Genomic DNA, 60,948 nt, shown 5'->3' on the forward strand with positions numbered 1-60,948 from the left:
TGAAAAGAGGGTTACATTTCTCTTTGTTATATACTAGCGTTAGTGTTCAAGGATAATATAGTCAAAAATAAATTGTTGCTTTCTAGATGAAATAAATTAAAGTGAATCAGCCATAAATGTAACTTTTTATTAATATTTTAAGTTTATGTCTGGCCATAATATGACCATTTAGCAATACTATTTTTTATTAGTTCCCATTTGCACTAAACAAATGAGTATACGATTACAATTTGAAAACAAAATATTACTATAGATTTATTCATAAAATTTATGTAAAAAGTTTGATATAATTAGATTATCCAGTGATATTATAGCTAACCGTACAGATTTATTATATAGATTGTATGTTAATAATTTTCATCACTGTCAGAATACTCTATTATTTATTTTAATAATCTATCAATTATTTTAAATTTAAAATTTATTTGCAAAACTAAAATCCAAAATGAATAATCGTGTCTGAATAATCATAACGTGATTATTTAACATTATTACATTAATCATACAAATTATATTAATTTGAAATTTGTTTTATTGATTGAATTTCATGAACATTGTATCTCTCTTTAGATTCTCCATTAAAATCTTCAAAATTATTTCCTATGTCATTTAAAAATAGGCTATAATTGCCATTTTAGAATGTCTTTAAAAAATAGATCAATTCTATTTAAAGAAATTCTTTTGTCACTAATAGAAATGTGGTCTATATTTTAAGAATCAAGCAATAGATGTAGAAAGAATTACAGTTATGCAAATATTGTAAAAAAAAATTAAAAAATTACAGTGCTGCAATTATTAAAAAAAATTAAAAAATTACAGTGCTGCAATTAATTTGAGTTTTAGTACTCTCTGTCCCATTAGAAATGAAACGTTTTCCTTTTTGGTCTGTCCCATTAAAAATAAAACGTTTCTAAAAATGGAAATAATACTCTCTCTACTTTTTCTTCTCTCTTACTTTACTCTCTCTTCATTAATTCACAAAATAACACTACATAAAATCTCGTGTCGAAAAGCAAATGTTGCATATTTAATGAGACGGAGAGAGTATTTAAAAATGACACAAAATCTGGCATGAGGTGGAGAAGTGGGTCCGACCTGTTTCCTTTTTCTGGTGCACTGCTGGCCAATTTTGTCTCCGCTCCACCCTGCAAGGCTCGGACGGAATGTCCCCTTCACCCACAACACTTACGTCACGTCGGTCCCACCTACGTCTTGCTCTCGACTTGCCCTGTATAAATAGTGATAGCCCCCATCTCACAATCTCACTACCTCTCTATCATAATCCTCTCTCTACAAACTTGATAGCAGCATATAATGCCAACTGACTCAAACGCCAAGGCTCTTCAGTTTATTGAAGACATGACGCGAAATGTAGACGGCGTACAGGAACACGTACTCGCCCAAATTCTCTCCCAAAATTCGGAAACTGAATATCTCAAGGGTTTCCATCTCGCCGGCGCCACCGATAGGGAGACCTTCAAATCCAAAATCCCGATGGTTACCTACGAAGATATCCAGCCGTTGATTCAGAGAATCGCTAATGGAGACCGCTCTCCGATTTTATCAGCTCGTCCCATCTCGGAATTCCTTACCAGGTCTAACATGCCTTTGCAATATTCTCAACATTAAATCATTTTCATTTGAGGCAAATGAATCATATTTATTTTGTTTGCAACAGTTGCATTCTCAACATTAAATCATTTTTATTTGAGTTACTCCTGTGGAAATGAATCATTTTTATTTTGTTTGCAACAGTTCTGGAACTTCAGCTGGTGAAAGAAAGCTGATGCCAACTATCAGTGAAGAATGGGATCGCCGGCGGATTCTATACAGTCTTCTGATGCCTGTTATGGACCAGTAAGCCTTTTTTATAATAAAAAAAAAATTGTCTCTCATATTTATTGGTTTGCAGAAAATGATTTGTATGGTTTGGTGATGGATTGGAGCAGATACGTGAAAGGGCTGGACAAAGGCAAAGGGCTCTACTTCTACTTCATAAAATCCGAGACAAAGACACCAAGCGGGCTACTAGCCCGACCCGTACTCACAAGCTATTACAAAAGCGACATCTTCAAGAACCGACCCTACGACCCTTTTACCGTCTACACCAGCCCTAATGAAGCCATCCTCTGCGAGGATTCCTCCCAAAGCATGTATGCCCAAATGCTCTGCGGCCTCTACGAACGCCAAACAGTCTTCCGGGTCGGGGCCGTCTTCGCCTCCGGCCTCACTCGCTCCATCCGCTTCCTCCAGCTCAACTGGAAGCAACTGGCCCACGACATCCGAACCGGCTCTCTCAACCCTAAATTCACCGACAGCTCCCTCCGTGACTGCATGGCCAGTATCTTGCGCCCCGACCCGGAACTCGCCGATTTCATCACACGTGAGTGTGAAAAAGACAGCTGGGAGGGAATTATCAAAAGGATTTGGCCCAACACGAAATACCTCGATGTGATCGTCACCGGAGCGATGGCCCAGTACATCCCCACGCTGGATTATTACAGCGGCGGATTGCCCAAGGCATGCACAATGTACGCCTCGTCCGAGTGCTACTTCGGCCTTAATCTGAAGCCCATGTGCGATCCATCGGAGGTCTCCTACACCATCATGCCAAACATGGCCTATTTCGAGTTTTTGTCCCACACCAACTCAGACGGCAGCAAGGGCGAGGGCGAGCTAGTGGATCTGGCCGATGTTGAGGTTGGGAAGGAATACGAGCTGTTGGTGACGACCTACGCGGGGCTGTGCCGGTACAGGGTGGGCGACATCCTCCGTGTGACGGGTTTTTACAACTCGGCGCCGCAGTTCCGGTTCGTGCGGAGGAAGAACGTGCTGCTGAGCATCGAGTCCGACAAGACCGACGAGTCGGAGCTTCAGGCGGCGGTGGAGAAGGCCTCCAAGCTTCTGAGCACGAGAGTGGTGGAATACACGAGCTACGCGGAGACGAAGAAGGTGCCAGGGCACTACGTTATATACTGGGAGCTGATGGGAGAGTCATTGCCGGGGGAAGGGGTGATGGAGCGGTGCTGCCTGGCGATGGAGGAGGAGTTCAACTCGGTGTACAGGCAGGGGCGGGCGGCGGATGGGTCGATTGGGCCGTTGGAGATTCGGTTGGTGAGGAGTGGCACATTTGAGGAGTTGATGGACTATGCTTTATCCAAGGGGGCTTCCATTAATCAGTATAAAGTGCCAAGATGCGTTACCTCTGCGCCCATCGTTGAGCTTCTTGACTCGAGGGTTGTTTCCACCCATTTCAGCCCTGCGCCGCCGTGCTGGAGCCCCGAGAGCCGTTTCTGATGAATTGTTCCAAATGATTGAGAATAAGAGCCAGGAGCTCCATTTATTTCATGTGTGCTGTTTCAGTTTTAAGCCTTTGTGTTTGTTTACTTGTACTTGAACATTGTTTAATCCTTTTATGCTCATCTAGATTCTAGAACACAGCCGCGATCACCAATTAGCAGATTAAAAGAAAGACCAGATCCAGATATATATTCGGTGATATAATTAGTTAGGAAATTGATTTCTAAGAGTATCTTCAATCATTTACACTAAACTCAAACTCATTTTTGTGTAAATGTCATATCAAATATGATTTTACTCCAACCATTTATATTAACGGTCGCATCCTAACGTCTCTCTCAAATTGAGCTCTCTATACCTCCATCTCAACCGGCAGCCACCGTTTACTGTCCATTGCAGTGTTCTACTGTTCCATTGTATAGCATCACAGCTTTGGAAACCCATTGAGCGACCCCATGGTGGTGGAGATAACTGGACAAAGAAGAAGATGGCAGCTGAACCCTAATTTCTTTTTATTTATTTTTATTTCTAGTCTAAATTCCTAACATGACCATATGTTTAGGACAAAAATGGACTTTAGTCTTTAATTGATTAGTATTCTAATTAGGTAAAAAATTAATTAATTAGGGTGACCGTTAGTTTTGTGACAGTGCCGTCTAAAAAGGACCATTTTCGGATCGTTTTCGCTTGTTCGGGATTCAAAATAAAAAAAGTTGATGTTTTGGACTGAATTCATAAAATGATCTTATGTTTAGAAAAAAAAACTTTAGCCTTATAACTTATATGCTATAAGAATGATATGATCCACTTTAACTTGTAACGTAACCAAAAGTTAAAACATAAAAATAGATTGGAATTTACATGACAAATGATCAGGTAAAACGAAGGAAAGAAAATAAGAACAAATACTATTCTCCAAGCAGGCAGATCCCAACCCACTAAATTCAGAGAGTTAGTATTGAAAATTTATAATCGGATAAAAGTACAATCCGATTAATCCAGAAGCCAAGTATGGGCTGACATGGAACCTAATGTATTGGACTTGGGTGCAACTTTTGTCTATTAATCTGTCTTGTTTGACACTTAATTCGACAATTCATTAATAATTATTGTAATAAAATAGCTATACAAAAAAATTAGTCTTCCATTTTATATTCAATATACATATATGCTACAGCATCCGCAACGCAAGATATGTGACCCGTCCCGGTGGGATGAGATGGTGGAGGGACACGTTGCAAGCATCCCCTCTCAGCGGGCATCATGCAAAGGAGGGAGGGCCAGTGGGCAATCTTGCCACGTGCTTCCACGTGGCCGATGGTGGTTGGTCCGTGAAGCCCGCTCGCACCCCCTGCGCGTGGGCTTCGTTTTATATATTGTAACAATTCATTTTTTTTAAAACAATAAATTCTAAATTCAAAACCTAATTCCATATTTTATAAATTCAATTTTAATTGTCTTTTCATTTTATTATATTCTTTTTTCCTTTTTTGGGGTTTTTTTAACAACATATTTATATTTTTGTTATCAGTTGGATTCAATTTTAATAATTTTTATACTTGTGATTTACCGTGAATTTAATTGAATATTAATTAAAATTTTTAATTATAAATTAATTTGTAAATACTTTACTTTTAATGAATCTCGTATTCAATTTAAATTAAAAAATAATTTAATTGAAAATCATAGTAAATTAATTAAAATAGAAAATAATTTATAAATAAAGTCGTAAGACTCATACCATAAGTAGTTAATGGAGAGCATGATGGATTGTGGATGTTATTCTTGAATAAGAGATCACATAAAAAGTGGTGCGGGTCCATAAATTGTGTAGGGACACGATGGATTTTGGGGATGAATTGGGATGATTTTAGACTTTTATTAATATAATACAAATATTTAAATGCAGAAAAAATTGAATTCATATAAGAAGTGAGTATATGTTAAAAATTACCCAAGTTTGCAATTCATAAATTCCGATGAAACCAAGTTTGTAAAAATAAAAATACAAAAGAAGAATTATGAAAGAAAAAAATTTAGTTTGTGTATGTAATATTGGGATAATATAAATAGTCTGTATAAAAAATTAATAAAGAAAATGGGGAAAAAAGAAAATAAAGTAGAATTTGTTTTGTTTTTGTGAAAATATAAAGTAGAATACAACGCCGCAAGACATGTGACTAGGGGTGTGCATTCGGGTTTCGGTTCGGTTTTTTGCCAAAAAACCGAAAACCGAACTTAATGTAATAGCCGAGACCTAGATTTCCGAGAACTCTTGTGAAATAAATACCAGCTTTTATTTATTAATGTGAATGAAAGAGTATTTGTTTATTCCTTGAGTAAAAGAAATGCAGTTACATAGAATTTCAAGGCTATTGTCTTAGCTTACAAGAATGATAATAAGTAAACAAAGAAAACTAGTCTTTTACATGGCAGAGAAAGGAAATTTCAAAGAGATCTATGCCTTTACAAACAAGAAATGGTAGAAGACTTCATTGGTCTCTTCCGCAAGCGGTCTCGGCCAGAAATGTAGGAAGCCCGAGAGGGCGAGATCACGAGGAAGACAGCCCCGGTAGCTGGTTAAGACACCGCCAACGCCGAGCAAATTGGTCGAGACCGAACCAGGATGAGGGGTTGTGCCTCCATCACTCCTCAAGCTGATTAAAGGCTGCAGTAAAGCAGCTGCACAGCTCCTCCAAACGGCCACAACAGAGTATTCAGGGGAAGTTTGCTGCCATTCCTTGTGCACCTGCCACAAAGCAACAGAAGCAATAAATAAACCTAGTACTACTTCTCATATAGAGACAAATACAGTTAAGAAGTACAGCAAGGAAATGCAAGGATTTAAGCACATATCCAGCTGTGAAATCAGAGCACGACCAGGAGCCATAAGCTCATCAATTTCACGAGTACACAGCCTGCAAGCTGCAGGGATGGCAGCCAACATAGGGCAGCCTTAAGGCTCCTTCTCTCCAGTCAAGCAACAAACTCTTGCAGCTTTCAGTTACACCCCACCTATAAATGTAAATAGCCCTCAACCTCTTTCTCCCTTTCCCATCTCCACAAATCAATTGTAATACAGTGAGGCTTAGAGTGGGAGGGACCGAAGTAGCAAGAGGGAGTAGAGGGGATCAAAGCCGGGAGAAAGGGACAACAAGATACGCAACAGCGAAGGTAAAACCTCCTTCGAACTCTTCTTAAACCCATGTCATCATGTAAGCATGTGCAGCATATTAGACCAAGAACATGCCTCAAATCAGAACCCTAGTGCAACTAGATCCACTGCAAACCCCAATAGAACGAAATGGATAATAAAAAGTAGAAGACTTAGCTTCGGCTAGAAGGAAGCGGTAGACGGAGTCCGTAGGCTGCCGTAAGGCAAGCTGAGCGTACGACGGCTCGGCTGAGGGAGTCATGCGGCGAAGCCGTGCCTTTCGAACCAGCAGCAACTCAGCGACGTCGGCGGAAGCCTCGCGAGGCGACGGCGAACACCGCTGACTCCGGCAGCGGCTGTGCTAGCGCCGGAGAACGACGAGGCTGCCTCGCGGAGGGGGGCAGCGACGAGAGGAGCCGTGCAACGAGATCACCAGGACAGCAGCGACGGCCGCGGTGCCGTGCTGACTCCACCAGGCCATCGACGGCGCCTGCTAGGCTGTTTCGACCTACTGGAGTCGTCGGTGGTGGCGGTGGCTCGCTGCTTGCCGGGATTTGACCAGGAAGGCGGTGGTGATGGACTGTGATGTCGACGAAGAACGAGGAAGGGGTGGAGGCTAGGGTTTCCCGTCGAAACTCCTTCAATTTTGGGGGAAAAGTTTCGAAAATGAAAGAGAGAGATGGAGGGGGGGTCGACAGCTTTGGGGTATGGAGTTGGGCCTCCCCAATATTTTTAAAACACTTGGGCCTGGAATTAATTAAGTTGGGCCAGATTCAACAGAAATTAAAATGGGCCACTGCCCCTCTTTAATTAGTTTGGACCACAAAGCTTAATTTTGGTTGGAACCATTATCTTAGATTAATTCCAAGAGTTAATGGAATTAATTCCTTAAGCCACGGAAGAAAAGAACTTATAAGCCGTGAGTGAAATAAAAGCCAATAAATAATTAAGCGGACTTTAATAGTCACAAAAAGTATTTTAAAATACTTAAGAATAATCCGGGAACATATATTATACCCAAACAGATCAGTCGGTTTCGGAACAAATTAAATCGCCGATTTAATTAAAGATTTTAGATCTCTAATATTTAGAAAGAAAGAGATAAAATAAAAGAGCACGCTTAGGCATGCATTCATGCAAGATGAATAGTTACTTAAAGCCTAATTTAAGTACATTATTTTTGAAAAGGGACGTCGTCGCTCGACGAGTAAATCTCAAGTCAGACAGTACCCGTTTGAAAGAGTTAAGCAAACGAGGTGGGCTTTTCTATCCTACATTATGTGTGGGTTTTCTTTCCTTTCAGAATTTTATGTGAAAAAGCATGAATATTTTCAGTGAGTTGTCATGCCATGTTTGTTTTGTGATTGCCTATCTGTTAAATCGAATTCGGGTCCCAGTAGGTCAGTAAATCCTACTCGGACTAGTGTACACGTACGGACCGTGAGCTAGCGCCAGGTTGGCCGGTCTAGGGGTCGTGAGCTAGCGCCAGGTTGGCCGGCCCAGTGGTCGTGGAATGTGGCCACATTCCCGATTCACACAGCTGATATGGCATATCATCAGAAGTTTAAAAGACTGCAGTCTATTTTCAGAAAGAAATAACAGATTTTAGTGACCGGGATAGATTTTCAGTAAAACCCCGCGTTCACTCAGCTTGGCTGACAATTAAAAGAAAACAGTTTTCGGCATAAGCCACTGAGTATATCAAGTACTCAGCCCTGCATATTGTTTTCCTTAATGTGCAGGTTGATCGATCGAGGCAGAGGAGGTGTTGGGATAGAAGGCTAAATAAGTAGAAGGATAGCTGGTGTAGTATGTCTTCATACATATTATACCTGTCTTGGAACTCTTCCGATGCGCAGACTTAGACTTGTTTTAGTAAAGACAAATGTCCCAGAATTCACTCTGATTCAGTATTTTGTTATCTTTATAACATTCAGACAATGTTTTCTTAAATTAAGTAACTTTTATGATGAGTTAAGACAGTTCAGTATGTTTAGTCGCGAAATAGCTACACTTTCTTTGACTAGGGAGATGTGGTCGTGACAGAGTGGTATCAGAGCACTTTTCTTTCGCTCTGACCCAAGAACCTTCCTTCTAAGCCTCAGTCCAGAACAGTAGCACTAGGCTAGGAAGTGAACAGAATGATCAGTACAAGATCCCAACACCTCAGCTCGACACGATCAACTGCACCAGAAACAGGGGTCGACGCCCGCTCGTCCAGAAAAGAGAATTTTAAAGAAAGAAAATATTTTTCCATTTTGAGAAGGAAAATGAAATTTTCTAAGTTTTCAGAAAAAGAAAAAAAAAAAATTTCATAGCCCTAAATGGGAACGAAAATGTTTATTTGAAAAGTTTGCAAGACGCAACGTGCTAGCTGATACTTTGCATGAGATATGCTTAATGTATCTGTGATTTATGTTTAAAGAGCTTGACATGAATGTATAGATGTCATGGGGACTATGTATGTGAACCTAGAGTGCTTTAGAAAAGTACCTTAGGTGAGACATGCAGAATCAAGTACTAGCAGAACGAGAATTTGTTACCGCCTTCCAGGGCGACGAGACCAACTAAAACCCATCAGTTTGGGCAAGCTTCAAATTCCAAGGAATTATGAGAAAGAAAAGACGAGCCAAAAAGTACTATTGTACTACTTATAGACAACAATTAAAGGAAGTCCATTCTTTTAAGCACACAGATAGTATACATATATATATGTATACTAGACGATGAACCAAGAAGTTCCCAATGTCTTTACAAAGACCAAGTTTTAACGAAAATAGTTTACTTTCAAGCCTGTTCGGGAGATACATCCCTACACGGAAAGAGATCGTACCCGCGATCTAGTAAAGTGATCTAATGTGGCGTAACAAGCCCAAGTGGCTACGTGATCCAGAAGCGATACTTATAGCGTGCTACGAAGCACGATGGAGAATGTAATGTTTTACCAGAATCAGCGTTCTAAGTTATCGAGAACGATATGAAAGTATGACCTCCAGCTGCGGTTATCAGTTTAACAGCACGAGGAACCCCATCTTGGAATGTATGGTTTCCCAGAACGCGTTTATCATGGGCGAGCTCCACAAGAAAAACAAGGGAGTGTCACATAACTAGAACCGATGATTATAATCAATAGTACTTACTTGGATTCCCAATGAAATCCCTTCTAAGAGTCCTTCCAAGGACGATACCCTCGTCTATTCAGACTCTAGTTTTGACTCGCAAGTACCACGTCAGTGTTCCTTTTTCTGTGCGAGGTTTGACTCATTTCCAGCTTATGGACTGCAGTCCTTTTGACTCATCGTACATAAAGAGTAAAGTTTTGACTGTTTAAGCTCCAGTCGTAAACCCTAAATTCTACAGTTGTTCATATCTATGATCTTCGGAATGAGCGTATTCCTCAGACATTCTTTGAACCTCCGGGACAACGATGTCCTGTCGGCTATTAAGACCTTTGATTGACTCACGTTCTGCAAGTAGTACGCCACTTTCATTCTCTTCAGGAAAGCGGTGACTCAGTTTCAGTTCCCAAATTTGGGATACTCTTATGTTCCAAGCATCGTTATTTGTTGTTGCCTCCTTTGAGCCACAATATTGGAGATTTATATCTCGATTTCTTGGACCTATGCAATGAAATTTCATTCTTACGATGCTTACGTTGTGATCCCCAGAGTGATCAAGACAGTTAAACATTTTCCTCAGGGAATTTCATGTAGTGCTGGAACTTTTTACCTCCCTATTTTGAAATCCTACAAAGGTGAAATTTTTCGACCTCGAATCCAGTACATGTATTATTCCTAGTCTCGGAATTTTTCTGCAGCTCGAAGTTAAGGCAAGCATATTGCACCTTTCCCTAACGAGCTTGCCCTAGCTGATTTTTCTGAATAGTTCCTTTCAGTGCGTTGCCTTAATAAACCTATGAAATCATTGATGTGATTTTGTTATTCCATATCAAGATGCCTTTGAAACATGATCAATGTTCCTTCATTGCAATCGCCTACGTTTATAAATTTTCGTGGTTGATCGTCTTAGGCGATGACATGTTTGAACCACTGTCCCTGATGCTCAGATCCTTTCAGTTTAATTGGACAACTGTATTGTCCTATTTTGCAGCTTACTATGGGAATTTACAGTTAATTCATTTCCATCCAGTTTTCATGACCTATCTCATGATTATTTCTAGCTCCCACCAGGGGTGAGCCTCAGCTTCTATGAGTTTACCTGGAAACCAGTTGAGCTACGTAGTTCTTTGAATGAACTCAGTACTTACCTTCAAGGTCGATTATCGACGAAAATTCATATAAGTTGAACAAGAGATGTTATTCTTGTCCAGTTGGGTATTCAGGAGCCCCTTCAAATTTTCAGTCATACTCTCTTGTGTGAATAATAATCCAAGTTAAGACTATTAGATTAATCATTGAGTTATTGATACGAGGCTAGCAGAAAAAGGCATGGTCTCAGTTTCTTTCAGATACGCATAATAAATACGTCCCCATGGAGACACGTGCAGGAAATGATGCACCAACCAGAAGCGTCGCATAACCGACAGCAAAGCGTTAAATACTTCGAATCTACGTACCGCTTGTGACCAGCAGGTGGGAGATCGAATATTTTGTTGTATAGAGAAGCAACTAGCCTTGAGTAGAGAAATATCAAGGAATATTTGTGGATTAAATGATGTCCGAAGACGTAAAAGACCTATATGGTAGTTTGAACGATCAAAATGCTTACTCCGAGTAAGATAAGTAAGCCACAAGAACAAAGACTCAATCATGGGCATGTAATGAAAGCCATGGAGAAAGTACGAGTGTATTCGTAGTTTATGTTTGACGGAACAAATCCCATTAGCAAAAGGGATTCGTCTAAGAGGTGGCCAGGAAAAAGGCTAAAGCTGGAGAGACATTCGGGAAGAGGAACGCGTGATAGCACCGCTACCCTCACCGTCCCTACTATGAAGGGAGAAATTGAATTTTTCCTTTTAAAAGAAGTTATCGCAAGAGAACAGGATTTAGAGCCCTATAATATAGAGCAAGGGCAAACGTTGGCAATAAAATGCGACGAATTATTCTACGATATGCCACGTCTCAATTAAGCAGCTCAGAAAGGAGCTGTCGATAGAGTTTTGTGTTAATCTGGACACGAGATCTAGATCACTTTGGAAAGTCATGCTAGATTATTTCACCATGAATCGCTCAGTCGAACCAAAAGGGGCATGGAGACAGTAGCGTTGGGAGAAAGAAGCCAACGCCTCCACATGCACTAAACCAATATTCAAGGATTGACGCGAGTAGAACAAGTCTGTACTAAATCATGACGAAAGAGTCGCAGTAAGCACAAAAGCACCTTGAAAGCGGTAAAAGTAGACTACCTCAACTGAGCGAGAGGTTACGAGATCATTATGGCAGCTCAATGACTACCTTTACGATCGATGCAAGCGTTAGAGAACTCAATACCTGGCGATGAAATCTAAGATTAGAAATAGCTTCATCACCCAGACGAAATGAATTACTAAAGGAATGACTTGAATCAGTCATATTATCTCAGTCACCATATAGAATGGCGCTCAAGAAATAAGAAGAACTTAAGATCCAGTTACAAGAATAAGTAGACCTGGGTTTCATCAGACCCAGTGTATCGTTTTTGGGCGCATCAGTACTCTTCATGAAGAAGAAGGATGGGACTTTGCGAATGTGTATCGACTATCGAGAGCTAAATAAGTTAACCCTCAAGAACAAGTACCTCTACCGAGAATCAACGACCTCTTCGACCAGCTGCGAGGAGCCAGCGTATTCTCGAAGATGGGCTTGAGATCGGGTTATCACTAGCTGGGAGTTCGACAAGACGGTATACCTAAGACTGCACTTCGAACCAGATATGACCATTACGAGTTTACTGTAATGCCTTTTTGGGCTTACAAACGCCCCAGCCGTGTTCATGAACCTAATGAACCGCGTGTTCCGCCCATATTTGGACAAGGTCGTCCTAGCTTTTAAAGACGACGTGCTCATGTACTCAAAGAACGAGAAGAAACACGAGGAGCGCTTGAGAACTACGTTAGAGACGTTAAGAGCCGAGAAGTTCTATGCTAAGTTTAGCAAGTGTGAGTTCTGGCTTAACAAAGTGAACTTTCTTGGACACTTAGTGACAGCAGAAGGGATCCGAGTAGACCCTGCTAAAGTTAAAGCCGTGCAACGTTGGCAGTCACCAGCGACGCCTAATGAAATTCGGAGTTTCCTAGGATTGGCATGATGCTACCGAAGGTTCATTGAGGGGTTTTCTAAAATAGCGAGGCCGATGACTCAACAGCTCAAGAAAGGAGTTAAAGTCAATTGGACCCCAGAATGTGAAGCAAGCTTCCAGTTGCTAAAGGAAAAGTTGACCACAGCGCCAGTTCTAGCTGTGCCAGAAGCGGGAGTCAACTATGTGGTGTATACAGATGCATCGAAGGTCGGACTCGGGTGCGTGCTGATGCAGAAGGGCAAAGTGATTGCGTACGTGTCACGCCAGTTAAGGCCGCACAGGTTGAACTACCCGACGCATGACCTAGAATTAGCAGCAGTGGTGCACGCTTTGAATATCTGGAGACATCATCTCTATGGAGTTCGATGTGAGATCTTCACAGATCATAAGAGTCTCAAATACTTCTTCGAGCAGAAGGACCTGAATATGAGACAGCGCAGATGGCTGGAACTAGTCAAAGACTACGACTGTGGTATAAATTACCACCCGGGCAAAGTCAATGTGGTAGCAGATGCCTTGAGCAGAAAGACTGCGCCTCAAGTGGCTACTTTCCTCACACAAGAGGAAGAGCTTATCCGGGAATTCGCCAAGATGCGACTGGAGATAGTGAGAGCCCCGGAGACAGTGGACAGCAGAATATCCACCTTGGTCTTAGAACCAGATTTAAGAGCTAGAATCATTGACGCCCAGAGATACGATGAAGCCCTAGAAAAGGTTCGTCTCAGAGTGAGGACCGGAAATGGGGATTGTTACCGCGAAGAGGCGGATAATGCTCCCACTTTCAAAGGGAGACTATGCGTACCCAATGAGGAGGCACTTAGGAACGAGATCATGAGTGAAGCTCATGAGACACCCTACACTGCCCATCCTGGGAGTACAAAGATGTATCAAGACTTGAAGAAGCAATTTTGGTGGGATGGCATGAAAAGAAGCATAGCATCGTTTGTAGAAAGATGCCTGGCTTGCCAGCAAGTGAAGGCGTTACATCAACGACCCTATGGAAAGTTACAGCCTCTCGAGATTCCAGAATGGAAATTGGAGCATATAGCAATGGATTTTGTGACAGGATTGCCAAAATCACAACGAGGAAACACAGCCATCTGGGTGATTATAGATCGCCTCACCAAAAGTGCTCACTTCATACCAATTCGTATCACGTACGGATCAGACAAGTTGGCACAGATTTATGTGCAAGAGATTGTGCGCCTGCATGGTGTACCAGTAACGATCACCTCAGATCGAGATTCAAAATTTACTTCTAGATTTTGGATAAGCCTACAGCGAGAGTTAGGCACTCAGCTGAAATTCAGCACAGCCTTCCATCCACAGACGGACGGACAGTCCGAAAGGACGATTCAAACATTAGAAGATATGTTAAGAGCCGTAGTGCTCGACCGTGGAGTAAGCTGGGAGCCAGTACTTCCACTTATAGAGTTCGCCTACAACAACAGTTACCAGGCAACTATTGATATGGCCCCATACGAGGCACTCTATGGGAAAAAGTGTAGATCACCACTTTACTGGGATGAAGTTGGTGAGAGAAGGATTCTCGGACCAGACTCGGTAGAGGAAATGATAGAAATTGTCCGACAAATCCGAGGGAGAATCAAAGAAGCTCAAGATAGACAGAAATCATATGCAGATGCTCGTAGAACGGATTTACAGTTCAAAGCAGGGGACAAGGTCTTTCTGAAAGTATCCCCATCAAAAGGGATAACCAGGTTCGGCGTCAAGGGCAAGCTGAAACCGCGTTTTATCGGACCTTATGAGATCCTAGAAACAGTCGGCCCTGTGGCGTACAGATTAGCGCTCCCGCCAAGCTTCGGGAATGTTCACAGTGTGTTTCATGTATCACAGTTGAGAAAGTACGTGTTTGATCCCAAACACATAGTGCACCAAGAAGAAATGGTGTTAGAACCAGATATGAGCTATGAAGAAAAGCCAGAAGCAATTCTGGACAGAAAAGTTAAAGAGTTGAGAAATAAAAATATTGTAACAATGAAAGTCCTATGGCAGCATCACGGCCGCGAGGAGGCGACGTGGGAGCTCGAGGACCAGATGAAAGAGAAGTATCCCCAGCTTTTTACCTAACCGAGACAAAATTTCGGGACGAAATTTTTGTTAAGGGGGGTAGAATGTAATAGCCGAGACCTAGATTTCCGAGAACTCTTGTGAAATAAATACCAGCTTTTATTTATTAATGTGAATGAAAGAGTATTTGTTTATTCCTTGAGTAAAAGAAATGCAGTTACATAGAATTTCAAGGCTATTGTCTTAGCTTACAAGAATGATAATAAGTAAACAAAGAAAACTAGTCTTTTACATGGCAGAGAAAGGAAATTTCAAAGAGATCTATGCCTTTACAAACAAGAAATGGTAGAAGACTTCATTGGTCTCTTCCGCAAGCGGTCTCGGCCAGAAATGTAGGAAGCCCGAGAGGGCGAGATCACGAGGAAGACAGCCCCGGTAGCTGGTTCAGACACCGCCAACGCCGAGCAAATTGGTCGAGACCGAACCAGGATGAGGGGTTGTGCCTCCATCACTCCTCAAGCTGATTAAAGGCTGCAGTAAAGCAGCTGCACAGCTCCTCCAAACGGCCACAACAGAGTATTCAGGGGAAGTTTGCTGCCATTCCTTGTGCACCTGCCACAAAGCAACAGAAGCAATAAATAAACCTAGTACTACTTCTCATATGGAGACAAATACAGTTAAGAAGTACAGCAAGGAAATGCAAGGATTTAAGCACATATCCAGCTGTGAAATCAGAGCACGACCAGGAGCCATAAGCTCATCAATTTCACGAGTACACAGCCTGCAAGCTGCAGGGATGGCAGCCAACATAGGGCAGCCTTAAGGCTCCTTCTCTCCAGTCAAGCAACAAACTCTTGCAGTTTTCAGTTACACCCCACCTATAAATGTAAATAGCCCTCAACCTCTTTCTCCCTTTCCCATCTCCACAAATCAATTGTAATACAGTGAGGCTTAGAGTGGGAGGGACCGAAGTAGCAAGAGGGAGTAGAGGGGATCAAAGCCGGGAGAAAGGGACAACAAGATACGCAACAGCGAAGGTAAAACCTCCTTCGAACTCTTCTTAAACCCATGTCATCATGTAAGCATGTGCAGCATATTAGACCAAGAACATGCCTCAAATCAGAACCCTAGTGCAACTAGATCCACTGCAAACCCCAATAGAACGAAATGGATAATAAAAAGTAGAAGACTTAGCTTCGGCTAGAAGGAAGCGGTAGACGGAGTCCGTAGGCTGCCGTAAGGCAAGCTGAGCGTGCGACGGCTCGGCTGAGGGAGTCATGCGGTGAAGCCGTGCCTTTCGAACCAGCAGCGACTCAGCGACGTCGGCGGAAGCCTCGCGAGGCGACGGCGAACACCGCTGACTCCGGCAGCGGCTGTGCTAGCGCCGGAGAACGACGAGGCTGCCTCGCGGAGGGGGGCAGCGACGAGAGGAGCCGTGCGACGAGATCACCAGGACAGCAGCGACGGTCGCGGTGCCGTGCTGACTCCACCAGGCCATCGACGGCGCCTGCTAGGCTGTTTCGACCTACTGGAGTCGTCGGTGGTGGCGGTGGCTCGCTGCTTGCCGGGATTTGACCAGGAAGGCGGTGGTGATGGACTGTGATGTCGACGAAGAACGAGGAAGGGGTGGAGGCTAGGGTTTCCCGTCGAAACTCCTTCAATTTTGGGGGAAAAGTTTCGAAAATGAAAGAGAGAGATGGAGGGGGGGTCGACAGCTTTGGGGTATGGAGTTGGGCCTCCCCAATATTTTTAAAACACTTGGGCCTGGAATTAATTAAGTTGGGCCAGATTCAACAGAAATTAAAATGGGCCACTGCCCCTCTTTAATTAGTTTGGACCACAAAGCTTAATTTTGGTTGGAACCATTATCTTAGATTAATTCCAAGAGTTAATGGAATTAATTCCTTAAGCCACGGAAGAAAAGAACTTATAAGCCGTGAGTGAAATAAAAGCCAATAAATAATTAAGCGGACTTTAATAGTCACAAAAAGTATTTTAAAATACTTAAGAATAATCCGGGAACATATATTATACCCAAACAGATCAGTCGGTTTCGGAACAAATTAAATCGCCGATTTAATTAAAGATTTTAGATCTCTAATATTTAGAAAGAAAGAGATAAAATAAAAGAGCACGCTTAGGCATGCATTCATGCAAGATGAATAGTTACTTAAAGCCTAATTTAAGTACATTATTTTTGAAAAGGGACGTCGTCGCTCGACGAGTAAATCTCAAGTCAGACAGTACCCGTTTGAAAGAGTTAAGCAAACGAGGTGGGCTTTTCTATCCTACATTATGTGTGGGTTTTCTTTCCTTTCAGAATTTTATGTGAAAAAGCATGAATATTTTCAGTGAGTTGTCATGCCATGTTTGTTTTGTGATTGCCTATCTGTTAAATCGAATTCGGGTCCTAGTAGGTCAGTAAATCCTACTCGGACTAGTGTACACGTACGGACCGTGAGCTAGCGCCAGGTTGGCCGGTCTAGGGGTCGTGAGCTAGCGCCAGGTTGGCCGGCCCAGTGGTCGTGGAATGTGGCCACATTCCCGATTCACACAGCTGATATGGCATATCATCAGAAGTTTAAAAGACTGCAGTCTATTTTCAGAAAGAAATAACAGGTTTTAGTGACCGGGATAGATTTTCAGTAAAACCCCGCGTTCACTCAGCTTGGCTGACAATTAAAAGAAAACAGTTTTCGGCATAAGCCACTGAGTATATCAAGTACTCAGCCCTGCATATTGTTTTCCTTAATGTGCAGGTTGATCGATCGAGGCAGAGGAGGTGTTGGGATAGAAGGCTAAATAAATAGAAGGATAGCTGGTGTAGTATGTCTTCATACATATTATACCTGTCTTGGAACTCTTCCGATGCGCAGACTTAGACTTGTTTTAGTAAAGACAAATGTCCCAGAATTCACTCTGATTCAGTATTTTGTTATCTTTATAACATTCAGACAATGTTTTCTTAAATTAAGTAACTTTTATGATGAGTTAAGACAGTTCAGTATGTTTAGTCGCGAAATAGCTACACTTTCTTTGACTAGGGAGATGTGGTCGTGACACTTAAAAAACGAAAAACCCGAACAAAACCGAAAAACCCAAAAAAAAAACTGAAAAACCTGAAAAAAATAAATATAATATAAATATATATTTATATATGTGTATTTTATTTTATTTTATATATACTAATAAAATATTTATATACAATATAAAATTAATAATACATATAATATATATTATATAGTAGAATATATTAAAAGAATATATACATTATATATAATATAATATATTAAATTAATAGAATATATGTATAATTCAATTTTTCGGTTTTTCGGTTTTTTCTTCGCCCGAACCGAACCGAAAAACCGAATTTTTTTTATTTTTAAAACCGAACCGAACCGAAAAACCGAAAAAACCGAACCGAACTTCAAAATTTCGGTTTAGTTCGGTTCGGATATTCGGTTTCCGGTTTTTTTGCTCACCCCTACATGTGACGAAACTAGAAAACGAAAACAAATTGATAAAAATGGAAATATGCTAACTAATAAAGTAGAATCAAAACCAAGGAAAAAGATAGTAGTAGAAAAATGCGATTCTAGCTTCACTTCTTAGATCTTAAGGCCACCCGCAACGCGTCTAGCGGGTGGCTCGTATCTCGTTTCGCCGAGACGAGACGGCGGTCCCACCGAGACACCTAGCGGGCTGTCTCGCCACGCGCTTGCGCGACGTGGCGCGCTCCGGCGCCATGCGTGACGCCCAATCGCCGGCCCGCGAGTGGGCTTCGTCACACTGACGCAATACATCATTTTTTTTAAAATTCGAATTTAATTATATATATATATATGTATGTGTGTGTACATATATATATATATATATATATATATATATATAAAATCGAAAACGGAAATATTACCGTTTTTCGACCGTTTTCCTTTATTTTTTTTATTCTTTTACTCTATAAATACTCTTATTTCATCCTCATTTCACACACAAATACACATCAAATTCTCCAAATAATCTCCATTTCCTATCCAATTTTCATCTAACCTCTCATCATAAAATGTCCGGCGACGGAAACTTTGGCGGTGGCGGCTCCGGCGGGTTTGACATCAACGCGTTTGGCGACTGGGGGAGCATGTACAACGTGTTGGGTGGTTCCGGTTCCGGTTCGTCTACGCCGGGCACCCAGGGCTCGTCGACGCCTGGGGTGTACCAACCACCCCATTTTGATGTGGATGCATACGCTCGTCCCTTCGCCCCGAAGTATTCGTAGGGATTATCCCAAATTCGGGAGGATTATCCAGATGAACCCCATCCGGAAGGAGGACGAGGCAGTGGAAGCTCCATGGCATTCGACGCCGTGGAGGAAGAGGCGGAGGCGGCCGATGAGGATGAGGATGTAGGTCGGCATCCGTACAGCCGCAAGGACACGATGGTGGTGTACAACACCTGGATCAACGTCTCGTACGATCCCATCGTCAGGAATCAACAATCCGGAAGTGCTTCTGGGAAAAGGTCACCGAGGCCTACAATGATATCAAGCCAAGAAGGTCCCGCCGCCGCACATTGAAGAAGCTCCGCGCTCACTTTGACCGAGTCGACATGGAGGTCAAAAAATTCTGTGGCATCTACAAGAACGAAGCGGCTCATTACCAAAGCGGAGCCATGGGAGCCGACATTTTGAGATCGGCTTTGCGAGTCTACTTCGACAACACCGGCAAAGAATTCAGACATGTCGATGTCTGGGAGGCCGTCAAAGATGAGGAGGCCGGCGGTGTGCGGTCCAGCTCGGGCTCGACCTCGAAGAGCATGAAGCACACGGTGGGTGGCCAATACTCGTCTAGTGGGGGCGGTTCGGGTAGCGCCGCACAAGAGGCTGCCTCGTATGAGGTTGAGGGCACGGCAGACGATGTTGGGGGGTCATCCCGTGTGCGCCATCGGCTGCAAGGGACCAAGCCGGCGAAGGCGGCTAGAGGGAGGAAGGGCCGAGGCGAATCAAGTCAGGTGGGCTCGGGCTCGAACACCCTATTGTCCATGTACTTGACCGCCACGATGACGGACACTTCTCGCATGACGCTTCCACAATACCAAGCCCATCTTGCCGGAATTGAGTATATGGCAAGGCAAATTGGTATTCCGCCTCTAGGCAGCTTTAGTGCACCGCCACTGCCTTCGGGAGATGATTCGCACCAGTCACCACCACGTCTCTCTGCTCTCTCAAGAATTGTGAGCAACTATGGAGACACCGAAGAAGTGACTGAAAATGCCGACGAGGTGCAGCAAACTACATTAGCAGATATCCTATCCCAAAATGGAGACACCGAATATCTCAAACGTTTTAATTTCTGAGGCATTCAAAACCAACATTCCGGTGGTAACCTGCGAAGATATCCAGCCTTTCATCCGTCGACAGCCGATGGAGATCGCTCCCCAATCAACCTATCACTGATTTCATCATCAGGCAATTTTGCTTTAATTTTCCCCTATATAAATAAATTAATTTCTTCTCATATTTTTATTTTGCTTCAACAGTAGCGGAACTTCAGGTGCTGAATGAAAACTCATTCTAGTCAATAAACAAGAACAGGATAACCGAGTGTTGCAAGCCTCTCCTTCTCATGCTATACTCAAACAGTAATTCATCACACAAACATATATACTACTCCGTACTACTTAGTAATTATAGAATATTGATTAATTGTGTTTTTCTTATAACGGACAGGCATGTGAAGGACCTGGACGAAGGCAAATCCCTCCGTTTCATGTTCATAAAGCCCGACAGCAGAACGCAGGGCGGCCTAGTGGCCCGCTCCGCAATCACCAGGTATTTCAAAAACGATGTAAAAAATCGGCCTGATGCAATGACAACAACAAGCATGTACGAAGCCGTCTACTGCGAGGATATATTCCAGAGTATGTACACTCAGATGCTCTGCGGGCTTTATGACCGGGAACAGGTTCTCCGGGTGGGGGCCCTCTTCGCATTAGGCTTACTACGGGCCATCAGGTTTCTCCAGCTCAACTGGCAACAACTCACCCATGATATCGCTCGACCCGAGAGTGGACGATCAAGGGATCTGCGGATGCATGGCCTAGGTGCTACGACCCGAGCCAGAGCTGGCCGACTTGCTGGTGCGGGAATGCGACAAGGATTTGGCCCAACACCAAATTTGTTGACACCGTAGCTACTGGTTCCATGTCACAATACATCCCAGCCGTTGATTACTACAGCGGCGGATTGCCGGTCACCTGTACTTTGCACGCCTCCTCGGTGTCAAACATACCAAAATTGAAGGACACAATTAGAGGAGAAAGATATGTAATTGATATAGAATTAATGTGTATTACATTGTCCTAGAATAGGTTGATCTCTTACCTAAAATACATTGTAATTCACTCCTACATAAGGAGGTAGAACCGAGACATACAGACATCAAAAAAGAAATACAATTCTTATCTCCCAAAAGCTTCTGATATGCATCGCCTTTTCAAGTCTCTCGATTACCATCATTAAGATGGTATCAGAGCAGGTTCGGGTCAGAACAGATTCATCACCGTCCCGGGCATACCTTTCCCGACCTTTCCTAGAACCCCTGCAAAACCCACCAAGATGTCAGAATTTGACACAATCAAAGCCGAACCCACAGAAAACTTCCAACTATCCAATGTGAAATCAATCACAAAGCTTACTGCACAATTTGCAAAATTTGTGACTTCAATTACAGAGCTTACTGCACAATTTGCTGAATTTGTAAAATGGCAAAACAGCCAACAATCAAAGCCATCAAACCAACACCAACCAAGACAAATCTCCCCTAAACCAGAGTTGTTTGGGGAAGTTCACCTACAATCCAGGATAAATGGAGACAATTGCTCCTTCTGGGCAAATCGGATGGAGCACGCTATCGGAGAAGAGGGCCAAAACGGCGGAGGCGGGAGAGCCGCAGCGGCCGCCGCACATGACCACGCCACCAACACCGATCCTCTAGCGGGCAGCAGCAGTGGCGGCGACATCCCCGATAGCGGCGAAGAAGGGTTACCCGGTGAAGCTAGGGTTCCAGCGGCCGCCGCGCATGACCACGCCACCAACACCGATCCTCCGGCAGGCGGCAGCAGTGGCGGCGGCGAAGGGGGTGAAGCTAGGGTTCCCACAGCAGAATTACGGGAGGCGGCCAGAGTACCAAATCGCAAGCATACATATGCCCAACTCTTCAAAATTCCAAAACTACCTCCCACAAATCCTAAATGCAATAACCGACCCCAGCCAAAAAAAGCCATTCAGAATATACCCCAAAAATCCCAAATACTCCAAATTAACCCCCGCCCAGGAGTTATCTATCCAATTACACCCCAAAATTCCTGAAAATCCCAAAGCCATCCCCTGAATTCATGAAAATCCCAGTTTCACCCCCACCGAAAGAAAAACGCAAAAAACACCCCCCAAACTTCCGAAAAAATCCAAACTGACACCCCACTTGCAAAAACTTTGCAAATTGCACCCTCCCCTCAATGTTTTTTCGGGCCAACCATATCCTGCCTGAACTCCTTTGATGCCTTAGCCTGTTCCTCTACATCTGTTTCGGGCCCAAAAGACCCTCAATGGATTTTTTACTGTGGGGCAACAGCCACGATATCCTTTGAAGCCTCAGATTTTGTTTCCATAGCCAAATAAAAAAAATACTATGTCCAAACTGCCAGTGGGGACCTAGCACAAGTTATGGGGGCATGCACAATCAATATCTCGCCGACTCTATGCCTCTCGAATTGTCTTTTTGTTCCGTATTTATCACATAAACTGTTATCAATAAGTCACGTGACAAGAGAACTGAATTGCAAATTACTGATGCAACCTCGCTTCTGCATGTTACAGGATATCAAGACGGGGACGATAGTTGGGCGTGGCACGGAGCGAGACGGACTGTACTATGTGGACGAGATAGCCCAACAGAGTACTGCAATGATGCTGACTCCCGGACCGACAGACAGACAGGCTTGGCTTTGGCATCGTCGGTTAGGGCACCCATCTTTGGGGTACTTTCGTCTTCTTTTTCCTAAATTAGCTAGATCCTTGAACTCCTTTCATTGTGATACTTGTGTGTTGGCTAAGAATCACAGACATTCCTTCAAATTGACAACACTAGAGTAAAATCCCAGTTTGCTTTAGTACATTCGGATGTTTGGGGTCCCGCTCCTATCCCGGGGGACAAGGTTTTCGTTATTTTGTGCTTTTTATTGATGACTACTCCTGCATGACTTGGATCTATTTCTTGAAAAATAAACATGACGTGTTTGATAGGTTCGTAGATTTCTATAATCTTATTCAAACTCAGTTTCAACACACCATCCAGATCCTTAGATCAGACAATGGGGGGGGGGGGGAATTTGTCAACAATAAAATGCAAGAGTTTTTTAGGAATAAGGGATTAGTCCATCAAACCTCGTGTGCGTACAATCCGGAACAAAACGGGGTAGCCGAAAGGAAAAACAGGTACATACACGAAATTACCCGAGCTCTCTTAATTGAATCTGAAGTACCGAAGTCTTTTTGGCCAGAAGCTGTAGCAACCGCTGTGTACCTCCTAAATCGTCTACCTACTGGCATTCTCAACTTCAAAACTCCCTTAGATATTTTTTCCCAACACTTCGACATCCCATCATCCCTATCCCTAGAACCTAAAGTGTTCGGATGCTCGGTCTTTGTCCACATTCCTAAACACAAGCGGTCCAAATTTGATCCCTGCGCTCTCAAATGTGTTTTCCTAGGCTATGGAAAAAATCAAAAAGGTTACAGATGCTATGACCCTAAGACTGGTAGGATACACACCACAATGAATTGTGATTTTGTGGAAGGGGAATACTTCTATGCCCAATCTAGTAGTCAGGGGGAGACACAAACTTCAGCCAATAGCCCGAATAATAACCTCCTAGATTGGCTACTAGATACTCTAAACAACCAATTAGGGGGAGTGCCACCAGGGGAATTACAAACAGGGGGAGAGCCACCAGAGGAACTACAAACATGGGAAGAGTCACAGCCAAGTCCTGTCACAGACATTGGTCCACCTGAGGAAGTTAGCAACACCGCCGGGCCGTCACCTCAGGTAATACAGAATGTCGAACAAAGTGACATTGACCAGCCGTCAACCCCGCCTTCGATTCCTAAGGTAACCAGTTCAGATTTTGATAATATACCTCCGGACAGCACTAACATTCATAGGGGCAATGGAGATGAGTGTGGAACAAGTGGACAAAATGTCGATTCAACAGACCCATACGAGTTACCTCCAAGAAGAACAAGAGGAGTGCCTCCTTGAAGGTACTCACCAGACTGGAAAGGGAGAAAGGCCAAATACACAGTCTCCAACATTGCGCAAAGTCACCTATCAGAAATGGCCCGAGCCTGCGAAACTGCTCTATATGAAGAAGAAGACATTCCGCAAACATTTGAGGAGGCAAGTAAACATAAGCACTGGAGGGAAGCCATGAAGAAGGAGATAGACGCCTTAGTAAAAAATGGTACATGGGAGAAATGTACATTGCCAACATGAAAGAAGCCAGTTGGATGTCGGTGGATATTCACCATAAAAAGAAGGGCAGATGGTTCAATCGAGAGATACAAGGCGAGACTGGTGGCTAAAGGATACACCCAAGTATATGGAGTGGATTATGAAGAGACATTCTCCCTAGTGGCAAAGATGGAGACTGTGCGGACACTATTATCTGTAGCAGCTTGCAAAGACTGGAATCTACACCAGTTCGATGTGACTAACGCATTCCTCCATGGAGAACTGGAAGAGAACAATGAAGTATACATGGAAGTCCCACAAGGTTTTTCCGGGGAATTCGGAGAAGGAGAAGTTTGCCGGTTACGAAAAACCTTGTACGGTTTGAAACAGTCTCCACGGGTCTGGTTTGGCAGGTTTTGCCAAGCTATGTTCAAGCACGGATTTCAACAAAGCCAGTCCGATCACACACTCTTCACAAAAAGAAGAGACAACAAGGTAACTTGTCTTCTTATCTACGTTGATGATATGATTATCACGCGAGATGACGTAGAGGAGATCCAGAGGTTGAAGGAGAATCTGTTCAAAGAATTCGCGATGAAAGATCTAGGAGCACTAAAATACTTCTTGGGGATAGAAGTGTTGCGATCCAAACACGGAATATTCCTAAGGTAGAAAAAGTATGTTCTAGATCTATTGGCTGAAACAGGTCTCCTTGAAGATAGAGGATGGAGCAGAGCTCGCAGACAGAGAAAGGTACCAACGGCTTGTCGGAAAACTCATCTATCTCTCACACACCAGACCCGACATTACATACGCCGTGGGTATTGTAAGTCAGTTCATGCACCTACCTCAAGCTAATCACATGGAAGTTGCATTGAGGATCGTGCGTTATTTAAAATGAACTATAGGATATGGGGTTTTCCTAGCAAAGAGAGAAGACTTGGAGATTGATGGATACACCGATGCCGACTGGGCAAGCAACCCGGTGGATAGAAAATCTACGGGAGGCTACTTTACTTTCATAGGGGGAAACTTGGTGACATGGAGAAGTAAGAAACAAAAGGTTGTAGCACTGTCTAGTGTTGAAGCTGAGTTCCGTGGAATGAAGAGTGGACTCATGGAAATCCTCTGGCTAAGGAGGTTGCTCACAGAAATTGGGTTCCCACCTACTCGAAAGAGTCAGTTGTTTTGTGACAACAAGGCCGCCATAAGCATCTCAGAAAACCCAGTGCAACACGATAGAACAAAGCACGTTGAAGTGGATCGGCACTTCATCAAAGAAAAACTAGATGGCGGTGTTATCGAGTTTCCGTTTGTCCGTTCTGAAGAACAACTCGAGGACATACTCACCAAAGCAGTTCTTCCAAAAGTCTTCAAGGAAACGTTGGCCAAGTTAAGCATTGGAGATACCATTGCTCAACTTGAGGGGGAGTGTCAAACATACCAAAATTGAAGGACACAATTAGAGGAGAAAGATATGTAATTGATATAGAATTAATGTGTATTACATTGTCCTAGAATAGGTTGATCTCTTACCTAAAATACATTGTAATTCACTCCTACATAAGGAGGTAGAACCGAGACATACAGACATCAAAAAAGAAATACAATTCATATCTCCCAAAAGCTTCTGATATGCATCGCCTTTTCAAGTCTCTCGATTACCATCGTTAAGACTCGGAGTGCTCCAGCGGACTTAATCTCGATCCCTTCTGCAAGCCTTCCCAAGTATCCTATACACTCATGCCACACACGGCCTATCTCGAGTTCTTGCCTCTCGACCCGGACTGCTCCGGTTCCGAACTGGTGGACTTGGTGAACGTCGAGATAGGCAAGGAATATGAGCTCGTTGTCACCAACTACAACGGTCTATACCGGTACAGAGTTGGCGACAAGTTCTGTGTCACCGGGTTCCACAACTCCACACAGCAGTTCCGATTCCTCGCGCGACGAAATGTACTATTGAGTATCGACATGCATAAGACCGATGAGACTACGCTTTAGGGGGCGGTGGAGAGCGCATACAAAGTGCTCAACGAATCCAAAACGGTTGTGGCTGACTACACGAGCTACGTGGATACCACAACGATCCCGGGTCACTACGCGATATTCTGGGAGCTACTCTTGAAGGATTCGGATGGTTGGCCTATCGGGGAGTTGGTCGAGCAGTGCTGCCTTGCCATGGAGGAGGCGATGGATGGAGAGTACCGGCGGTGTGGACAAATCTATTGGGGCGTTGGAGATTCGGATTGTGAAAAGGGGGAGCTTTGAAGAGTTAATGAACTATGCTCTGGAGAAGAGCAGTGCTGCTTTTAGTCAGTATAAAACGCCCAATTGTGTGAAGTTGAAGCCAATGGTAGACCTTCTCAACTCCATGGTTGTGGCTGCGCATTTTAGCTCATCTGGACCACATTGGGCATTGGAGGAGCGTCTCTGAATAAATTATTATGACTTCGGATTTAGATTCGAGTTGTAATGGGAATGCATCGAGTTTGTACCTCAATCTGATTGACTTAGCTGCGCTGCTCAGATTTAAATAAAGTAAAATAAAAGACGAATAACAATGGTTCTATAACCAAAGAGTAAGAATTAGTGTGTGTTTGTGAGTCAGAGTATATTTTTCACCAACATGTTACCTCATTGCATAATAATACTATCATTCAATGATAAGTAATTTCAAAAATTCATAGATGGAAACAAAAAAGAGCGACAAAGAAAGGAGAAATCTAGGAGTAGCAAAATTACACGCTCTTCCTTCTGATTTTTCCCTTACCATGAAACTTCTTCTTGGCAATCTTAATCTTCTTCTTGAGCTTTTTCCCGATAGGCTTGAGAAATTTTGATCAGCAGTCTCCACTTCCATGGTATCGTCGGCAGAGCGAGTAGGTTTAACAGGAAGCTTGGTAGCAGCGAGGGCGGCCTCCTGGATGGCAAACTTGGTGGCGTCCTTGTTGTCGTAAATCGGCTCAACCATCTCTCTCCTTGTCGACCTCAACCTCTTCGATCTGATCGATTTTCCCAGCGCTAACTCAGCAATTCTTCCTCACCTCGTCGTCGGTGTTTATGGCTTTATTCGTATATGTCATTCATATCATCTTTTTTAGACCGACTTGGACATATACAGTTACCATAAAAGCTACCTTTTTTAGAGCATCCACAATGGTGCTCGTCCCGGCGGACGTCCGGCCGGCGTGCCGGAGTTCCAGGCGGGACGTCCGCCATTGCGCAGCGGTGATGCGGATACGGACGTCCGCTGCGGACACCGGAGTTCCGCGGCGTTCCGGGACGTCCGTCGCCACGTCCTTGCGGACGTCCGTCATTGTGTTGATCCCACAGACGTCCGCGCGGACGTCCTGATTATTTTATATTATTATGGGAAGTCCGTCGGGATGTTCTTGGGGATATCCGTCACTGTGCAGTGAGATGTTCTTATGACGTGACAGTGCAGAGGGAAGTCCTTATGACGTGACAGGAGGTGTTTTTGGGATGTCCGCCGGACATCTGCCAAATCTCTATATTGTAATGTAGTAATAGATGAATATTTACAGAAAGTATAATTCAATTTACATGTACAAAAATAACGTTTATTTAATTAGAAAAAAGAAAACAAATTATGTGTAAATTTCTAAAGAGTAAATTACAAAAGAGTTTTCCAACCGGTTTGAATTTGAGCATTTTACCTAATAAAGAAAATATCACCGTTAAAGTGTTAATCTCTAGACAAAGACTTAATTACTAAGATAGTTTGACACTGCTTTCAGATTTTTTCCCATTATTTTTATGTTTATGCTTAATTTTTGTGTTTTTGGAAGATAACTTTCAAACAAATTTATCTAAGGATGACATTCGATCAACTTGGTACTATTATCGCATCTTCAGGAGCAATTAATATCTAAATGTCTTTTTATAAGATGATTATTTTGTCTATTCAGATAGTTAAGTGAAAACCATATCCAAATACTTAGATTGCAGATATATAATTAACTGTAAAAGTGAAGATGAGAGATGTAGACATTTTTATATCCACAACAAATGAGAGAAACAAAATCAATACAGCTTTTAACATTTCCAATTTGGAAAAAACAAGGTGAAGATATGATACAATAATTTATGACTTCTCTTAAATAAACTAAGTCAACAAAATATCACCATTTAAGAACTAACAAAAACAATTATGATAAAGACTATTATCACATGTGTTAAATCGCCTGTATACACATTCTCCTCTTCCTACAACTAAAGTTGCCAACACCCAGCAACTTCAATCACAGATCCACAACTTGATTCCTCTTCGAGTAGTCGTCAAAATTGTGTCAAGTTGCTCCCAAATCGCCAGCTTGTTTTCCACTTCGAGTTATTGTCAAATTTGTGTCAAGTTGCTCCCAAATCGCGGAGCTTATTGTAAAGCATAGTTGCATATCTTCTCAAGCTGCGTGGGCCAATCTTCACCGAGTATGGGTGGATTTGACTCCATGGCTACCCGAAAATCTATAATTCTTGCATTACTCGGCTGCATTTTCCTTACACCATTGGACTGTCGTGATCTTGCAACACCTATACATTGTGTAATCATGTTCTTCAGATACACATCTAGACCATTATTCAACAGGTTGGCACCGTCTAGTGTAATACCAACTCCCTCCAATGCCAACTTCTTTTGCAAACGACGCCCTAGGGATCTTGTATCAGGCAATTCACCACTGATTTGACAAGATGGGTCAGAATGAGACGCTTTGTGTGCACCACCCAAGTTGACAGAAACACCAAACGGAGCAGTGATAGAACTCCATCTGTGAGAAACGGGGATCACAGCACACTGTTCAACCTCTTCCCCATCTTCAACTGATGCAGCACCTGTTGGAGGCCTGCCAGAGATAGTCTGCAACTCCGCTGCACCTTGCTGCTCTTGTATCCTTGAAACTGTTTCTTCGCATGTGAGACTAGGACTCTTGCCCAATGGGCCAAGAGGGCTAGGGCGATCACGAAACTTGCGATCCCTACTGAGCGGGGACCTACATTTGCGAGGAGAGTAAGGAAATGCATCTCCATAAACAGAATGAAGATGATTCCTCGAGTGACCATTGGAAACTTTAACACCAAGTGCCTCAACTTTTTGAGGTGGGGTTTTAGCCTGAGAAACATTCTGGATGATGGATCGAATGAGGCGATTATGAATAGGGAGATTCTCTCTCCCAATTGTCTCTATGCAGCTCATATCAAACTCAGCCTTGCTCAGATTTGAACTCAGAAATCTCTTCAGCTGATCGAAGTAGGTCTCACCTCTTTGTTGGCCGATCTTTTCATAAATAAGCTCTTTCAGCTCTAGTGTGTTGATTCGAGTAAAATGATGGCTTGCCACCATTTTCATTCAGCTCTGTCTGAATCTGCTCAATATAAAAGATCCCACTATAATAAGATGTAAAACACTACATATCAATGCTCAGAATCTAAATACTGAAAAGGCGCACACAAATTGAAGTTCAGTTAAGCAAGAGTTTTTCCAATTTGAAAACTACCCCACCTCACCCCCAAATAAAAGATTCAATTTTTATTGCTACCATCAAATTGCATTCAACTTTCATAATCAAACGATTAACTCAGCAGACAGAAGATTATCAACTTCAGAGAATTTGATGACAAAATAAGGGGAAACAAGAAATCGGGAAACATCATAAATTGCATAATTAGATCAAACCCAATTGACATAAGTGCGAAAAAACAATACCCAGAAATCAAATGCGTTAATCAAGGCTACCGATACCCAATTTACGAGCAATTTCGATCAAAATCACAGACCCCACTTCGCGATTCTACGACGACAAAAAATTGTAGATACTGAAAATCAAATTCGAGTGGAAATAGAAGTATAAAGCGAGAATTGACCTGGTTTCGGAGAGTAGGAGTCGACGACTACGAACAGCCTTTTTTTTTTCCTTTTCCTTTCTTTTTTTGCTTTTGTTTTTGTTTTTGTTTTTGTTTATGTTTAGACGGGTAATGAATATATTCTTATTTTTTGTTTTTGTTTTTGTTTTTGTTTTTGTTTTTGTTTAGACGGGTAATGAATATATTCTTATTGATTGAATACCAATGTACAGAGTTCATTCTCTTATAGGCTACATAAGGATGCATAAAAGGTAAACCTAAATTTACATTAATTGTGTTCTATCTTAGGTAAATATTCTCTATATCAATTCCAATATCAATTCCTTGTAATGCTCCTGATTTCTTTCCTACACTCCCCCTCAAGTTGAGTGACGGGGTTTCCGATACTCAACTTGCCCAATACTTCTCGGAATGACTTCGAGTTCACAGCCTTCGTCAGAATGTCAGCCAACTGATCCTCAGATTTGACATACGGCATCTCCACCGCTTCAATGTTCTCCTTGATGAAATGTCTATCCACCTCCACATGCTTGGTTCGATCATGTTGAACTGGATTTTCTTATATACTGATTGTCGCCTTGTTATCACAAAACAACCTACATGGTTGTACAGGTCGTAGGTCCAGCTCTGTCATGAGCTTTCTTAGCCATAGTATCTCCGTTAATCCACTCTTGATTCCACGGAATTCGGCCTCTGCACTGGATAGTGCTACCACTTTTTGCTTCTTACTCCTCCATGTCACAAGGTTTCCTCCCACGAAGGTGAAATAGCCAGCAATCGATTTTCTGTCATTTGGGTTGCCAGCCCAATCAACATCAGTGAAACCATGAACCTCCATATGACCGTGTTTCTCAAACATAAGTCCGTGTTCAACTGTTCCCTTCAAGTATCAAACTATCCGCACTACTGCCTCCCAATGCTCTTCTTGGGGTGTATGCATGAATTGGCTTACTACTCCCACTGCATAGGCTATGTCCGGCCTTGTGTGGGACAGGTAGATCAGTTTTCCGACTAACCTCTGGTACCTCCCCCTGTCTGTCAGTCTTGCACATTCCTTCAACTGTAGCCCATGGTTTTGAACTATGGGGGTATCTGCTGGCTTACAGTCTATCATCCCAACCTCTGCCAATAGGTCCAATATATACTTCTTTTGATTGATGAAGATTCCCCTTTTTGACCGTAGCACCTCTATTCCCAGAAAGTACTTAAGCAATCCCAAATCCTCATCTCAAATTCTCTGAACAGGTTCTTTCTTAACTCGCTAATCTCCTCCTCATCATCTCCTGTAATAATCATGTCGTCTACGTATATAATCAGACACGTGATTTTACCTTCTTTCTTCTTGAGGAACAGAGTATGGTCTGAATTGCTCTGCTTGTACCCATATTTCTTCATCACTTCAGTGAACCTCCCGAACCAGGCTCTAGGTGACTGTTTTAGGCCGTAAAGTGTCTTCTTCAATTTGCAGACTTCACCATTCTGGAACTCTTGAGTAAACCCGGGAGGGGGTTCCATAAACACAGGTTTTGGTAATTCTCCGTGGAGGAAGGCATTAGTCACATCGAACTGATGAAGTGGCCAATCCTTGTTTGCGGCGATTGAAAACAACACTCTTACAGTGTTAATCTTGGCTACAGGAGAGAATGTTTCAGCATAATCGATGCCATACGTCTGAGTGTATCCCTTTGCTACGAGTCGAGCTTTATACCTGTCTACTGTTCCGTCCGGCCTTCTCTTGATTGTGAATACCCATCGGCATCCGACAGTTCTCGCACCTTCAGGTAGCTTGCCTTTCACCCACGTGTTATTCTTCATTAGAGCCTTCATTTCAGTGAGCATTGCCTCCTTCCAGTGCTTGTGTTTCATTGCTTCTTCGGCTGTTTGTGGAATTTCTTCTTCTTCATATAATGCAGCCGTAAATGCTCTTGCCATTTTTGATAGATTTCCTTGCACGAAGTTGGCAACCCCATATCTGCTTTTCTTTCCTATCTTCTCGGGGGAATATCTTTTTGGCGGTATCCCTCTCGTACTCCGTTGTGGGAGAATATACCTTCCAGTGTCTCCATCAATGCCATTTTCCTCTTCTTGAGGTTCTCTTTCAACTTGGTCAGTGGAAATAGAAGATTGTTCTGAGTTGGGATTTACCTCGGATATCGTCGGAGGAGGAGCTTGGGTTGGTGGTTGAGATGACTCTTGTGGTGAGACCTGCTCGGCGGTAGTGACGACTGGTTCTGTTAGATCCTTAATCGAAGAGCTTGACAATGGCACAACCCAACTTAGATAGTCACTAGTACTACCTGGATTATTCTCCCCCTGGCTACTAAGGTGGGTGTGGTAAAAGAATTCGGTTTCCAAAAAATTGCAGTTCATAGTAGTGATGATCTTTTTGGTTTGGGGATCAAAACATCGGTAGCCCTTTTGGTTCAACCCATATCCTACGAAGACACACTTGGTTGCACACGGGGAAAGTTTGGTTCTTTCATGTTTCGGGATATGAACATAGACGGTACAACCGAAAACTTTAGGGGATAGGTTCAGGTAATTGGGAATTTTGGCAACTTTGGACAAGGTATCAAGAGGGGTTTTCATTCGAAGGATTTTTGTGGGGAGTCGGTTCATGAGGTAGACGGAAGTGGCAACTGCTTCGGGCCAAAAAGATTTCGGGACTTTGGATTCAATCATTAGGGCTCGGGTCATTTCTAAGATCGTTCTATTTTTCCTCTCAGGTACTCCATTTTGTTCGGGTGTATAGGGACAAGTGGTCTGGTGGATGATGCCTTTTTTCTGTGCAAAATTGGGTCATGTCATGATTCACAAATTCCCTCCCGTTGTCAGATCGAAGGGTTTTAATAGTAGTGTGGAATTGTGTTTGGATAAGTTTGAAAAATGATGTGAATCTGTTAAAAACTTTCGATTTGTGTTTCAAAAAATAAACCCAAGTCATCCTAGTGCAATCGTCAACAAATATCACAAAGTATTTAAAACCGTTCTCACCCATAATCGGAGCAGGACCCCACACGTCAGAATGTACTAAGGAAAACATGGAATTCATTCTAGTATTCGTAGGTTTAAATGACTGTCTGTGGCTCTTGGCCAAAACACAAGTTGCACAAGAAAAATCAGTAGGAATAGAAAGGTTCGGAAAAAGAAGTTTAAAATAACCCGAGGAAGGGTGTCCTAGTCGTCGGTGCCAAAGCCAAGTTTCTTGTTTCGTGGATCCGTGAGCCAGCATTGCGCTACCATGTTGAGCTATCTCGTCCACGTAGTAGAGTCCTTGCTTCTCAGTGCCACGCCCAAGAATCCTCCTCGTCTGAATATCCTGCAAGATACAAAAATCAGGATGCATTAGGAGCGTGCAGTTCAATTCCTTCGTGACATGACTAATAGACATTAGCCGTTGAGACAAAGTAGGCACATATAGACAGTTCTTGAGGCGAAGTGTGGGAGATATCTCAATAGTTCCAGATCCAACAACTGTAATTAGTTCCCCATTGGCAGTTCGGATATACGATTTATCAACATCACAGCTTAAATCAACAAAATCATTTTTTTCCGAAGTCATAGTGTCAGTTGCCCCACAGTCAAAAATCCACCCTCGAGTATGTATATCAGTGATTCTATCAACATGTAATGCAGGGGAAATATTTTCTAGTGCAGAGAATGGGTGTTTAGACACATAATCACATAAAGTTGGGGCTGATATGCAATTTCTATGACTATAGGGTTTCAAATGGGATTTTGGTTTGAGGCTGGGGTCTGTATCGAATTTAAAAGGGTCAGGGGGTTCCTCTACAAAAATTCGGGGTACATTCTGTAATATTCGAAAGTTATGTGGGAGAGGGTCTAATTTGCCAAGAAAGTTAGGGTTTGGCATATAGCCAAACCCGTTAACTCCTTCTGCGCCGCCATCCCTTCCGTCTGACCCTCCCGTCGCCGCTGTTCGTCCGGCGAAATAGCCTGCCCCCTGTACGTTGCCGCCACCGGGTTGGCCGTCTGAGTTCACTGTCGGCCCCTGTCCTCCATTAATTCTGGTACCGACTTGCTTCGGTACTCCATCGTCACCCCCACGGCCAATTTAGCCTGGGATTTAGATGCTCTCGCCTTCTGCCTCTCTTCCCACCATTCCGGGTACCCCAATCTCTTGAAGCATGTCCCATATGTGTGCTTTTGTCGGCCACAGTGTGAACACTATAGTTTTGACGTGTCTTGGCGGTTCCCCAGCCGGCTGGTAGCTGCGGGTCGCGGTGGCGCGCGCTGGTTCTGGGCCGAGAACCCGCTCCCAATTCCCCCAGATGATGAGTCTCCGGCGTAATTGCCGACGGTTTCGGTTGGGGAAGACGACGCCGGTGGCATGATATTCCGTCGAGCCGCCTCCGTCTTCACCCATCCGTAAGCTGCCTCGACTGATGGGTAGGGGTCCTCTTTGAGGATTTCTCGCTTGATGGAATCATACTCCCGATTCAGCCCGGTCAGAAACTTGAACAATCGTTTCTCATCTGAATGTGTTCGGTACTGATTTACGCCCTTATCGCAGCACGTGATGGGTTGTTTCTGGCAACGATCGATACTGATCCATAGGCCGTTGATTCTTCGGTAATACGTCTCCAAGTTCAGTTCTCCTTGTCTGATTGTGATTGCTTTCTCTTCCAGGTCGTATATGAGATACTTGTCCGCCTTGTTTTCAAATGTCGTGGCTAGGCTGTCCCACAAAGCCTTCGTCGTTTGATGATGAGCGAAGTCGGCGATGATTTCATTCTCAATGTTATCAACGATCCATGAAAACACCACTAGATCGTCTTCTTCCCAATCGTCATAACCCTTGCTTCCGGGTTCGGGGGGATCTTTTCTGATATGCGAATAGGCCCCTCGGCCTCCGATCTTGACTTTCATAAGCCTCGACCATAACGGGTAGTTCTTTCCATTGAGCTTGAACGCCACGGTGACATTCTTGCTGTGTTTCAGTTTTCCCGATTGCTCTTAATCGGGTTTGACATCCTCTGTGTCTGACATGGTTTCGATTTGCAGGTTGGATATCTCTGGTTTGGTTTAGGCTGAAAAAGGCCGAGATTGGTTTGATCTGGGTCGATAGGTCGGGATTGGTATATTAGGCTGTGATGAAAAAATTTCTGAGCCAACGGGCAATTCGAGCCGCCTCCCGCTCTGATGCCATGTTTAGACGGGTAATGAATATATTCTTATTGATTGAATAACAATGTACATAGTTCATCCTCTTATAGGCTATATAAGGATGCATAAAAGGTAAACCTAAATTTACATTAATTGTGTTCTATCTTATGTAAATATTCTCTATATCAATTCCAATATCAATTCCTTGTAATGCTCCTGATTTCTTTCCTACAATTTTTGTTTTTATTTACGTATTGGAAGGGGGCAGGGCAGGGGTTTATAACTGTATCTTTCCCCAAATGTTGTTTGTGTGATAAGTCCGAAATTAAAAAAATCACATACAAATATCAAATACTCTCAAAATAGAGCCCATATTCATGGAAATTATCAAAATAAAGCCCATATTCTTGGATATTTCTCACGTGTTGAGTTTTGTCAACGTAGTGACGTACTTTAGTTTCATGTCTGTGCGGGTGCGGCACTTACATTCTCATGGAGGCAAGTTTTTGACTGCATAATTTAAAAGGAGTAGTATTAGTAAGTAATATAAGTTGAGGGCGTAATTATTTGGGTTTTGAGGTTAGATCTCAATTGAGTTGATTTTTTTTTCTTCTAATCACAAAACTTCGAACTATATTGAATACGAAGAGGAATCAAGTTGTGGATCTGTGATTGAAGTTGTTGGGTGTTGGCAACTTTAGTTGTAGGAAGAGGAGAATGTGTATACAGGCGATTTAACACATGTGATAATAGTCTTTATCATAATTGTTTTTGTTAGTTCTTAAATGGTGATATTTTGTTGACTTAGTTTATTTAAGAGAAGTCATAAATTATTGTACCATATCTTCAACCTTGTTTTTTCCAAATTGGAAATGTTAAAAGCTGTATTGATTTTGTTTATCTCATTTGTTGTGGATATAAAAATGTCTACATCTCTCTTTTCCAGGTTTTTATATTTCCGTTGTCTTAAATATTCAAGATGTGAGATAAAGGATGCTATAGTAAATAGTGCCTAGTGGTGTAAGAAGAGGAAAGAACAATGCACTAACATGTTTATTTGAAATAAATTTATTGTTTGTTCCATAAATAAAGCTTGTTGCAACTTGCAAAGCATCATGTTAATTGTTAACTAATTGTAATGAATAAAAAAATATACCTAAAAAGATTAGGATCCCGATCATTATAGTCTTAAACAGTTAGACGGATAGATACGAGTCAATAAATAGATAATACTCCTTTCCTCTCAAGTTAATTAAGTTGTATTTCTTTTTAGTTTATCTCAAATTAGTTGAGTCATTTTCCTTTTTAATAAAAAACATTATCCTCTTTTATACTCTCTTCTCTCTTCATCTCTCATACTTTATTATCTCTCTTACTTGCTTTCTCCATTTTAACCTTTACCACATTAATCTATTAAATCTTGTGCTAAAAAAAGTCTCAATTAACTTGGGAGGAAAGGGTACACAATTTTCAATCCCAATAACATACGAATCCAAATCCCATCTAAACTTAACTTTTTGACTCGTTGACTAAATAGTAGTAGTACTAAACTACTTGCTGAATGTATATGATATTCATTGAAGTAGAAGATGACAATAACAAGTCCCTTATTCAAGTCCTACTAATATAAGAGCATCCACAATAAGGATAAACTAGCGATAGTCTAGTCAAAACTCCTCCCGCCATATTATCACGTCATTCCAACAACAAGTCTATTTGAATGGATGGAGATAGGCGACTCTAGTGTGGATGGAAGCAGGTGCCATTCTTTAATTTGACACAAATTTAAACTTCTAACAATTTGATTCACTTCTTACACCTTTGCCCCTCCAAAATCTACTGTGCTGCCCCTACGGGCTAACAACAATTTGATTCCCATGCATACACATTGTAGTACCAACCAATCTACACATAACCGATTCAAATTACAAAAACAAAAAGATGGAGTATTGCATATTTCATGATATTCCTTCTGTCTCAATAGAATATAATTTATTACTGTACTTTTAAGGTTTGGAGTACTAGTTTGTAATATAAAAGACAGAAATTTACTGTAAGTAGATAATTAAAAACACAAGAGAGAAGGCAAAACAAGTGGATTATAATCATATAATGATGCAACTAATGAGTTATATTGAAATGCTTGTTATGCATTGAATTTTTATTTTTAATAGTGATCTACACGAAGTTAAGTTATTTATAGGGAACTTTTCTCACATGTAATTTTCTATATATAATGGACAGTTTTAGAATTACATAAAATACTACTCAGTACAATATTCTTTGTTTCATTAAAATTGATATAGGCACATAGATTAAGAAATAAATATTTAGTGAATTAAGTGAAACGAGAATAAAGTAAGAGAAATACTAAAATTATTAAGTGAAGAAAGACTAAAATAGAAGAAAATAAAAATAATTAAAGAGATATTAAGAATATAGAGTAAGAGAGGTTAAATGCGAGTTTTTCCCAAAAAAAATGGCCCAACCATATAGTAGAACGATTAAAAAAGAATATGAATCAACTTAGAGTAAGAATAATTGAAAATAGGTTGAAATTATGGTATATATAATAGTATACTAAAGGCCTTGTTTGGGTTAGTCGTGGATTTTTTATCAAGAAGCTCAGCCCTAGCCCGTATCGTTTTTCTGTTATATAAATCAGACAAATCAACTTGACATGTTTACTTTTAGTTAGGTAAGACCCATACAAGATTTCGAGTATAGAAGTTGCAAAGATATGTTACAGTTGATGGAATTCATGTTGGAATCGTGACCGATCAAAGAAATGTTACAGCCTAGGCTGAGGTCGAGGCTGCGCGTCGTGTGTCGCGTGCCCCACGCCCAACCTAATCTTTTAGATTACCTCACAGTCCAAGTCAGTGAGCCATGTCTCCAACGTGGCGCGACGAAGCAAACGTGGTTGACACGTAACAATGTCCACGTCGTGATTGAACACAGACGCGAGGTGTGTCCAAAAACATCTAGCCTAGGACCGGCCTCCAACTTCCGTAACGGCTTATAACCCCGGTAGTTATAGTCCATCCATCATGACAGACTTAAATTATGTGTTGACCAGTAGCCTCAGACGACACCTATAAATATGGTAGTCATTCCATGCATTCTACACATAAAAAAATGCAAAGCATTCTGCACCATAATCTCTCCCTCTACATAGTCTTCTATCGAGGCTTTGTCCTGGCCTTTCATCCAGTTCACCAATCCAGGCGCTTTCACCACTTCATCAACCACCCCTTAAGATTTTTCGAACCCCTTTGGGCTCATTGATGGATCCACCTCGAGTGGATCGGTTAGTTCCACTTTTACTAATTCTGTGAAATCATTGATTAGATCGAGTGTTGGGGCCTTCGGGGTCAACACGAATGTGGAGGGCTCTATAGTCTACATGAATGTGGGACCTACCGTGGTCACACAAATGCTGGCTCCTATGGGGTCAATGGAATCGACTCCTATTATGGAGTGAGTTCCGATTTGTATTGTCAAAAGTACTCCTCCGTTCCTGACTAAGTTGGGGGCAAAATCTTTGGGCATGGAAATTAAGATATTGTATTGAATTTATTAAATGAAAATAAAATAGAATAAGAGAGGAAAAAAGTAGTAAAGATAAGAGAGTAAAATAGGTGATGAAATAAAGTGAAAAATAATTAAATATTTTGTGTTTTGTAAGAAAAAGAAAGAACTCAACTTTGTTAGGATATCCCAAAAAAGATAATACGATTCGAACTTAGTTGGATGGTGGAAAAAGTATAAATCAGATATTTATAAGCGTTTCTACCTGTTGGTTGTTCCAAAATGATTACACGCCATCAACATATTATAATTTCCAAGTCGGTACTTCATGTTGATTTACAGTCATGTTGAATTCAGAAGGCACCACCAACAGTAGCTTATGCGTGTTAATTTTCCGATACTCCGCCTCCGCTATTAATCTTTTGTCAAATATAAACAGGAAGGACTTGCCTCCGGAATTCCTCATAGCCTCTCTTCTTTTTCCCAGATCCTTACAAAAACTGCCAAGTAAGCTATCTTTTTACTGAGTAACTTTGTTGAGACAATCAACAGTTTCCTGGCCTTCCTCACTTTTCACCTGAGCATTTTGTAAAATGAAAGTCCACACATTGTCACAGAATCAGTAGGTATGAAGATGTCCCTGTAGCAACAGTCATAGAGAAATATAAAACAGCTGTATTATGAACCCCTACACATAGTGTACACTGAACAAGAATGATAACAACTACTGATGCAAGATTCTAGTCCAGCAGAGAAGAGACACCCAAAAATGAGAACAACTGAAAGATTGTTCCAAAGTACTTATAAACAAAGTCAACGAGCCCCACGTAATTCCTATATACAAATCGGCACAGAGAAAATAAAGCAGGCACTCCCTGAGAGGTACATGATATAATTCTAAGAGCCCAAGCAAACACTAGTAGCCCAAAGAGACTCCATACAAATTTCACAGAGATAAAAGAGGACAGGGCCAAATCCTATATCCAATGGCAAACCACTGACAGGAAAATTATTTCTCTGGTAGGAAAATTTCAGAAATGCTCCAATTAATTCTCCGGTGGGCAAATTTCACAGATATTATTGGATTACATATCCCTGAGAGTGTTGGCAAATCTACCATGTTATTATAATGAATTGCATTCAGATTAATGCTGATAAATTCTTGTAATCTGTAGACTGGTGCTTACATACATGCAAACCACTGATAACAATTTTACCAAATATCTTGACAATGTACATATTCTTTGAATTAATTTATTGTAAACCATCAGTTTCTGTCGAAGTAAGAGCACAGTCAACATGACATTTCGTCAAACTAAGTAAGACCAAATAAATAATGATCACCTAGAACAAAATAATAACCACAATACTAATAATAGTAATGGCACTAATACTATGGGCAGAGAAGCAGTGAACTGTTTTATGCTTCAACCAACAGATTCACTTTTAGCAGAACCCAGAAAATATATTGAAAGCATAGAGTGACAGAAACTGAAAGTGTCAGCTTCCACTATTAGTGAATTTCACTCAGACAGTCATTTGCAACGAACATGGAGAAACTACTGCACATAAAAAAATCTAGTAACCTTAATGGAAACCTTGTTCTTCACCTCAGTCTCTAGAGCTTCAGTCATTCACTGCAACCGAATGAGCAACATTAGATATAATTCCAGTGCAGAGCTGGCATGCAAATAACATAGCAAACTAGAGCTAGCACTATCAACTTGCAATCCCCATCACTGATTCACTATGCAGAGTTATCCAAGTATTAACTCCATCAAGATATCAGATTCTGAATTCGTTCCTGACTTTAGGTAATCTCCACACAGATATAAATTTTACCAACTGGCAGTTGATTTTTTTTGCAACTTAAAAACATTGATGAAAAATGTTATACTAACATGTTATTAAATGAAAGTCTTTACTTGTCTCACCACACTGAATTACATGGTAAAAGTTAAACAGATAAAAGTGAAAAAATGAAAATATAGATCTTTGGAGGTGAAAAACATGTAGTATGAATGCTCACTTCAAAATCAGTCTTCCGAATTCCTCAATATTAACTGATTCAAAAAAGAATCACACCTCTTATCAGACAATTGAATTAACAACCAAGAATATGAGCCCAAATCAGTTTAGAACAGTCCATCCGTATAATAAATAATCATATTGACGAAGAAACAGATAACCTTGTCAAATTGAATTAAAACTTGAATGGCGAGTTCGGGGCTCAGAACTCCGGTAGAAACCATCTGATCCAAAGTTTCCGTCAAACACATTCCGATCGTTGATCTCCGATATAGCTCGAAGGTCGCCATTATTCTCCAACAATAGTACTACTACACCTACACTAACAGATTCATAGTGGAAAAAGAATAATCACAATCAAAATACAGTCCTCGTCATTCAATCAAATCGAAAAGTGAGAAAAACAAATAAAACATAACAAAGAAGGAAATAAATTCACCGTGTTTCAGACTGATTGATTGATCGTTGGCCTTTTATACCCTAGATTTTAGGGAAAATCGGGTTTCTAGGGCACTTTGCCTTTAAAATAACGTAAATGTACTCATTTTGTTATCTCTTCCATATATGGGGAAAACGCCAATGAAGTTGGCGTGCTTTTAAGTAAAAACGCCACCCATATTGGCGTGTCTATACGTAAAGACGCCAATATATTTCTGTCGTATTTTGGGCGTATTCTTTCCAATTACAATTACGTTGAAACACGCCAACTTGGTTGGCGTGTATTACTAGAAAATGCCTTTGGAATTAGCGTGTTTAAGGAAATACGCCAACATAAGTAGCGTGTTTTGAAGTAAAAACGCCAACAAGAGTGGCGTGTTTTAACAAGAAAGATGCCAACAACAGTGGCGTGTTTAAGGAAAAACGCCAACTTGAGTGGCGTGTTTTAAGAGGTTGATATACCAGCCTCCTCCCCCAAATCGCGAAAACATCACAGCACACACTTCACGATTTTCTCCAAGCAGCGCCAATCTCCGCAAATTCGCCCTCCTCTCCGTGATTTCGCCATCCATTCATCAGTCGGTGCTATTCTTCCCCAAATTCATATATTTTCTTCGGTTAGTATGCTTATCTTTTACATTATTAGAGTAATTGTTGGATAGTTAGCTAGGGTTTGTAATGGGTTGTGAATTGAGTTGAAATATTATGCATTTTGGATTGTTTGAATGACGTTATTGTTGATTATTATGTTGGATTGTTTGGATTTAAGTGAATTTGTATATAAATTTGATTATAAACCTAAACTCTAGGGTTGTTATAGCTAAAAAATTGGGCAAATTGATTTGGTTTATGTGGGTTTTGGTTGATGTATATTGTTTAGTTTGAATTGTTAATTTTGTTTATATTGTTAGGTTGGGCAATTTGAAATTGGGCAAATTGAAATTCTTAGGTTGGACAAATTGTTAATTGAAATTGTTACTTTTGTGTAGGTGAATTGTGTTATGATTTTGGATGTGCAATGTTGTGTAGGTGAATTTGTGTATTGTGAATTATTTGATTTTGGTGTTCCATTTTGTGAAATTGGATTAAATTGTATCTAATTATAGAAATGATTTATGTTTAGTAATTGTTTAATTTGGATTATGAATGCTGTGTAGGTAAATTATGGCATCATCTTCAACTTCTGGTCGTCGGCTTGCATGTGGTCCTGCGGATCCTTCTGTATTGTATTTTCAGAGACAACACGTCTCTAATAACATATGGGCAGGAGTTCCATCCGAAGACGTACGCTGCCGACGATATGAAGGAATAATTTAGAATGTTCCCATACATTACCGTGTTTTGGCAATAGTGGACCAGAATACGTACTTGAATACCTTGTTCATACCATTGCTTAATATGTCATCGTGCAACCATTCCACAATTATGCCAGGATTTTGTCTTTGCATTTTATTCAAATAAGCTGGTAAAACTTTGAACGACCACTCACATCCACCGTATACAAGCTCAATCATTGTCCTCCGAGCATACCATGCTTTCTTGTAACTAACTTTGACATGAAACCTATTTTCAATATCCGCCACAATTGCTTTTACCTTGTAGCAAGGATCGTTTTCTATCTAATGTCGAACACTCAACGCTATCATACCCGCCGAAAGATTAGCGTGCCCATTATAGTTACGATCCCCCATGCAAGTATGAGCAGTGCTAAACACTCTAATTTGCCAGTGTTCATCATGCTTTCTCAGTGTTGCTCGGCACTCCCACATACATTTCGGTAATGAGGTATCCTTCGGATTTCCTTGTGGCCACTTACAAACTGCATGTCATCTCTTTCCTTTACTTTCAGCAACTGTATATTGTCAGATTTTTTCCAAATGCCAATGAGTCACAGCTGCCTTCAATTCCAACTTCGTTCTAAATTTAGTATGCAAACCGACATTGCTAGAATCTTTTTGACTCCAATAATGCACACTGGGATCATCACGCTCAAAGTTTTTGGGATAAAAACTATCATATGGACCTGGTAAGGTGCGAAAATAGTTGATTCCACGCTGTGGGAACTGTGGAACTACTCTTCCTCCAACTGTCCTTCCACCAACTGATGTTTCTCCAACTGTTGTTTCTCCAAGTGGAATGGATGGTCTTGAAGCAACAAATTGTTCATCGTCCGACGGATCACCATCTGAGTCTGTACTAAGCGGGTCGGAATCTTCAGAATAATAAGGTGATTGTGGATCAAGAAAGTCGGCTTTATCAGGACCTATTATGTCCTCAACCACATCACAATTGTCACTTTCCCCTAAATGCACGCCTCCAGCTTCAAAATCTTGTGTTACAGCAAAATATGGTTCTTGGGCTCTCGTAGACGTACCAACATCAAAATCTTGTGTTGCAGCAAAATATGGTTCTTGGGCTCTCGTAGACGTACCAACATCATAACTTATGACATGATGACTATGATGTTGAGTAATTGCCGAATACTCAACATATAATTCAATTAGACCTCCAATAACCATACTCTCACTAAACATTAGTTGCATGCATACTTCTTCTAGTAGAACACCTACAAACGTGACTCCGGATCCAAAGCATATAGTACGTTTCCATATTATTTGAATTTTGTTTTCATATATGCTTATCCCCATCCTTTCACAAATTTTTTCCACAAGCTCATCGTACGAAATTGTTTCATCCAACATAATGAATCCTTTAGCAAAAGGAGGATCATACGAAATAACTGCTCCGGGAATTATCTTTCCACCCCAATATAAATTCACACACCACGTCATACTATTTGCAATAATGTAAAACACAAATAAAAATGTATTATTTTTACATTGATCACTATGTAGAGTCAGCAAAAAAATTGACAAAATATTTCTATTAAATACACTACAATATATATTATCATAACAATCCATTAAATATTGGTAACAAAATTAGATATACTACAACATATAATAGCATAACAATTGGTCAAAATATTTCTATTAAAATATATATTATCATAATAATCCATCAAAATATTAGTGTGCCCGTAACAATTGGTCAAAATATTATATTAATTACACAAAAATATATATTATCACAACAATCCATCAAATCCACGAGTCTAAAAGTTGATATACTAACCGATTAGAAGGACTAATGTTTGGAAGAATGAGCCAAAATCGAAATCTCCACGCTCAAATCCACCACCGGGTCGACCCGAGCAAGGGTTTCCTTAAGGTTTTTCCGCCTTGGGAAGGGTTTTCGCGTTTTGGGGAGGGAAAGTGATTAGGGTTCGCGATGTTGGGGGAGATCTGATTGGTATATGGTTCAACAGAAACACGCCGACCAGGGTAGCATGTTTTATGATAAAACGCCGATCTCATTGGCGTCTTTTAGTTGAACACGCCAACTACATTGGCATTTTTAAAATTGAACACGCCAATTGAGTTGGCGTTTTCTAACGTAGCTGTATTTGGAGAAAATACAGCTAAAATACGACGAAATTATAAAACGCCAATGTTCTTGGCGTCTTTACTTATTGAAACGCCAATGCGGTTGGCGTTTTTCCTATATATGGAAGAGATAATAAAATGGGTACATTTACGTTATTTTAAAGGCAAAGTGCCCTAGAAACTCGATTTTCCCCTAGATTTTAAGATTGGGGATTATATAGCGGGCGGTGGAATCGCAAGCAGTGAAAAGACCATCTTACCATTCTGATGTTTTCCTATTTTTACTGGGTTTTAATGTAATCATGACCTCTCGCCGGGGGTATATCTGGACTTGCGCATTTTAGTGGTCAAATGGTTATATTTTGGTTTAAGTTGTTTTTTAACAACTTAGGTAATTTCTTTGAAGTGATTTCGGAAGATTTGCAGTGAGAAAGATGGTACTATAATTCATCTTTCAACTATCTTAAATGTATTTTACGTCAGAAAAGATTTCATAACAATACAACACTTATTTGAAATCACTAAATTTTTTAAATCATATACATTCCGGCACAAATACAACTCCATAAATACAAAATAATAATAATAGTCGATTTTGGTATTTCAATCTACTACGTTCCATTTCTACTGTAAATGAGACACTTGAAACGACATTGAATTTACAAAAAAAATTAATCAAGTTCGTCTTGAACAGAATTGAATTTTTCAACAAGAATTTACTAAAACTGTAACAACTAGAGTAATTAGAAAGAATGAAACAGTGGAATTAATTACTACGAAAGTTGATACATACAGAGAGAGCAAAATTAGGGTTTGAAAAATAATCCTATTCTTGAGGCGCTGGCAGGTTGAGGTCGAAGGCTAGTCCGGCGTGGGCGGCAACGCTGCACTTAGCGGCTTTTCTGGGGAGTGTAGGTCCATCATAGTGCTTCCGCTTGTGGCCACCCAGAGCCTGGCCGGAGGGGAACGTCTGATTGCAGTAGGAGCATTTGTGAGCCCTTTCCTTCTTAACACGGTGAGTGCTCTTGTGGCCGCCAAGTGCCTGCGCGGATTCGAACACCTTATCGCAGAACCAACAGTAGTAGTCTGTCGCCGTCAGAGGCGTATCAGGAGACCCTGCCTCTTGCTTTTTCACCACCACGGCGACGGATTCAAGGACTTCTTGGTGTTTCTTGGGTGGAACGATTGTTGATTTCGAACAGAATCCGCCGTCGGAGTTGGCAAGCAGAATTAGGGCCTCGGCGGCCGCGTATTCAAGAGCATGCTGGCGCGGCGGTGGTCGCCGGGAACGCCTCGCTGTCACAATCCACCGGATAGCAACGCTGTCCATGATCACGAGTTCAAATTAAAGTATGGAAATAAGTAATTAATGGGGAGAGGGAGAGAGAAAGGAGTGGTATGAGGAATGCAATCGGCCGACCTATACATATATATAGAGGGATGGAAGATTTTGGAAATCAACGGGAGGGACTGTGATTATGACTCGGAGGATTGACTGTGCCAGCAGTTGGAGACCCTAACTAGTTTAATTAGATCCGTTTGGAAATGATGAATAAGGTAATTTTATGCGTTGTATGTATATATAGCAGTGCCGTCTTTGTTTAGATTTCTTTCCTAATTTTTCACAAGCTGTATAATTTGGACACTTGAAATAATAGCTGTATACGGAATTCGTGCGATGCAAAATAAAATTATTGAGATAACATACATAATTATACTACTACTAGAAAACTGAAATTAATTAGATGACACAGTTATTAAATTAGTGCAACTTAGTTGGTGATCCATTTAATAAGTTGGAAGTTTTAGTTTATTTGCTCTTTGTTCACACATTTGTAGTTTCTCCTTATTTAATTATTATGTGTTTCTCTATTAATTATATTTGGGTACTTATGTGTTTAGTTTGGACGTAGTAATTTTCTCAAAAGTTTCTTACATAGTTTGATTAGTTTTTTCAATATATATACAAGCTCCAATTCATCTCAATAATTTTTATTTGGATTATTGGTCTCTAAATTTACACTTCGGCTGAAATTTGATCCTCTTTTAAAAAAAAATTGATCCTCTTTTAAAAACTTAAAACTTGGTTGCAAAAATCGCAAACTCAATTTAAACAATGTTTTCTACGCCCGTCAAAAACGGCATCATTGCTATATACTTGACCCTTTTGTTCAACCATATAATCTGACGTGCCACATCAAATTTAATTTAAAATTAAATAGAGCGCATGAAAAAATCACTAAAATGTTTAAGTTTATGATATTAGCTACCAAATTTTATATTTGCGAGAAATACTATATTTTAGATAAAATTTGTTCTTTTTGGGGTCATTGCCCCTTTAAATTTTGTAAAATCTTTGCAAAACAAAAAACACTTTGGGCCGATAAAAATGCGAAATTAAGCCCAATATTGAATAAGCGCAATGAATAGTTGTGCTGTGCTTGTTAAAATCGCTTACATTTTTGGATTAATTTCATCAGAATAATTAATTATTTTCAGAACTGGCTTAATTTCACAATTTCAATGGCGTCTTCTTCTCTCCTACTCTCGCCCCTCTCATCCACAACTTCCTTAGATAACCGTGACTTGCTCGGGAACTCTGCTTTCCTGCAGAACCCCAAGCTGCGGCGCGATTCGAAGATGTGGTTTCAAGGCTCCGGTTGCACGGAACTCTCTCGACCATATACCCAAACAATTTCGCCAAGAGAATCTCAAAGAAGGATGTATGTGAATGTGATGCTATTATCTTACCCCCTTTTCCGTCTTATTTTTTTAATTTATGGCTGTATTGTTTTGCTTGTTAACTTTTGTGGTAGTTTAATTTGTAATCCTTGCTCGCTGGAGATTTTCGTGGTTTTTAATTCGGAGGCTTGTCTTCGTGTTTTGTGGCGAGAACTAGCGTATGTTGTGAAGAATTTGTGTGTGATTCAATTTGTATTTATCCTGGAAAAACTAGAACATAGATGATTGCTACAGATTTTTTCCTCTTTTCTTTTTCCTAATGCATTGTGCTTTAATCTCTTCCATACTGCAACTGCTGTGAAGTTAAGTAAGAGCAGAAGATACTGTAGACGATATAGTGAGGTAACAAGGCCTTAGTTTGATGTATTAGACGATATGCTGTGAAGTGATATAAGATGCTGCCAACTGTGTCGATGATATCTGGTTGCTGCTGAAGCCTACTCTGAGGAAGGAACTTAGAAATCGGGCTATTTTGATGAGATCGTCTGTAGTTAATTTTTATTTGAGATGGAATACATTGTTGGATGCATATATGCCTTTTCTTTGTTTCTCTGAGGATAATCTTGATTTTGAAGTTTAAAGAGGGATTCCATAGAGCTCAGACCTTGAGATAGTAGAGTAGAGTGGGCTCCACGAATAAGTTACTAACAGTTTTAGCATTCAGGCATTAATTTTCCGATTAGTCGATTAGTTAAATGTAACTATTTGAGATGTTAAAACAATTATTACCAATCACATTGGGTCATGCTTGTCTTCTGGTCATATATAGTTCTACTGTGCATTGCTTTTAGTTGAGCTCTTTTCTTTGACTTATATCATCATTCAATGGTTTGTGGAAAAAAAATTATCTGGATTAAGATGTCTCAACAGTTATGCAGCATGTAACTGAGGTACCATATCTTTTGTAGTGATGGAAAATTACAAGAATGCGCCTCAGTATCTATACGGCCTTTCACAATCGCAGATGGATATGTTCATGACAGAAGATAACCCTGTCCGCCGACAGTCAGAGAAAGTCACAGAGGTACAAATCTTTGCGTGTGTTTGAAATATCATATACTCCATGTATGTATACTTATGTCTCCTAATTATATTTAATATCCCATGCCATTGCCCTAGCCTGTAAACTGGGTGATACCTTCTTCCTTTCTTCTTATTGATGTACTGCTTCATATGGCTGCGATTTGCAAAAACGTGATTAGAAGGTAGAGGAAACACTTTTTCTGCTTGAGGAATCTTTCTTCAAGAGAATACTGATTAGCTTTTGTTTACTCAGGAAAGCATTTCATCAGCCTGCAATTACTTGAGTAATGGTGGAATGTGGAGCACAACTGGCATGAGTGAAAGAGGTCCCTCCAAGTATAGCATGAGCGTAAGCATGTACCGTGGACGGGCGAGAGGATATGGAAGGCCTAGAACTGCTCCTCCTGATTTGCCATCTTTGCTTTTAGATGCCCGGATTGTGTATTTGGGGATGCCGGTAGTGGAGCTCTTACTTTATTGGCTTGTAGGTTTGATTCTTTTAATTCACATTTCTTTGTTCTTGCTGTTTAATTCTGTCTGATGCAGATTGTACCGGCTGTGACCGAGCTTCTTGTTGCTCAATTTATGTGGTTGGATTATGACAGCCCAACGAAGCCAATATATCTGTATATCAACTCATCTGGTACTCAGGTAATCTGTAATCACCTGAATGTCTCGCATTAATCAGTATTCGGTATTACTTTTTGTTTTTTATATCTTACGCTTTTCTCTTCTGGCCTTGTTTATTTTCCCAGAATGAGAAGATGGAGACTGTTGGATCTGAAACCGAGGCTTATGCAATTGCCGACACTATGGCTGTAAGATCCTGATTATAAATACTAACTTAAGTTACTGACTTGACGGTTAGCTGTGGCGACTCGCTTCTTTTTAATTGTATTCTTGGTGTTTGGCGTTTGACATTTCATCCAACTGCTCTGTCATTAGTATTGCAAAGCAGATGTCTACACTGTAAATTGTGGAATGGCGTACGGCCAAGCAGCAATGCTTTTGTCTCTTGGAGCAGAAGGCTATCGCGGGTTACAGCCGAACTCATCCAGTAAGATATGACCTGTATATGCCACTGTGCTTATGAATATTATGATTTATTGGTGCTTCTTACATGTTATTATCATCATTATCATCATCATCATCATCATCATCATCATCAATTACTTCATAGCAACATATGGTGCTAGCTTCTTTGATAGCAACAATATGAATTACTTCATACTATAGCAACCCTAAACCCAATTTCTTCAAGAAGAACAGGCTACATTGTGTTGCAACTGATTAAGCACGTGAGCTTTTGTGCTCTGTGGTTTATTATTATTATTTGGACCCTGCTGGTTTGGCCTATATTAATATGACATTTTGCATGTTTAACCTCTCTCTTTCTCTCCCTCTCTCTCTCTCTCTCTCTGTGTGTGTGTGTGTGTGTGCGCGCTTATGTCAAACATTTCAAGCTTTACTATTTAAGATACAATGACAATGTCATAGGGAACTGTTTCTGTGCTTTGCTTACTGTGTCATAGGGAACTGCTTGTGTGCATTGCTTGCTGAATTGGTGATACTAGTTGATTTATTTGATGGCCTCAATGTTAGTTGTAAACTTGTGTGCCTTTTAGGTTTTTACGGTTTTGCTTCTTTCTGCAGCAAAATTGTACCTCCCAAAAGTAAATAGATCAAGTGGAGCTGTCATTGACATGTGGATTAAGGTCTCTCTCTCTCTGTGAGATGGTTGTTGCACTGCATGCTTAAGCACATGTCTCGTATGTTGCCTCAGGCCAAAGAACTAGAAGCAAACACGGAATATTACCTTGAACTCTTGGCCAAAGGAATCGGAAAACCAAAGGAGGAGATTGAGAAGGACATCCAACGCCCAAAATATTTCCAAGCACAAGAGGCCATTGACTATGGCATTGCTGACAAGATCATTACTTCTCAAGATTCTGCCTTTGAGAAACGGGTAAAATTCATAACTTTATGTTTTGGTGTGCATAGGTTTTAACTGCCTCTAAAAAAACACACCATTTTGTTCTAACAATGAGTTCCCTTGTCAGAATTATGAAGAATTGTTGGCACAATCGAAAGCAATGAGAAGAGCTGGAGCTGGTCCTCAAGCAGCTCCATCAGGGTTTAGGTAAACTTGTGAGATTTTTGTGGCATGGTTGGCATGCCCTTGCTATTCTGAATGTGTCTCATGATGTGCTGCTAGCCATTTAGATATTGCTTGGTACTTCAGGAAAAGCATACACTATGGCCTATGCACAAGTGAGGTGCTTTAATGCTCCTCTTCATGGCTATCCACAAGACAAGTGTAGTGTGATTTAATGCTCATCCTTTTCAACTGTTGTATACTGGGACGAAGAAAAAAATAACAGAAACTTGAAGTATAAAAAGAAATGTTTTGGGCTGACCAATGTGTGTTTCAATTTTGCGTAACCATTTGCAACACTTGGAAGTGGGGAACACATTTTCTCTGGTTTTCTGTTAACAAAATATATACTACCTCCGTCCAAAATAAAAATAGACAAAGTTATAAATGACACGTGTTTTACTGCTTAATTGGTAAAGTAAAAACGTGGTGAAAGTAGTGATAATGGATTGTAGGTCTACATTTAAAATGATGTGTAAGATTAATATTAGTTTAAAACTTTCATTTTTAGAATTAGTCTAATTGTAGGAGACGACAATCTTAATTGGTAAAATTTGACTATTTTGTGGACGAAGATAGTATATATATATATATATATATTTGAATTTGAATTTTCAAAGTGATGATCGTTAATTAGAATGTCTAAATTTACTCATGTGGACTCGTACAAAATCTTTTTAGCAACATGGGGCCTGGGTTGGGATGTTGGGACTGGATCGAATCTGGCTGCAACAGCAGCAGCCTACTTTCGTTTTTACTTAAATCATCTGTCGTAGTATTCCGAGTATGCTACAAAGCAAATACTATCTGACATAATCATCCCATAAAAACTAGTCATCAATGAGTAAATGATTTCAAATAAGGTCCTCGATCTCAGCTAATATTAGAACACAGTACAAGCAACTTCAGTCTTGCCCAACTCATGAAGCAGGGTTGGGAAGCATTTTCGGCTTTGGCTTGACTTCTACTTCGTTTACGCTGCGGACAAAGATGGCATCTGGCTCGTGGCTACAAATGTGATCAAAGTAAGAAATTAAGATGCATTAGAACAGAGAGACAGTGGGAGAGAGGATTCTCACGCTTTATCTCCTTCTTCATATGTGTAACTAGAAGCAACAGCCAGCAGTCTACCGTCTCTGCTAAAGGACACTGCTGCAATACTTGTCGGGTACTTCGTATACTTCACAATGTGACCAAATAGTAGCAGATAAGAGGAACTTAGCAATCATGTATTTTGAAACATGGCAACGGAAGTTAAAAATTAGAATTAGCATCTTCTACCTGATAAAGCCTTTTCTTGTTGTTTCCATCCCACACGTTAACATAACCGTCACAACCTCCAGTAGCAAAGGTACCATAGCTACACACAGCATTATTAAGTAAGAAATACTATGAACAGAAGTTAGATACCACCAACAATGACCTTAATTCATCACTAATCAAGCTTCTTTTCAGGCGGACATATCTGAAATCTACATAAATGTAAAGATTGGCCAATACAAAATGCTTTAATATAAAAGCACCACAAAACATTATTGGTTAAACTTCAATATTGTTCTGCTTGTAAGTTTACCCTTCTCCTAATATATAGTGCATGATGACAGCAGTTTATACTCCTATTTTCTAAACTTTCTAGAAATTAACTTTATTGACAGCCTCAGACTTATCAAGAATAAGATGAAGTCAGATGTACTGATCCAGGAGCACAAATAAAAATAAAAAGCTTACATAGGGTGAAATGCAATGGCATTCACAGGGTATACAATATCTCTTCCTGCTTCAGACTTCCTATGGCACTTGAATGCATACCTGCAGATGAGAAAATTAACAAGAGAATTATGAAACAGTTAAAATTCTGCAGTTAGGTTACACTTCAATTAAGTTTACACACTTCCAAGATAAAACAGTGTCACAAATGACTGATTCATAATTGGTTAACATTTTATAAAGATAATGGAAAATTGATACAAAGTAGACATCGAAAGAAAGTTAACATAGAAATTTTCACCCAAAGTTATATCGTCATGTAGTTTTTTCAGAAAGTTTTTTCATATTTCCACATCCTCAAGTTTGGGGTGTTTAATACATACTTTTTAGATTGGCCCGTCTCTGAAAGGTCAAAAAACTCCATGGCTACTCGTCCTTCAACGCTACTAAGAGCATAACCTGGAAATCATAAACTTAGAATCAAATGAACAATTATGGGATCACAATTTCCAGAATTGAGTATTATCTACAAACTTAATGTAGAAAATCTTAGTTGAACCAAGTATCTTTTCCCTGTGGGATCTAAACTAACAAGGTAGCATAATTCCATCATTCAAATATAGTAGATTTGTCACGACTCAGTAGAAACCATCAACCAACAGCCACTGATATTATTTGATATTTTCTAATAAAAGATATTCAATCTGTTTAATAACTACTGGTCATTATGGATAAAACATGCTGGAATGACAACTCATTTTACCCCACAGCAACCTATGACAAATTTAAGCTGATAAAGCAGCACCTGTCCCATTAGGATAACATCGGACACATCTTGTTTGGTATTTCAAAGAAGATTCCCTCCGTTGTTCAGGTTGAGACATGTTTCGAAGATCATACACATTTACATGCCTTCCAGCAGTAGCAACCACTAAGCGATTTCCAACAACAGACATAGAATAAACACGCTCAGGTTGAGTATATGTTCCAACAGAGCGATCCTGGCCACTGGAACTTCTTGGATCCCAGCACTTCAAGGTTTTGTCCCAGCTACCCGTAATAACTTGACCTAAAACAAGATAATGTATAATCATAACATATTTAGAACTATCAATAGCTCCATGCATGTGTAGTGAACCAAGCTGAAGTTAGCATTAGATAATTCACTAAGAACTTCTATTTACAGTATTCAACTTTCTGACTTCTTCACTTATAGCTTGTTAAAATTTGAGAATGGACTACTGCAACCTCAAGAGCTTGTAGTAAATAGTACCATATAATCCAGAAGTTAATAACAAGCATATTTGTGTAGACAATGGTTCAATGATCAGGGAAGTGGATTTGGATACGAAAGAGAGTATTAAGTCAAATGCACTGAACAAGGTATGAAAATATTAGGCCTTATATGCATACATTATTGCTCTTAACAGCTATTGCATTTTCTCAGTGTGCTTCAAATAACTAAAAATAACTTTTGCTTCAAAAAAAGTCTTTATTTAAGGAATTCTTTTGATGAAATTACTATGAGAGGAAAATTATATCTAAGTAGAGCTGCAAACAAATAAAAATTGTAAGGGTGATGAAAAACCAACCAGTTGCATATGAGTATTCAACACATCGGACAGGCCCATCATGCCGCCCCAAAACATCCTCCTTGTTGTAATTAAACACAAGCCTGGAGCATAACAACCACCAATTGCCACATAAGTCAACAGCAAGCAAAAAACTCAATCTATGTGATGAGTATATCGTTTGAGAAGAACTAAAATCCATCACATTATATATCCTTCCATGGAACTAAAGCAAATTAAATTAGTAAATCCTGCTAGCGAAACTAAAACAAATGAGTGGACCAATTCAGAAAAAATGACCATAAAAATGTTGTCTGCTGTTGCATGCATGATCATTCATGCGTAAAATGCATGCAACACAAGATAGCGAGCTATAAAGGAAGTCGTTGGAAGTTGGGAGTTAAGTAGGAGTTAGTTGCTGTGTAACTAACTCAAGCCAGCTGGCAATCATCACGTGAGATATGACGTGTTGCAGCCAATGAGAGTCGAGCACGTGGATGTTAGTTAGTTAAGTGAGCTAAGATGAAGAGTATAAGTAGAGGAGTTGCTTATTTCTTTCGGTTATGTCGAGTATAGTGTTGAATTGTAAATCGGAGCTTAGATCGTGGATCTAGTTCCTCCTCTTCGTGTGATTGTTTCTATCGTGTAAACTTCTTGTTGATTCAATAATACGATCCTCGATTGTTCATTCAAGAGTTGCTTTGCGTATTATCGCTGAGTTCGGCAATGCCGAACTAAGAGAGGGAGACCGAGAAGAAGTCACTGAGTTCGGCAGTGACGAGCTAAGATAGGGAGACCGCGAAGAAGTCACTAAGTTCGGCAGTGGCGAGCTAATATAGGGAAGCTACGAGCTCGGATCGTAACAAGCGAGCTAAGATAGGGAGACCGCGAAGAAGTCATTGAGTTCGGCAGTGGCGAGCTAACATAGGGAAGATACGAGCTCGGATCGTAACAAGTGGTATCCAGAGCAGTCGATCTCCGGAAACTGGAACGGTGACGCGAGGCGCTGAAATGGAGAAGAAAATGGCGGAATTGATGGATCAGAAGTTAAGTGAGCGTGATCAAGTCATTCATGAGCAGGAAATCCAAATTTTGGAATTGAGGCAAGCAATCGCTACGATTAATTTGCAGAATCAGAAAAACAACGCAGCAATGGATAATGGTGAAGGAAGTAGCGAAGGAAAATCAGATTGGGGAAGATCTACTCGATATGAGTTTCCTAAATTTGATGGTGAAGGATTTGAAGGTTGGATGATGAGAGCTGAATATTTTTTTCAAGTAGCAAGGGTACCAGAGGCGGAGAAAGTAAAGGTAGCAGCAATTCATATGGAAGGAAAAGCTCTCCAATGGCATAGAGGATTTTTGACTCTACATGGAAATGAGGCGTATGTTGATTGGAGATATTACATCTCGTGCGTAGCAGCTCGCTTTGGAGCTCATGCTTTTGAGGATCCGCTTGCAGATCTGAGGAATCTCAAACAAAAAGGTACGCTACAATCATACATGGATACTTTTGATGAGTTGTATCCGAGAGCTAGTATAAGAGAGGATCAAGCACTTAGTTTTTTCTTATCTGGACTTATTGATGAACTACAAATGCCAGTGAGAATGTTTAAACCTAAGAGCTTGGCTGAGGCTTACTCATTAGCTAAATTGCAAGAACTAACTGTGAAGGCTTTAGGAATTAAGCCTAAGGTGATGCAGAGTAATGTGTATTCTAATAGCAGTTATTACTCGAGTAGTAAGCCTCTGGCAGTCACCACTAATAGTAAACCTGTGGTGAATACTAACAATTGGAGTGGAGGTAATAAGGAGCCTAATCGTTTGGGTGGTGTTAGAGCTAGCACTAATCTATCACCCAAAGAAATGGATGAAAAAAGAGCTAGGAAGGAGTGTTTCTGGTGCACTGAAAAATTCACTCCTAATCATCAATGTTCTAAGAGGAAATTTTATGTTATACAACTGATTGAGCTGGGAGACACAGCAGAAAGTGAGGAACAAGCAGATTTGGCAGATGAAACAAGGGATGGTGAAGAACCGGATCTCCAGCTGTCTTTACATGCTGTTTGGGGTAAGAATGGACCTCAACTGATGAGGATTAGGGGAATCTGTCAGAAAAAGGCTTTAAAGATCTTAATTGATACTGGGAGTACTCATAACTTCTTGAGTTCCAGAGTAGCTAAAAAGATTAAGTGTGAACTCACTGCAGTGAGCTCTAAGGCTGTAGAGGTTGCTAATGGACAACTACTGCAATGCAATCAGAAATGTAGTAACCTTGAGTGGGAAATGCAGGGAGCAACATTTCAAGCTGAGGTCTATCTTATTCATTTAGAAACTTATGATTTGATATTGGGTGGTGCTTGGTTGTCTACCTTGGGTGAGATTACATGGGATTTCAACAAGCTGACTATGCAATTCAAATTATCTGGTGCGGTTGTGAAGTTGCAAGGAGAGCTATGGTCACCAAAATCTGATCAATTACATTGTTTACATATCTGCAACCTGCAAGAAAAAGATGAAAATGAAAGAAAGATCAGCCAGCTGATGCCTTCAATAGAAGAGGAAATTTCCTTCTATTATGAGATCAGTACAGAGGAAATATGGCCAGAACTTAAACTGATATTGGATGAGAATGAAGCCATATTTGCAGAGCCAAGTTCATTACCACCACCGAGGGAGCAAGATCACAAAATCATTTTGAAAGAGGGGTCTAATGCTGTCAACATAAGGCCCTATAAATATGCTTCCAAACAGAAAGATATCATTGAAACTATGATTGATGAAATGCTGAAATCTGGAGTTATAAGGCATAGTGAGAGTTCCTTTGCTAGCCCTATTGTTTTAGTCAAGAAGAAGGACTCATCATGGCGCATGTGTGTGGATTATAGAGCTTTAAATGCTATCACGGTTAAGGATAAATATCCTATACCGGTTATTGAGGAGCTTTTGGATGAGTTGGGTGGGGCTACTTGGTTTTCTAAAATTGATCTACGGTCTGGCTATTGGCAAGTTCGAATGAGGCTGGAGGACATCCATAAAACAGCCTTCAAAACTCACTCCGGTCACTATGAATTTTTAGTGATGCCGTTTGGATTAACAAATGCTCCGGCCACCTTTCAAAACTTGATGAATTCTGTCTTCAGAGAGCATTTGAGGAAATTTATTTTGGTTTTCTTTGATGACATCTTGATCTATAGCAAAAGTAAGGAAGACCATGAGTTTCACTTGAAGGCTGTGATGAACTTAATGAAGCAGCACAGCCTTCTAGCTAAGAAGTCTAAATGTAGTTTTGGGTGTAGAAGGGTGGAATACTTGGGACATGTCATTTCTGCTGATGGTGTTGCTACTGATGAAGCCAAGATAGCAGCGGTTAAGAATTGGCCAAAACCAAAAACGATTAAACATGTTAGAAGCTTCTTGGGTTTAACTGGATATTATAGGCGATTTGTATACAATTATGGAGTCATTGCTAAACCATTGATAGAGGTGACAAAAGGTGCTGCATTTAGTTGGCCTGAGGAAGCACAAGAGGCTTTTGATAAATTAAAAAGTGCTATGATATCTGCACTAGTTTTAGCTTTACCCGATTTCTCCAAGGAGTTTGTAGTTGAAACAGACGCATCTGGAGTGGGTATTGGTGCTGTACTAATGCAGGAGAAACATCCTATAGCTTTTATCAGCAAAGCCTTAACTCCTAAACATCAAGCCCTGTCTGTGTATGAAAAAGAACTCTTGGCTATCTTGATGGCAGTAAAAAAATGGTATTACTACCTGCAATGTAGGAGGTTTATAATCCTAACTGATCATCAGAGCCTCAAATATTTGGTTGAGCAGAAGTTGACAACTCCAACTCAACAAGCTTGGATGACAAAACTTATGCAATTCGATTATGAGATAAGGTACAAGAAAGGATGTGATAATGCAGTGGCTGATGCCTTATCTAGGGTGCCAGAATCTATGATATTTGCTCTAACTTCTCTTATAATTCCCTTGGAATTAATTGAGCAGATTAAGGAATCTTGGAAAGCAGATCAACAAATTCAATTAATTTTGAATGCAAAACAGACTGATACTACTTCTCACCCTAAATTTAGCTGGAAAAATGGTGAGTTAAGGAGAAATGGCAGACTTGTAGTTGGAAATGATGTATTCTTGAAGGCCAAAATTCTAACTATATTCCATGAGTCTGCAACAGCTGGCCATTCGGGTGTGTTGGGAACTTACAAGAGGATCTCTGCCTTGTGTTATTGGCCTAAAATGATGAAGGATGTTAAAGAATTTGTGAGGATGTGTGTGACTTGCCAAAGATATAAACCAAGCACTACTTCCCCGGCTGGATTACTTCAACCCCTGCCTATGCCTGCTGCAATTTTTACTGATATCACTATGGACTTCATAGAGGCTTTACCTACTTCGCATGGAAAAGACACTATATTTGTGGTGGTAGACCGGTTGAGTAAGTATGCTCATTTTATGGCTTTGTCCCATCCTTTTACAGCCAAGAAAGTAGCAGAAATATTCATGGATTTTGTTTTCAAATTACATGGCATGCCTGCTAAAATTGTGAGTGATCGAGGTGCTGTGTTTGTGGGAGCTTTCTGGAAGGAGTTTATGACTTTATTGGGTGTGGAATTGCTATATTCTACAGCCTATCACCCTGAGACCGATGGACAATCTGAGGTTGTTAATAGATGTTTACAATGTTATTTGAGATGCTCTATGGGAGAGAAACCACACTCTTGGGTTCAATGGCTGGGATTAGCCGAATATTGGTACAACACTACTTATCACTCGAGTATTCAGATGACTCCCTTTGAAGCATTATATGGATTTCCACCTCCTTTACATGTCCCATACCTACCTGGGGATTCAGATATTGAAGCTATAGACATTGCTTTGAGAGATAGAGAGGAGATGATTGTCATATTAAAGAAAAATATTGAGAAAGCTGCAGCAAGAATGAAGAAACAAGCTGATCTTCATCGTTTTGACAGAGAGTTTCAGATTGGTGATTGGGTTTGGCTGAAGCTTCAAGACTATAGGCAGAAATCTATTCGGGGCAAACACCACAAGTTCGAAGCTAAGTTTTTTGGACCATATCAGATCGTGGATAGAATGGGGAAGGTAGCTTATAAGCTGAATTTACCCTCATCAGCTGCTATACATGATGTCTTTCATGTTTCATTACTGAAGCCCGCTGCACCTCCTCTCGGGCCTATTTCAGATCTACCATCTACATCTCATATCAATGATGCTATACCACAAGCGATTCTGGATAGAAAAATGGTGAAGCGACACAATCAAGCGGCTACAAAATGGCTGATCCATTGGAAAGATAGATCCCCTGCCGATGCTTCTTGGGAATTCGCGGACGTGATCACCGAGCGTTTCCCTTGGTTCCTTGAGGACAAGGAACCTTAAGTCGGGGGTATTGTTGCATGCATGATCATTCATGCGTAAAATGCATGCAACACAAGATAGCGAGCTATAAAGGAAGTCGTTGGAAGTTGGGAGTTAAGTAGGAGTTAGTTGCTGTGTAACTAACTCAAGCCAGCTGGCAATCATCACGTGAGATATGACGTGTTGCAGCCAATGAGAGTCGAGCACGTGGATGTTAGTTAGTTAAGTGAGCTAAGATGAAGAGTATAAGTAGAGGAGTTGCTTATTTCTTTCGGTTATGTCGAGTATAGTGTTGAATTGTAAATCGGAGCTTAGATCGTGGATCTAGTTCCTCCTCTTCGTGTGATTGTTTCTATCGTGTAAACTTCTTGTTGATTCAATAATACGATCCTCGATTGTTCATTCAAGAGTTGCTTTGCGTATTATCGCTGAGTTCGGCAATGCCGAACTAAGAGAGGGAGACCGAGAAGAAGTCACTGAGTTCGGCAGTGACGAGCTAAGATAGGGAGACCGCGAAGAAGTCACTAAGTTCGGCAGTGGCGAGCTAATATAGGGAAGCTACGAGCTCGGATCGTAACAAGCGAGCTAAGATAGGGAGACCGCGAAGAAGTCATTGAGTTCGGCAGTGGCGAGCTAACATAGGGAAGATACGAGCTCGGATCGTAACATCTGCAAGGATAAGAATGTGAATCAGAACAAAACTGGAAATAACCTTCTAACGGTATGATCTGCAGAAGCACTAAACCCTGAGGTATCATCATGGAAGCAACAATCCAGTACAGCGCCGCCGTGCATAAACTCCCCTCTGAGCGCATTGGCACTAGCATCATACAACCGAACACTCTGATAACCAACCATAACGATAAAGAAAAATAAATTAAATCGAGAAATCAGAACGGAGATGTTCAAAATTAGAGTTTGCATTCTAAGTAAAAACCTTATCCCATGAGGAAACAAGGAGGTGGTCACTGTGGTTGGAGAATCGGAGGTTAGAAATTCCGTCAGTCGGAGGGCTCAATAGCTCCCTTCCCGTCGATGGTGGAGGCGCAGAGGCCATGATTACCGCAATTTGCAGCTCCTTGTGCGTGGGGTAAGTAAGGGTTCGGCGGAGAGAGATGCGAAGGTGATCTGATGAATGATGATTTTAGGGGGAAGGAGAGGAGAGAGAGGCGGAGGAATGAGGTATTCAAATTCAAATCTACAAGAACGAAGCCGTGAATCCGTTTACAATTTTGGGTTGGGATCCTAAACGATGATATACGTGAAAAGTGTGATTTTCTTTGGATTACGATATTCAGATTCTGAACTCTGAAGTCCAACTTTTTTTTTCATGTTATTTTGAAGATTTTGATTTATAATCGTATGTTAATTTTATGATTTGGTTCAATTTTTGTTTTTTTTTCTATAAAATGATGATATCGTTAAATTTAACAGTTATAAATTGATTTTGACCCGATTAGTAATTTAAATACTCCTATTAGGCTAAAGTTATTTTTAGTTCTAAATATATGAAATTTTTATGGTTTTTTGTCCTACACATTGAACAAAGAACTATTTTGGTTCAAGCAAAAATATGTTTTGCTGGCTTCATGTTTGAATTTCATATCTTGCCAAAAATTGATGAATTTGTTAAATTTGTACGATGTTAGAGTTTCCATCGTGATATGCA

The 60,948-nt window shown here is 40.7% G+C and overlaps 4 protein-coding genes, 1 long non-coding RNA gene and 2 pseudogenes across 9 annotated transcripts; 3 read left to right on the top strand and 4 right to left on the bottom strand.

Annotated features, from left to right (window-relative positions):
- The first annotated feature begins 1,289 nt into the window (after positions 1–1,289).
- LOC121795903 (probable indole-3-acetic acid-amido synthetase GH3.1) lies at positions 1,290–3,414 on the top strand. Its single transcript, XM_042194571.1, has 3 exons — positions 1,290–1,595; positions 1,756–1,857; positions 1,950–3,414. The coding sequence occupies exons 1-3, from the start codon at positions 1,315–1,317 to the stop codon at positions 3,295–3,297; spliced, it is 1,731 nt and encodes a 576-aa protein (XP_042050505.1). The 5' UTR covers positions 1,290–1,314; the 3' UTR covers positions 3,298–3,414.
- A 15,740-nt stretch (positions 3,415–19,154) lies between these two features.
- Positions 19,155–26,859, top strand: LOC121795542 (annotated as a pseudogene).
- A 1,368-nt stretch (positions 26,860–28,227) lies between these two features.
- Positions 28,228–30,192, bottom strand: LOC121795918. 4 transcript variants are annotated; one of them, XM_042194590.1, is made up of 2 exons: positions 30,112–30,192; positions 28,228–29,612 (listed from the first exon to the last, which is right to left on the bottom strand). In XM_042194590.1, the coding sequence occupies exon 2, from the start codon at positions 29,594–29,596 to the stop codon at positions 28,625–28,627; it is 972 nt and encodes a 323-aa protein (XP_042050524.1). In that variant the 5' UTR covers positions 29,597–29,612; positions 30,112–30,192; the 3' UTR covers positions 28,228–28,624. The 4 variants fall into 4 exon arrangements, with proteins under 4 accessions (XP_042050524.1, XP_042050539.1, XP_042050532.1 ...); XM_042194605.1 differs by having other exon boundaries at positions 28,228–29,634; positions 30,112–30,165; XM_042194598.1 differs by lacking the exon at positions 30,112–30,192 and adding an exon at positions 29,954–30,105.
- Positions 30,193–38,999: 8,807 nt separating this feature from the next.
- On the bottom strand, positions 39,000–41,226 carry LOC121797105. Its single transcript, XR_006049795.1, has 3 exons — positions 40,959–41,226; positions 40,356–40,406; positions 39,000–39,409 (listed from the first exon to the last, which is right to left on the bottom strand). It is a non-coding gene; the product is annotated as an uncharacterized LOC121797105 (long non-coding RNA).
- A 4,281-nt stretch (positions 41,227–45,507) lies between these two features.
- LOC121795693 (zinc finger protein 1-like) lies at positions 45,508–46,011 on the bottom strand. The gene has a single exon (XM_042194301.1). It carries the CDS (start codon positions 46,009–46,011, stop codon positions 45,508–45,510), a length of 504 nt encoding a protein of 167 aa, XP_042050235.1.
- Positions 46,012–47,186: 1,175 nt separating this feature from the next.
- LOC121795941 lies at positions 47,187–50,866 on the top strand (annotated as a pseudogene).
- A 447-nt stretch (positions 50,867–51,313) lies between these two features.
- LOC121742367 (mitotic checkpoint protein BUB3.1-like) lies at positions 51,314–60,599 on the bottom strand. Of its 2 annotated transcripts, XM_042135490.1 has the most exons (9): positions 60,217–60,599; positions 59,992–60,122; positions 53,901–53,983; positions 53,114–53,377; positions 52,692–52,767; positions 52,330–52,410; positions 51,883–51,961; positions 51,681–51,781; positions 51,314–51,609 (listed from the first exon to the last, which is right to left on the bottom strand). In XM_042135490.1, the coding sequence occupies exons 1-9, from the start codon at positions 60,334–60,336 to the stop codon at positions 51,522–51,524; spliced, it is 1,023 nt and encodes a 340-aa protein (XP_041991424.1). In that variant the 5' UTR covers positions 60,337–60,599; the 3' UTR covers positions 51,314–51,521. The 2 variants fall into 2 exon arrangements, with proteins under 2 accessions (XP_041991424.1, XP_041991433.1); XM_042135499.1 differs by lacking the exons at positions 59,992–60,122; positions 60,217–60,599 and adding an exon at positions 56,471–56,656 and having other exon boundaries at positions 53,901–56,381.
- Positions 60,600–60,948: the final 349 nt, after the last annotated feature.

This window comes from Salvia splendens, chromosome 1 (assembly GCF_004379255.2).
Source record: "Salvia splendens isolate huo1 chromosome 1, SspV2, whole genome shotgun sequence".
In the NCBI taxonomy this organism is placed as follows: domain Eukaryota; kingdom Viridiplantae; phylum Streptophyta; class Magnoliopsida; order Lamiales; family Lamiaceae; genus Salvia; species Salvia splendens.

Excerpts from the sequence above, each read along its gene's own strand:
- LOC121795903 (XM_042194571.1), top strand. The coding sequence starts at position 1,315 with ATGCCAACTGACTCAAACGCCAAGGCTCTTCAGTTTATTGAAGACATG. Across the intron at positions 1,596-1,755 it reads ATCTCGGAATTCCTTACCAG|TTCTGGAACTTCAGCTGGTG; the intron begins GTCTAACATGCC and ends TGTTTGCAACAG. Across the intron at positions 1,858-1,949 it reads CTGATGCCTGTTATGGACCA|ATACGTGAAAGGGCTGGACA; the intron begins GTAAGCCTTTTT and ends GGATTGGAGCAG.
- LOC121795918 (XM_042194590.1), bottom strand. The coding sequence starts at position 29,596 with ATGAAAATGGTGGCAAGCCATCATTTTACTCGAATCAACACACTAGAG.
- LOC121795693 (XM_042194301.1), bottom strand. The coding sequence starts at position 46,011 with ATGGACAGCGTTGCTATCCGGTGGATTGTGACAGCGAGGCGTTCCCGG.
- LOC121742367 (XM_042135490.1), bottom strand. The coding sequence starts at position 60,336 with ATGGCCTCTGCGCCTCCACCATCGACGGGAAGGGAGCTATTGAGCCCT. Across the intron at positions 53,378-53,900 it reads TGAATACTCATATGCAACTG|GTCAAGTTATTACGGGTAGC; the intron begins GTTGGTTTTTCA and ends ATCTTGTTTTAG. Across the intron at positions 52,768-53,113 it reads ATGTTATCCTAATGGGACAG|GTTATGCTCTTAGTAGCGTT; the intron begins GTGCTGCTTTAT and ends TATGATTTCCAG.